Raw genomic sequence first — 68,580 nt, 5'->3', positions numbered from 1 at the left:
ACCTTTCTGGGACTTCCCTGGCCGTCCAGTGGTTAAGACCTCGTGCTTCCACTGCAGGGGGTGCGTGTTTGATCCCTGGTTGGGGAACTAAGATCCCACATGTCAGGCAGAGCAGCAAAACAAACAAACAAAAACCTTTCTTGAGCTTCCCTGGTGGCCCAGAGGTTGAGAGTCTGCCTGCCGATGCAGGGGACACGGGTTCGTGCCCCGGTCCGGGAAGATCCCACATGCCATGGAGCGGCTGGGCCCGTGAGCCATGGCTGCTGAGCCTGTGCGTCCGGAGCCTGTGCTCCGCAACGGGAGAGGCCACAACAGTGAGAGGCCCGCGTACCACACAAAAAACAAAACAAAAGAAAAAAAACCTTTCTTATCAAATCAACATGCTATACACCTTAAATTCACACCATATATGTCAATTATATCTCTCTGAAGCTGGAAAAATAAGTATAAATGATCTGACCATTAGAAAGAGCTCATTTTATACTTTTTAAAACGGATGGTGGTGAGTATCAAAACCCTATGCTATTTACATTCTTTTGGATACGTTTAAAAGCATGATAGTAACAGTTTTATTTCCTTTTTTTTTGGCCACGCTGTGCGGCTTCCTGTAGGATCTTATTTCCCTGACCAGGGATTGAATCCCGGCCCTTGGCAGTGAAATCGCCACCAGTTTTATTTACTTAAAGGGCCTATTTTTATTATACGCCAGAAGCTACATCCTTTGCAGTGTTTACACTTATGATGAAAACATTTTTTTTTTTTTGCGGTACGCGGGCCTCTCACTGCTGTGGCCTCTCCCGTTGCGGAGCACAGGCTCCGGACGCGCGGGCTCAGCGGCCATGGCTCACGGGCCCAGCCGCTCCACGGCATGTGGGATCCTACTGGACCGGGGCACGAACCCGTGCCCCCTGCATCGGCAGGCGGACTCCCAACCACTGTGCAACCAGGGAAGCCTTGATGAAAACATTTTTGATGTCAACTTTAAAATGTTTGAAAAAGTTAGGGGAAAAGAAGGAAAACTTTGACTATTTGATACGTTTATAAAGATTGCTCAAATCTCAGAATCACCTGGGACATTGTGAAACATACAGATTCCAGGGCTGCATCTCACACCTGGGAAACTCAAATTACCAGGGCAGGGGCCTGGGAATCTGAATGTTCAATGTTTGCCCCATTTGATTCTGAAGTGAAGGGTGGCACAAGGTGGAAAATCCTCCAATACTTTGGGAAACACTGATCTCTCCTATGATTAAAATACCCACGAGTCCACTCCTTCAAGGGAGCCTGAGGATGGGTTGAGGGTCAGGAATTCATTTCTCTTTCATTTGACACACTGAGCACCTGCCTTGGGATGAGCATTTTATTGGTGACTCAACAAACCAATCAGGGACTTCCGTGGTGGCCCAGTGGTTAAGACTCCACACTCCGAATGCAGGGGGCCCGGGTTCGATCCCTGGTCAGGCAACTAGATTCCGCATGCCGAAACTAAAAAATAAAATAAAATCAGAAACATCCCACATGCTGCAACTGAGACCCGGCACAGCCAAGTCAATGAATGAATGAATATTAGAAAAATATAAAAAATAAACCTATCAGAGGCTGGAGCTTGAGCTGGGTGCCTCCCCCTCCCCGTCACAGATTCTAGGACCCCCACCTGGGATATGTAAGCAAAGCCCAGAGATCAGGATTCAGTTCGGGCTGCACTTTTGAATCACCTGGATTGTGCTTCTTAACCCTCAGTGAATCTAAGGAATCACCTACACGGTCTTGTGAAAATGCACATTGTGGTCCAGCAGTTCTGGGTAGAGCCTAAGAGTCTGAGTTTCTCACAAGCTCCAGGTGATGCCCAGGCCACTTGGCCAAGGACCAAATATTAACCAGTAAATACTAGGGAGCTATTGAAAAGTACTTATGTCCTGGTTGATTCTGCCCATCTTACTCCAAACCAACAGAATCAGTATCTTCAGAAATGGGACCAGGGAGTCTGTATTATTAAAGGTCCCAGGTCTTTCTAAGGAGCAGGTGGGGTACAAATCCCCTGCTTCAGATGATGACAGCACCTGTGCAGCATTCACCAGGTGAATCACCCCTACCGTCACCCCCTGTTTTGGGCTTCATTGTGTCCTGCAAAATTCATATGTTGAAGTCCTAACCCCCAGCACTTCAGAATGTAACCGTTATTTGGAGATAATACTCTTAAAGAGGTGATTAAGTTAAAACGAGTTTATTAGGGTGGCCCCTAATCCGATCTGATGGGTCTCTGTATAAAAAGAGGGAGGGGACCTCCCTGGCGGTCCAGTGGTTAGGGCTCCGTGCTCTCACTGCCGAGGACCTGGGTTCAATCCCTGGTTGGGGGACTGAGATCCCAGGAGCCACGCAGCGTGGCAACAAGGGAATTGGGACACACAAGACATCAGGGATGCTTGGACATAGAGGAACACAGGGACACAACAAGAACACTCTCTCCATCTGCACGCCAAGGAGAGAGGCCTCAGGAGAAGCCACCCTGCCAACACCTGGATCTTGGACTTCTAGCCTCCAGAACTGGGAGAAAATAATTTCCTGTTGTTTAAGCTCTCCCCCACCCCCAATCTGTGGTATTTGTTATGGCCGCCCTAGCACTCTTACACACTCTTTAGATCAGGAGCCCATGGAGAGGGCTCACCTCAGGTATAGGTAGGGGGTATGCAGGTGATAGCTCAGCTCCCAGGTGACTGCCGGCCATCAACAAATGCCCAACCACCCTGATTTTCCAGGAAGCAGTCTGTTCCTCTTGTGGATTCCTTCCTGAAGACCACTGCTGCTAGGGGCCCCACTCAATTCTCTTTCTGGCCCCAACTCTTTTACTTCTCACTCTAGACTGTGATGGACAGAACCTTGAGGACAGAGCGAGTCCCATTCTCATACCTTCCTGAATGTGAGGGGAAGTATCTGTTTTGGCCAAGAAAAGGAAGAAAAACAAACCACAGCTATAGAACAGAATGGGATCTTAGTTCCCGGACCAGGGATCGAACCCACGTCCCCTGCTGTGGAAGCATGGAGTCTTAATCACTGGGCCCCCAGGGAATTCTCAGAAACTACTTTTCAATTAAAAATCATACTTATGCAGAGTTAACAATAAAAGTGAACCACGCAAAAGAGCATTCACCCACTGTACAGCAAGTCCCACTCCTGCCCCAGACCACAGGTATCTGTCTCTGTTCCCAAAATAAACTGTTGTTGAGAATTTCTCAAGTGTCCTTCCTTGCATGTCTTCCTCATCCACAAGCACACACCCCTCTTCCCCTGCTTTTATGTAAATGGTGTATATTATTTGCACACTCCGCAAATTTAAGTTGTGTTTTATTAACATAATTTTACTGAGTGACTTTAACTTGGATGGGGAGAAATCGATCAGGGAGTTGGATGATTATCCTCATTTGATTTCAAATGATCAGAAGCAAACAAGAATGCATCTTCTGTGGAGGATGTGAGGGAAGGACCACAAAGGAGGGCATGAGATGCTTCGTGAACACAAAGGCATGGGCGTCCCAAATTCAAAGTCGAAGCAACTTACAGATAAATGTCAGAGAGTGCTCTTTGGACATATCTGTGTTTTCTGGTTGTATGTTTCTACTAGAAAAGATCCCAAGCCTTTTCCAATGGTGGCTTAAAATGCCACTAGGTTCTATCTTTACCCTGAAAACGACTGAGTCACTGAAAGCCTCACCGGAAGCGGGAGCTATTGTTGGGAATAATAATACCAATAACAGCAATTAATGTTTATTTAGCACTGACGATGAGCCAGGCCCTGTTCCTGGAGCTCTATGTCTTTTATTGCATTTAATCAAAGTTGTGGGACTTCCCTGGTGGCATACTGGTTAAGAATCTGCCTGCCAATGTAGGGGACACCGGTTCGATCCCTGGTCTGGGAAGATCCCACATGCCGCGCCACAACTACTGAGTCTGCGCTCTAGAGCCCACAAGCCACAAGTACTAAGCCCGAACGCCTAGAGCCTGTGCTCCACAACAAGAGAAGCCACCACAATGAGAAGCCTGCGCACTGCATTGAAGAGTAGCTCCAACTAGAGAAAGCCCGCGTGCAGGAACGAAGATGCAATGAATCCAAAAATTAATTAATTAATTAATTTAAAAAACCAAAGTTATGAGAAGGTATGTATATATTATTATTATATCTAATTATTATAATATGATATACTATAGTACAGATTTTTTTTTCATGGAAAGGCATTTTCTTTTAAATACTGCAGTGTGTACATGTCAATTCCAAACTCCCAATCTATCCCTCCCCCCAGTCTTTCCCCCTGTAACCATAAGCTCGTTCTCCAAGTCTGTGAGTCTCTTTCTGTTTTGTAAATAAGTGCATTTGTATCTTTTTTTTAGATTCTGCATATAAGCGATATCATATGATATTTGTCTTTCTCTCTCTGACTTATTTCACTTAGTATGATAATCTGCAGGTCCATCCATGTTGCTGCAAATGGCATTATTTTATTCTTTTTAATGGCCGAGTAATATTTCATTGTGTATATGTACTACATCTTCTTTATCCACTTCTCTGTTGATGGACTTTTAAGTTGATTCCATGTCTTGCCTATTGTAAACAGCACTGCAATAAACATTAGGGTGCATGTATCCTTTAGAACCACGTTTTTCACTGGATATATGCCCAAGAATGGGATTGCTGGATCATAAGGTAGCTCTATTTTTAGGTTTTGGGGGTTTTTTCAGCATCTTTATTGGAGTATAATTGCTTTACAATGTTATGTTAGTTTCTGCTGTATAACAAAGTGAATCAGCTATATGTATACATATATTCCCATATCCCCTCCCTCTTGAGCCTCCCTCCCACCCTCCCTATCCCACCCCTCTAGGTGGTCACAAAGCATGGAGCTGATCTCTCTGTGCTATGCAGCTGCTTCCCACTAGCTATCTATTTTACATTTGGTAGTGTAGATATGTCCATGCTGCTTTCTCGCTTCATCCCAGCTTACCCTTCTCCCTCCCCGTGTCCTAAAGTCCATTCTCTATGTCTGTGTCTTTATTGCTGTCCTGCCCCTAGGTTCATCAGAACCATTTTTTTTTAGATTCCATATATACGTGTTAGCATGCGGTATTTGTTTTTCTCTTTCTGACTTCCTTCACTCTGTATGACAGACTCTAGTTCCATCCACCTCACTACAAATAACTCAGTTTCGTTCCTTTTTATGGCCGAGTAATATTCCATTGTATATATGTGCCACATCTTCTTTATCCATTCATCTGTCAGTGGACACTTAGGTTGCTTCCATGTCCTGGCTATTGTAAATAGAGCTGCAATGAACATTGTGGTACATGACTCTTTTTAAATTATGGTTTTCTCAGGGTATATGCCCAGTAGTGGGATTGCTGGGTCATATGGTAGTTCTATTTTTAGATTTTTAAGGACATCCATACTGTTCTCCATAGTGGCTGTATTAATTTACATTCCCTCCAACAGTACAAGAGGGTTCCTTTTTCTCCACACCCTCTCCAGCATTTATTGTTTGCAGATCTTTTGATGATGGCCATTCTGACTGGTGTGAGGTGATACCTCATCGTAGTTTTGATTTGCATTTCTCTAACAATTAGTGATATTGAGTGTCTTTTCATGTGCCTCTTGGCCATCTGAGATATTAAGAAACTTGCTCACTGTCCCAAAATAAATCACATCCCAGGCCTGGACCTTGGCAATGGGTCTATAGATCCTGAGCTCTTAATCTCTCACGTGCATCTCTCTTTCAATAAAGTCTCAAGTGTCCGGGGTCTGCCAGACATGACGCCAGGTTCTGGAGCACAGAAGTAAATGGTAACTACCTCCCTGGATCGTTATGACTATTAAATAAAATAATGCCTGCAAATAATTTTGTACTATTGTGAAACCCAGCCTTCAAGATGGCCCTCGGTGATCCCTGCACCCTGGTCTTCACACCCTTGTATCGTGACCTCTCACAAGGAGCAGGGCACCAGCAGGATACTGTGGAGTGCTAGTGTGTGATTTCCAAGATTAGATCACAATGGACATTCTGCCTTGCTCTCTTGAATCACCCGCTCTGGCGGAAGCCAGCCAGCAGCCATGTCATGGGAACACTCCGGCAGCCCTCTGGGGAAGTCCACGTGGGGAGGCACTGAGGCCTCCAGCCAAAAGCCAAGGGAGACAGCCGTCCTGGGGGAGGATTCTCCAGCACAAGTCAAGTCTGTCAAGTCTTCAGACGAATAAGCCGATTAAGCCAGTATTTTGAGTCGACCCTCACAAGAGACTCTGAGCCAGAAACACCCGGCTAAGCCACAGTAACTGTGCAACAGGGAACAGTTATTGTTTTAAGCCCCTACGTTTTGGGATCATTTATTTTGTAGCCACATCATTGGCCATATGGGGGGTAAACTCAACCTCCAGCCCCTCTCTCCTCCCTGGAGGTCATCGGGCTGGGACTGATTGTTTCAACCCTCTAATCACAGGATTGGCCCCACTGACTACCACCCCCAGCCTTAGGCACTTTCCTGAAGTCACCTCATTAACAAAAGACACCTTGATCACTCTCATCACTTAGGTAATGCCAAAGGTTTTAGGAGGCAGTCAGGTTTCATCTCTGTCCTGAACCGTTTCGGTCCATTTAAGGGATTGCGTGGAAGCACTTCTCTACCTGTCAACTAAAACACTGGGGGAACTGAGCTGGAAGAAAGAAGCAAGTGGAGCTGGATCTTCACCAACGAGTGAAGTGAGGAAAACATGGGTGCATCTCCTCAAAGGAAGACAAGATATTGAATATCCTGTGGACAAGAACAAAGCCATGCAGGTGCCCAACGGGGCCATGAGTGTGGGGAGTATGTAGAGGTCGGACCCCGGGTCCCCCCGGGCACTTGTGCTTCTCACACGAACCCCACTCTGGCACTTTTGGGTCCACATGGCACCCACCACTGCATTTCTGCAGTTCAAAGTATCCCACGACACAGACTCAGCGTCTCCAACTCCCCTCCAACTTTGTGTCAGCTGCAGAGTCTAGGCTATTTCTCTCGGAACCTAGTTGTATAAGCCCCCTTATTAGTACCTCAGTGTAGTTTTGATTTGCATTTCTCTAATAATTAGTGCTGTTGGGCATCTTTTCATGTACCTATCGGCCATCTGGATGTCTTCTTTGGAGAAATGTCTATCTAGCTCTTCTGCCCATTTTTCAATTGGGTTTTTTTTTTGGTTAGTGAATTGTAGGAGCTGTTTGTATATTTGGGAAATTAAGCCCTTGTTGTTCGCATCATTTGCAAATATTTTCTCCCAGTCCGTAGGCTGTCTTTTCATTTTGTTTACGGTTTCCTTTGCTGTGCAAAAGTTTTGCTATGCAGTAACTTTGATTAGGTCCTGTTTGTTTTTGTTTTTCTTTCTATTGCTTTGGGAGACTGACCTAAGAAAACATTGGTACGAGACTTATGTCAGAGAATGTTTTGTGTGGCCTTTTTTTTTTGGCCATGCTGCACAGTTTGCAGGATCTTAGTTCCCAGACCAGGGATGCAATCCAGGCCAAGGCAGTGAAAGCGCTGAGTCCTAATCACTGGACTGCCAGGGAGCTCCCATGTCAGGCCTTCTTTTGGTCTTGTTTCTGCCCGTGGCTATTTCCCTGTGTTAGATCGCTCTCTGGCTCTTTCCTATTCAGCTTCACCCCTCTCACATCCTATCCCTCAGCTGCCCTAACCCTCCTGCCTGTCCGACGTGCAGCTGGGGCTGCTCCTGGGTAAATGGTTACTTCCAATCATCCCACCCTATGTGCCTTACTCTCCCTGCCTGCTTCCCAACAGCTGCAGACCTCGCTCCCCCCTGCCCACACACACACAGGGCCTCCATCCACACGGCCCCCGGGCCCCTGGGCCCCCAGCGGTCACTACCTCCCCATGCCCCATCCTTACGGATGAGCTTCCTCTCCAGCCAAACTTGACTTTGAGAACCTCACTGCATTGATAGCATATGCCTCTTTGAACATGTTGATGACAAAATCTAAATTCTGAACAAAGACTCTTGTAAGATTTCTTTCTCAAGTGTGGTCTCTGGGCCAAATAAAGTCCCAAGTGCAGGGCATCCTGCTTGAGAAGCAAGAAGCAGTGTTCACTTTTGCTTTTCTTCCTTTACTTGCATCGGGCAGCTAATAATCACCACTGTCCTATATGGGGCCATCCATGACCGGGGCAAGTGCCTTCCGTAGGTTAGCCCTGTGGGTGACCTCACTGCAATGTCACGAGGCCAGTGTGATTATCTGTCTTGCGGCTGAGGAATCTGGCACTGAGATCACACGATCTCTGCCTCTGTCCTTCCTCGTGGAGAACCTGGTCGTCCTGTATACTTTTCCTCATATCCCAGAGGTGCCAGTTCCCGTTCCGGAAAATATGCTCTGTAATTTAGGGATGCTTGGGGATGCTGAGACTGGGTGCGCACTGGGGAAAAGTAAGAGAGATCTTTTTCTGACTCCCTTCTTCCCAGCACACCATCACTTATACAGATTTCCACATTCTCTCTTCTTTCAGAAATGGCAAAGCATGTCCACAAGCCGAGGGGTCCATTTCTTGTTCTTTCTTACGGGGCATAGGGTAGGAGGCTGGCAGGGGTGGGGCAGAAGAAAAGAGGGTGCCTGCTAGGGGAAGAGGATAGAGAAGGGCCAGTGGCTGTGCGGCAGGATAAGGGATTGCTGACAGTTGGCCACACCACATAGGCGGTGGAGGATGGCTCATGGTCAGGGACATGCAGACGAGCCCTGCCCCGGCCTTGGTGTGTGGCATTCTCCCCAGGTCGTGTGTGGGAAGCCAGGTAAGGCTGCCCAGGGCCACAGGGCGGACCCCACTGCATGACATGTCCCTTTTTTTTTTTTTTGTAAATTTATTTATTTACTTATTTTTGGCTGCGTTGGATCTTTGTTGCTGCGCACGGACTCTCTAGTTGCGGCGAGCGGGGGCTGCCCTTCATTGCGGTGTACGGGCTTCTCACTGCGGTGGCTTCTCTGTTTCGGGGCATGGGCTCTAGGCACGCAGGCATCAGTAGCTGTAGCGCGCAGGCTCAGTAGTTGTGGCGCACGGGCTTAGTGCGCTGCGGCATGCAGGATCTTCCCGGACCAGGGCTCGAACCCGTGTCCCCTGCATTGGTAGGTGGATTCTTAACCATTGCGCCCCCAGGGAAGCTCGTGTCCCTTTCATTTGGATGGGCTGTCTTGGGGGGTCCCACGGGGTGGCCCCACCACACCCCCAAACCAAATTTGACGTTCACCTGCTCTATCCGAGTGCTCCCAAGACCTGGCGTGGGTTTGTTCTCTCTTGGGACCCAGAATCCAGGGCATCAGAGCTGGCTTATCACCTCCTCGACAGGGAAGAAGGGGGGTCTTCCCGGAAGAAGGGCATTCTCACCCTGGTGTGACCTACCTCCGCACAAAACGATGAACTCTTTTCAATGTGGGAAACGAATAGTAAACAAATGTTATTTGTCTATGTGAGCTTACTAGTATTTTGCTAGCAGGAATTAGGATGTTTTTACAAGCCACAACTGACTGAATTCAAGGGGCTGGACGCAGTGGGAAGGCGGGTATGGGCTGGTGAGTCCCAGAGGCTCCAGATGGGTCTGTGGGTGGATTTTTCTCCCAGGACTCGGGGCCTGACTTTGCACATTGAAGCCCTATCCTGGCACCACCCAGGGCCAGGGATGGAGGCTCTGCATCTGCTGGATCCACTGCGGAGGGTGCTGGAGTCCAGGGCCTGGGTGGAGCTGGCAGCGAGGGTCCCTTGGAAGAATGTTTCCTCCAGTGGTGCTCACTATTGGGCACTTAGTACATTCCAGGCCCTGAGGACACACCTTGTGTGCAATGATAGACTGAACAGCCACAGAAGTAAGTGAGGACCTAAGAGGTGATCCAGAAACAAGACCAAAGGGAGGGAGAAATGGTGCTGTTAACTCTTGGGGCCGAACCTCGGCCAGCCTAGGCTGCCTGGGCCTCACACAGGCTGGCTTCTTACTTAATCACTAACAGGAGATTACTGAGGTTTAAACGGGAGAATCACGGTCACAGATCACAGCGAACACCAGGTGAATGACACTGAGGTTCCCTTTATTTCTGACCATTTCTTTATAACTATCCACGTAGGGGTAACGCCCCCATCTACTTCTCAAGCCTGAATCCCCCTCTAGAAATTTAGATTCACATTTCTAACTCTACAAGATGCATCTCCCCGAAGATCCCATCAACTCCCCAAGTCACCATCCCCCCCGCCCAGCTCTGAATCACCTTTCCTTTTCCCGCTAACAATGAACAATTGTCTGAAACTATAGCTTGTGTTTCTTCGAGATGCGCTGACGTCTGAGCGGCAGTGTCCGCGTGCCCGCGACAAAGCCTGCGGCTCGTTCGCTGGGCTAGGCGGCCATGTAACAGGGGCACAGGATGGGATCTGGGTTGTAGAAGGTCCTGTCGCCACAGTGCGGACAGGGGTCGCCGCTGAACCAGACCATACTGGGAAGCCCCAACTCCTGCAGCACCTGCTTGAGCCGAGCGTGCAGGTGCGCCAGGCGGCCCAGGTGGACGGTGCCGTGCACGTCCTCGTAGCTCTCCAAGGGCGCGGGGTACAGCACGAGGCTCAGCTTGCTCAGCCCCACGGTGTGGCGCAGCAGGCTCTCCAGCACAGCCATCGAGATGGGGTTGCCGCAGAAGCTGAAGGTGGTGAGCTGGGAGCAGTGGCTCAGGGCGGGCAGGAGGGCGCTGAACTGGGAGTCCATGATGCCACACTCGTCCAGGTCCAGGTCCTGGAGGGTGGCTGAGGCCTTCTCGATCAGGACCCAGAGGGGCTTGGAGCTTATGCTGGTCAGGTTGACCCCGCTAAGGCTCAGATCCTTCAGCTGGCTGACGCTCGGCCACTGCGACAGATGCATCAGGTCTGCCTCTGAAATCAGGCACTTGGTAATCGACAAGGTCTCCAGGGGGTTCTTCAGACACCTGGAGAGAGACAGAGCAGTCAGTCCCGGGAGGATGGAGGTGGTGGGCGGAGGGATGTGGGGTGGCCCAGGCCTCAAGGGAAGAGAGGCCCATTTCACCAGATCCCAGTCTTCCGGAGGAGGCTGCATGGTCAAAGGAGAGGTGCCAGGTCAGCCCAAGGTTGAGCGGGGTCCTTCCCCATCCCTTATCTGCCGTGTGACGGGGTCGAGGGAAGGAATCCTCAAGTGCTCCCTGTGCTCACCCGTCAAGTGGGGGACGACATACCCCTGCCAGGTGTTGTGAGCACAGGTAAGGTAACAATGGCAGGTGCCCACCGGGGAGCCTGACCCCATGTCCCAAGTGAGAGAGGGGATCAGCAAACTACAGTATTGGGAGACATGACCTAAACTGCTTTTAACTCGGGCTTCCTTCCTGCCGCCTCCTGGACCCCATCACCTGTTTCTCTGTTCCCAGGGAGAGTACTGGGATCTGTGCTTAAAGGGCTAAGTCAGGCAAGGTCTGGCAACGTGCACAGGGGCCCAGCCGGCAGGGGCTAACTCTGGTCGCTGTATCAGCCACACACCATCCCTCACTTTCCACAACTCTTTTGTTTGTTGTTGTCCTTGTGTGATGAACACGTTTATTCTTAATGTTTTGAGTTTGCAGTCGCCAGAAAGGAAATCAATCCAACTCTTTCACACAAATACATCGGGCTGCATTCTCTCCTCTTTCATCATTGTGTCCCAGGTAAAGCTATGATTCTATTTTAAGAATGAAGAACACATTTCTAGAAGAAATCATCTGTTACTGAAGAATTCCTATATAATCAGAAGCCTTAGAAGCAAATAATAGTTGTAGTTTGGACTCGAGATTGGAGCCACTTCAATAATGATACTCATTTGACTTTTTGTTTCTCTTCTCTGGACTATTTAGGAGCAATAACTGCTAACGTCCTGATGGACGCCACAACTCTTCACTCCTGCTCCCTCCCCGTCATTTCCAGAATCACCCATTTCCCACATCACACCTCACCTGGAGCCTAAAGCAACCCGGGACAGACAGGAAAGTGGGATAGGTGGGAGGGACAGGCTCACGTGGACCAGCTGCTCAGCACAGAGCTTCCGATTTGAAACCTCACGTTGGATGGGCTTTCCCCTGGTTAATGTCCTCCTGCTTAGTTATTTTCCATCATCTCAGCTTAGACATCACTCTCTCAGGAAGAATTCCCAAAGCCACCCTCACCTGGCCCAAAGCCCCCACGATGCAGATTCCCAGCAAAGAGCCCCCTTTGACAGGCATCTAACTGAAGCCACACCTCTGACCCTAACCTGGGAGGCTATGTGACAAGATGCCGGGGGACGGACTGGTGGCATCGTGTGGACCTCTGAGTGGCCCGTGCACTCTGGCACCATCCGTGGCAGGCAGACAGTAGACAGACACCCCACGGATAACGAAACGAGAGAGGCCTGCCCTGGTCTGCAGAGAGACAGTGCCACGCCTCACCTGAGCACCTGGTCCAGGCGGCCCTCAAGGAAGGAGATGGAATCCAGGTAGAGCTCCTGCAGGTGCTGCAGGCTGGAAAACTGGCAGATGAGCTGGCTGACGCAACGCTCCTCCATGCCGGGGGTGGCATGCGGTGTCATGTGGATGTGCGAGAGGAGCAGCCGGCGCAGGTTGACCATCTGGCCCAGGTGCGGCGCGAACCTGCCCAGGGTGGCCAGCTTCCAGGTGCAGTTCACCTCCAGGTCCTGGACAGAGTCGAGCTGCACCAGCTTCAGGATCTTCCTGATGTTCTGCATCGGCATGGAGAAGACCCTCAGCTTCTGACAGCACAGGCGGAGTGAGCCCCTCCTCTGCTTGACCTTCTTCAGGAGGTAGCTTAGGGACGCATCGGGGGTGCCCTCCTTGAGGCACAGGTCTATGAGCACCTCCACGGGGGCCGAGGTCTGCTTCGACCACGCCCTTGCACCTTCCACCCGGCGCCTCTTCCTCACGGGCCGGGCCACCTCAGGCTCCAGCAGTGAGCACACACCAGCCCTGGTGCCGGAACACACGGTCCAGAAGTCCTGGTGGGCGTTCCGGCGCAAATCCAGCACCTGCAGCTTCCACCGCCTGCGGGACAACGGGAGACACACTGAGCTGTGCGGAGACCCACGGGGACCAGGACCGCACGGCTCAGAACCCAGGCAAGGGTGCTACACCCCAGACACCAGCTGCTCCTCGAGCTTCCGGGGCCCCTCCTGGTCCCCACTTTAAGCGCCACGAGGAGGGGGTGAGCCCACGTGCCCTTTTGTCACCTCTGCACCTTAAGTAGCCCTGCACGCCCGAAAGCCTATTCCCAGAGTGGCCCCGCCACGGCCCCAAGGCCTCCCCGTGGCCCCGCACCACACCCCACCAGATGCCAGCTGCGTATTGCTCAGACCCCCAGGCCCCACCCGCCTGCTGGGGCGCCCTCACCTGGGGCGGACCTCCTGGGCAAGCAGGACGTCCAGGCCGTCGATTGCAGCTTGGAAGGTCTCCAGGTGAGGCTTGTGCTCCTTCATCAGGGCCCCCAGCGGGAGGCAGGGGAAGGGCCAGGCCTGCACCATCGCCTTCACGGCCTGGCTGTGCATCCCGGCAAAGGCCGCGGAGAACAGGGGTGGGAAGAGCTCAGCGGGCAGCTCCTCCAGAGCGGCGATGGCCAAGGCCTCATCCCTCAGCAGGCTCTGGACGGCCAGTTCCAGGAGTTTCGGCGGGGCCCGGATGCCCACCCTGAAGAATCTGCTCAAGAGTGAGTACTGGAGGGACACCAGAGAGCAAGGGGTGGGTCCTTCTCCGGCCAAGGACCGGCGACCCTGCCGTCCCTCCACCCTCTAGGGGACCCAACGCAGGGCCAAAGACACCCCTCTGGCCACAAGGCCACAGCTCTGGCCCTGCTGGCGCCAGCCCCAATGAGGGGACAAGGTGACCTCTCGCCCTATCCCATATCCACCCATGCTGCATTTAATCCCAGCCCCTCCGAAAGGTGGGTACCTAGAAGCCTGACAGCTGACCCCACCCTCTCCGGAGAAAAGCTTCTGATTATCACTCAAGGACTGAAAACAACAGGAATAAGGAGTTTAGCCCAACACGGTCTCTTCCTAAACTCCAACAAATAACCCAGATGGGAAAGGTGGAGGAGTACCACACAGTGGGTACTGTTACCCCATTTAAAAATCTTTAAATCAGAAACCATAAAGCAGCATGACAGTATTTGATAGCATGTGATGTTAGAGATTAAGAAAAATAAACACTGATTCCAAGATGTACCTATGAGTATTATTATTATGGAATTTTTTTTTATTCCATGGAATTAAAAAAAAAACTTTTCATTTCTAAAATGAAAACAAACCAAAAAAGCCCTTTAAACTAGTAAAAATCACAAAACCATAAATGATATGAACTGTAATTACTAGTCACAAACCAAATATGTAACATGTCATCCAAAAATTCCAACTAATTAGATGTCTTACATCAATAAAAGAAAAAAAATCTATTTGGTTAAGAAATACTGTAACTGTCTATGAGTGGCATAACCAGAGCAGAAATCAAAACGTTTGGGATTAAGGCAAAACTTCACATAGAAGCAAAAGCAAAGCCTGCTACTGCAAACGTGTACAGAAGGCGAAGAAAAATTCTCTACAGGACCTTGGCCTGCATGGCCTGTCCTGTGGAGACCCTGGCTGGGGCAGCGGTCAGGGCCCGAGGCCCCAGATGCCAGGGCGGGTGTGGTGCAAGGAGCAATGTGCTCAGGCCTCTGAGTCCCTCCTCTGGCTCCTGAGGAGCCATGAGAGGCCTTCCTGGCCACACTTTTCAGATCCCAGCTGAAATTTCCATTTCAAATGGAAAGCGGAATCTTATTACTGGAAATCCATCCAGCTAACGTTGATATGACTTTCTCCTTACACACAACTGATAGGATCCTCTGTCCACTCGTGAAAGCAAAAGATAAAAGAAGAAAACCAACCTGCAAGCATATTTGTTCGAGGAGCATGGGCCACATCAAAACCATCCCAATGTCTGAGTTAAGCCAGCTTTGTGCAGACCTAGTGGTGTCACCCCAAAGGAAAAAGAAATATAACACAATTCCTGAGAACCACACAGTCACTTATACGTAACCTACAACTGCAAAATGTGTGCCCGTTCATGGGGGAACAGAGGTAACACTGAGGGATGGCGGGTCCTCCAGATTTTGAGGCTTAAGGCTTCCCCAAAGGAGGTCAGGTCAAAATGACAACTAGGAGCTGGCTGGGAAGAGGGAGGGGCTGGGCGTTTGTAATGAGACCAAGGAAATTACCCAAGACCAGGGAAAGTGTGTTGTGTTTGGAGGAATTCAGAGACCTTTGTCAGGATGGGCCTGAGAAATTGCCAGCAGGAGTGGCTACGGGGGGACCTGGTGGATCCCTTAAAGCCAAGGCAAACCCAAGACTCAATCTTCCTCCCTCTGTCCCTGGAGCAAAGGGTGTTTCCTCCCAGAAGCGGGGATATGCAAATTGGCTTGACAAGATGAAATGTAGGCATGTGGGCTGGGAGAGGCCGGAACTGTGCTGGTGGCCAAACCTGGGACACACCTTATTCAGCCTGAAAGCCACTGAGGGGGTCAGGGCTGTGGGCTCTTTGGGCTCTTGGAGGCAGGGAGGGAAAGAAACGTGGGCCAAGCACACATATCGGTGTCAGCAAAGGGCTGCAACCAGAAGAGGACTTGCCCCGAGGCTCAGGCGTCCTCTTCCACATCCCAGCCCAGGCTCTGTCCAGCAGCTTCAACCCTCATCATGACCTTCAAAGGCCCCTTCCCAGTGTTTGTGGATAACTTAACATTTCCTCAATCCTAGGAAACAAGTAATGCAAAGCGGCTTCAAAAAGCCCCCCGACCCCTCCCCTAAGGCTTTCACTTACAGGGTTTCTGATGCGAGAGCACCATTAGGCCCACAAACAAAATTCAGCTTTTCTCTTGCTCTGCGTTAAGCACAGCTACTCTAACACCGAACTTCTCCTCAGGGGACGTGAAGCTCTGTTCAGTATTCAAAGGTTTGGGGGCGATGCCCCTGCTGGGCTGGCTCACACGTTGGTTCTGTTGAGGTTTCAGAATACAGGCTGACGGAACCTCTCCACCCCCTGCATTGTGACGCCCCGACAATTCTATTGTGTGGGCGCGGTGGCAGCATTCTCTGAAGGATGCTCTCTGGTTTGGTAATTTCCCAGAGACTGCTTTCTCCAAATTTCTACCGTCCCTATCAGCAGTTTGCCTAAAACAGGGTTAAGCTAGAATGTGCTCTATGGACACTCAACTCCCAGACCATCACCTGGACTGATCAGCTGCAGGAAGTCGAGATTAGTAAGTTAAGCAGAATGTTCCTGATTCTGGAGCAGCCACTGAGTGGTGCTCGCACTTGTCATCCGGTGCCTCAAATAACCTTCAGAGAAAAGCTGAAATTCAGTTAGTTTCCTTTTCAGCCTGGTGAGCCGGGGACTTGGCCAGGGGTGGACACTGCCATGCTCCACTCAGGGAGTAACCAGAAGACCTGCTTGGGGGAGGGGTGTGGATGGATCTGCCCCACAGAGCGTTAGGAAGAGATGACTGACTTCACGTGGACCTCGGGGAAACAGGAAATGGCAGATGTCCAAGCCTGGGATGTTACCATGGGAACCCAGCATCCAGGAGATCCAAGGAGGCAGGAGGGACCACTGCCTTCGAATGTAAAAATGGGAAGTATAAGCCGAACATTCTTCCCCAGCGAGGCAGGGGACCCCCCTCTGTCCACCTCCACCTCCATGCAGAGCCTGTTTGTCCGGAGGCAGAAGGACCAGGGGCACAGATGCAGGAAGACCTGTCCTTCCTGCCCAGTGTCAGGACTGGCCCAGGACGACTCCCAAGGCCCAGGCATGAGTCAATTGGGGGGACGTTTCTACCACACCCTGGTCACCTGTTCTCATGCTGCACAGGCCAGAGCAGCCTCTGAGCTCATGGTGGGGGGGGGTCCTGTCCCCCTTCCCGTCTCCAGTCACAGAATTTCTACTGGGAACGCAAAGCACCTGCCCCAGGGCCTTCCTGGGGTCTTTAGAATGCATGTGTGTCCCCAGGTTCCTGCTCCTGGCCTGTGCTGATGGGGCAGCCCCCGCTTTCTGCATCCCTGGCAAGTCAGCCCACCTCTCCCAGAGCCTGGGGTGTGGCCATGATGCGGGGAGGGTGAGGGACCGGACATCCTTCCACTGGCATCAACAGAAATCACGGATTTCTCCCCAATTCTTCTGACATAACGAGTGTAGAAGAAGGTAAAGAAAAGGCCAGCTACTTTTCTGCATTCATAGAAGCACCAGAAATGCTGGAAGATGACCCTTCCTGGCTTCCAGAGGAAGACCCCAACCCTGCTGGTCTTCAGAGGCACCAGGCTGACAGACGCCCTGGGTGCCAGGCCGATGGTGGCTTCTCCTCCTTCGGCTCTCTTGACCCCACCTCGAGCAGACAAGATCCTACCCAGGATCTGGTACGTCTCCTTTCCCTCTACAGTCAGATCTCTTCTTGCCCTGGAATATTTTGCCCTCTGGGCCTTTTGAAAAATCGAAGGTCTCTGTCAGCCCTCTCTGCCTCTTCCTGCACTTGGCAAGATGTGGTTCCACTTCACATCCAATGACATCTAGACCGAAACAAGCAAGTCTCCCCACTTCTTCCTCCCCAGTGAGGACACGTCTGACATCCAGGTCACCCTGGGTCCAGCCAGTTAATCCTGAGGGAAGTGCTTCTAGAGGCAAGTAGGGGTGCGGGAGGCTGAGGGCCCACTCCAGGCTGGTTGGGCGGGGGATGGCCCAGGACGAGGGCGGAGGAGGGAAATGGCAGCAGAGCCGGCGGCCTGGTTTCCTGGCTCTCAGAAATGTGTCCCTTATATGCTGAAGCCATGTCTGGGACCACTAAGGGCACTTGGGGACTGGGAGTGTCCCCATGATCTGGCTCTGTTGGCCTTGGCCTGGGGGAGGTGCCAGTGGCTGTCCCCCTTGCCAACTCCAAGGGACAGAGAGGGAGCACTGACACTAGACACAAAGATGAGAGAGGTTCAGAGAGAAGGGGAGGCCCCAGTCTTGGCCTTTGGCCCCGGAGAGGATGCTTCTCAGGACTTTGCACGGTCAACCTCGGTATTGCCTGAGATGGTGGGAACTGTGCTTTTGGACAAAGGAGGAGAGAAGAGGGGTCTGGTGTTCATCCCTGTCATCCAACTGACCCCGACTCTCCAACACCAAGCCATAAGGTTACTGTGGCTCAGAGTGACACCAGGTGCGTTAGGCTGTCCGGCCCTTTGCACTGGACTGTTTTCCACTGGAGGAGGGTCAGTGAGCCTCAGGACTCGGGGAGCACTGGCTCCACCTTTGAGGGGACAGCCCACCCTGTGCTGAGGGCTGGCAGGAGGCACCAGGCAGAGGGGACGCGCTCACAGGGAGGTCTCCCGCCCAGCTGGTCCCCTCGCCCCCATACCCAGACTCCCCCTCTATCGGCAACCCTCGATTTACTCAAAACATTTACAGAGTGCCTGGAGCACACCATCCACTGCTGTTCTGGGGAGGAACAGCCCAGTGAAAATGTCATGGTCGTCTTCTAGTTAGAAGTACATACTAGGGAGATGATATACAACAGGGTAAGTATAACTGACACTGTTGTAGGTTACGTATGAAAGTCATTGAGAGAGTAAATCCGAAGAGTTCTCATCACAGGGAAAAAACGTGTTTTCTGTATAAGCAGACAAATGAAAAACAAGCAAGTCGAAAAAATAATGACAGGCGGATGTGGCCTGCATGGTGGGCCAGGGCCACCAAGGCGACCAAAGCCAACCTTCATAATCTAAGGCAAAACATGACTTTTCCTGCAGCCGTTACATATTTTTTGAAAACGTTAAGAACCCTCTTAACGCGATCCACTGTAATGTTTAGAAAAGTAAAAACAGTAAAGCTATTTTTTTTTTTTTTTTTTCAGTACGCGGGCCTCTCACTGTTGTGGCCTCTCCCGTTGCAGAGCACAGGCTCCGGACGCGCAGGCTCAGCGGCCATGGCTCACGGGCCTAGCCGCTCCGCAGCATGTGGGATCCTCCTGGACCCGGGCACGAACCCGTGTCCCCTGCATCGGCAGGCGGAGTCTCAACCACTGCGCCACCAGGGAAGCCCAGTAAAGCTATTTTTTTTAGTACACTGTGATTTTAAGCACTGAGAAAGAGTGTTTTGTTTCTTTGCGAAAAACTCATCAAGAATCCTCTCAACACTGCTTCCCTGCTTCTCATCACATAACTTGCAGTCGGGGCTGAGTGTCCTTCCTAAGCCCGGACAACTTATCACTCTGCCTTTTTTTTTTTTTTTTTTAATTTATTTATTTACTTTTGGCTGCATTGGGTTTTCGTTGCTGCATGCGGGCTTTCTCTAGGTGCATCAAGCGGGGGCTACTTTTCGTTGTGGTGCGTGGGCTTCTCATTGCGGTGTCACTCTGCTTTCTAAGCCTGGATCTGCTTCCAACATTTCACCCTTTGTGTTTTCAGGGCCTGACATTATCTCCAAGTTCCTTTACTGTGAAGATGTTTGCTGGCATCACTGCCTCTGGGACATCTTCATTTTTTTGTCACAACCATGCCCTTCACTGAAGCTTCTCCACGAGATGGGGACAGGGAGCCTGAAGCTGGATTCTGAATCAGAATGACGAGTCAGTCAACAATTCCTCGTGTTTGGTAGAGCTTAAATCACCAAAGCGTTTCACTCTCCTAGCCTCGGGTTCTCCCTCAAGATCTGAAATGTCGGCAGGGGCCTTAAATTGCTTTTTCCTTTCCCTGTGCAGTGGCTGAGGCTCAAAAGGGCGAGTCCTTTGCACCTGTGTCACAGAGCCAGCCACGAGAGGGTGACACGGGAACGAGGCCCCTGGCTCCTGGTCCAGGGCTCGTTAAGCCATCAACGTGCCAGCCCAGTGGGAGTGTGCCCAGGGAAGTCGCCTGCGGATGGGAACAGCCCACTCTGTTCGTGGACAGTGGACAAGGTCGGGGACGAGAGCGGAGGACAGGAGCCTCCATTCCGGGGACATCACCCACCACAGTCTAGGCACTCAGCAGCTCTGTGGGTCCTGCCAGGTCTTCCAGGAAGATGGGGGGAGGGGCGATATATCGGGGAGAAATCCAGAAAGGCCTGCACTCACTGGTACCTCGGCTCAGCAGCCGTACCCCGGGAGCTCAGGCTCCAGGAAACCTCCCAGCACTGCTTGCCCTCGCCAGGACGAAGGAAGCAGATTCGCTGATACGGTGTCGCCTGAAGGATTTGGGAAGCAGCTGTGCACAGAGGACCCTCCCACACGTGAGGCAGGGGCTAAGAAAGGTGTGGGGAGCCCAGCCTGGCGCCATGGCTGCAGAAGAGCTCGTGGGGGTCTCCGCCATGGCCTGGGGTCTGCTCATGGTCTGTCTGCACAGGTGAGAGGCACTAAGGAGGGGACCATCTGGCAGCCCAGGGCTGACCCTCTTTTCTCCCTCCACCCTCAACATCTCCGGAGTGATGACCTTGACCTCTCCCGTTTGCACATCCTGCTCCTCTCTGGGTCCCGAGCCCAGTCTGTCCTGACAACCACTCAGTGTCTGTGTTTAATACAGGGCTGTGGCTCTGGGACAGAGAGGCCACATTTCCTGCTCTGGAGGCAGCAGTGATACTGGGGGTTACAGCCCGGTGCGCTGGCATCAACAGCACCCATGTGCTGCCCAGCACCCCCAGTGCACGAGCTCGTCCTCGCTCCTGGGGTCCCTCTCCATCCTCCAGCTCCAGGTCCGCCTCCCTGGCCACCTTGGGCTGCAGCTGGAGGACTCGTTGTGCCCTCTGGGTGCTTTCTTTCCGGGACCGCCCCTAGGCCCAGGGGTCCCAGCCCACCGCTTAGGGAGACCAAAACCTCCCTGGGCTCACCCACCCTGCCCCTGCCCAACACCACACAGGACTCAAGTCTCTGGGGGCTGATGCCAGCCCTGCTCCTTCGCCCCAAGCACAGGTTCTGAACGTAACCGTGGCTTCGGGAATGGGACCCCAACACATTGCAGCTGCTTCTTCTAAGAAGGCAGCAGGATGAAAGCTCTCTTGGGAAAATGACTTGGAAAAATAAAGGCTGCTCATCCTCCTCCCGCTGTGAGGGCTTCAGGATGCAGATTGCATGCAGCTCCACGATTAACAGCACTGAGGGGGCAACAGGACATCCTGGGACATGATGAGGTGCAGGGGACCAGTTTACCTGAAGATGTCCTCCGCCGCGCCGGTCCAGCTCACGCTGGCCTCAGGTCCTCCGACACCTGGTCTCCCTGGTTTCCTACCGTCTCAGTCACCCGTCTCCACCCAAGTCTGAGAATAAGAACCCAAATTCTCGGGCTTCCCTCGTGGCGCAGTGGTTGGGAGTCCGCCTGCCGATGTAGGGGACATCGGCAGGGTTCGTGCCCCGGTCCGGGAAGAGCCCACATGCCACGGAGCGGCTGGGCCCGTGAGCCATGGCCGTTGAGCCTGCGCGTCCGGAGCCTGTGCTCCGCAACGGGAGAGGCCACAACAGTGAGAGGCCCACATACCGCAAAAAAACAACAAAAAAACAAGAACCCAAATTCTCCAAAAAACAAAGACACGGTGTGTTCACACGTGTAGTTACGAAGCCACAGTGAGAACTCTGCTGGGCGAACTGAAAACCGGAGCCCCGACCCTGCCGTTTCAGTGAGAATCTCTTCGTATCTCCAAACCCGAGAAATTTCTCATCAGCTGAAGCAGCAGACAATCGAAGGAAAGACCTGATGCTCGGGTCAAAGGGACCTTCCTCTAAGGGCACTAACCGCCGTTCTCCAGCCCCAGTTCTGCCCCTTTCTCTGGCCCCCACACCCTGGCACCTCCCCCGGGGACCCCATTTCCAGCGCAAAGCAGCGCCCAATGAGCTCTGGCCATCCCCGCAGACCCGGGTGCCCTGGATTATTACGTCCCCCACACGGCGCTGCGGCCTCTTCACGGGGCACGTGGCCCGGGTAGGCCCAAGGCGGCCCCCCACCGCCTGTGGCCTCCGCTCCAGCCCCAGGTCGTGAGAGCTCGTTTTCGGCTGGAGAACAGGAGCGGGGGCCCGCTGGGGGCCCCGGGGACTAGCTCAAGGTCACCCCACGGGAACGCGGGGGCACCAGGACGGGAACTTACCTTTCGTGCCGCAGCGCCACTCCACACGATCCCCCGCTTGGGCTCTGCGGACGAAGAACCGCGAACTCAGCAGCGCCCCGCCCGGAAACCACGCGGCCCGACCAATCCTGCTTTCTGTTTCCTCCTGGGGCAAATCTCACGAGATCCTGGGATCGCGAGTGGGGTCTTCCAGGGAGTCTAGAAGGGGTTCCGTTTAGTAGGCGGGGAGGGAGTGCAGAGGGGGGGAGGGGTGGCGTCTGTGGCCATGCCCACTGGACGCCGGGTGGTGAGAGTGGGGATGGGGTGGGTCAGGGGTGGGATGGGGGAAAGGTAGGGTTGGGGGGATGGGGAGGAGATGGGGGGATGGGTGAAGTGGGGGTAGGAGATGGGATGGAATGGAAGTGAGGTGGGGGAGGGAGGAATCGTCGAATGGGGGAAAGGAATGGGGTAGGATGGAGAACGGGGTGAGGTGGGGATGGGGTGGGTGTAGGTGGGGGGGTGGGGAGGGGTGGGCGTGGGCTGGGATGAAGGGGCTCTTGAGATCCGGAGGGAGGGGTCGAGGCTTAGAACCCCCCACCTCCAACTCCTCCCCCACCCCCACCGCTGGGCCTGTTCTTCCGCAACCCCTTCCTCTCTGCGGGGCGTGGGGTTCCAGGGCCGGCTCCAGGGCCCTCGCCCCACTCCCACCTCCCACTTGTCGATAAGATGTCCCTGCCCTTGGCCAGGCCAGTGGCCCCTACTCTCTCGACTTTACCACTTATGTGACCCCTGGGGCAGCGGAGACCCCAGCCAGGGTTTGACTAGATCGTCCTCCCTCCAGATTGTGCTTCCCACCCCACCACCCCCCCATATGGTTTTTCAGAAGCCAAACAGTTGCTGTGTCTGCTCTCTTCACCTCCGTCTGACCTCCGCAGCCCCTCTGATGGCCTCAGCTTGTGCTGGTCCTGAGTGCAGGGTTCACCTCTTTTCACCAACGGACCCCTTCGGACAAAGTCAGGAAGGGGCCTGGAAAAGGAAGTGTGGGCGGGGCGGGGCGGGGCGGGGCGGGAGCCTCCCAAGCGGTGCCCCTCAACCCTGGGGATGTCGCGTCCGGGCCACCAGGGGGCACTGGAGACATGGAATCCAGGACGGTTTTGGCACCTCCTTCCTCCCAGCCCCTCTAGGGGAGAAAGTCGGGCTTCTGGAGAGATGGTGAGAGCCAGGTGGGTGAGGATTCTTGCCTGGAGGGGTTAAGAGCAAAGCGGAACTCCAGCCCTGTCACTAACGCTGGCCTGGGGGACCTCCTTTGGGTCCTTTGAATTCAGCTTCCTCACTCAAGCCCAGTAAGTGTGAGGCTGTGTCCTTGTGGTCCAGGTGACCCTAAATCTTTAACCACAGGCCACCAGAAGGTAGTGGTGGCCAAGAATAACAGGCAGGGCAGTAGTGATGGCTATCTTTCGTGGCTCAACCCTGCCATTCCCCCACACATCCCCCGTGCCTGTGAGCTAACAGAGCTTAAGGTGTCCAGCTACACCCATGGTGGGATGGATGGATGAATGAATACATAGGTACATACAAATGAGGGAATTGTGTTGATCCCCCTGGACCTGGGATTGTTACCTGGAACAGGGCTGGTAAAACCTCAATTTTTTCACTTTGCAACTGGAGCCTCAGCCTCCCCCTCCTTCCTCTTGTCCAGACTCATTCAACAAACATTTGTCCTTGAGAGGCTGCTGCTGCAACACTCAAGGAGATAGTGCTCATAAGTTTTAGGATGGAACCAGAAAAAAACCAAACCAAAACAAGAAGACCATTGTTTTAAAGTGGCAGGTTGTAACTAATTCTCGGAGAGGGCAAAGGATGCATCTGTGGGACTTGAAATGGAAAGGGGATCCCTTTGAAGATTGCCGAACGTTATTTTCATGATTCGATGGCTGATTTAAGGCCTGATTTCAGGTTGACACACTGAAAAGATGACGTCGGAGATATTTGAAAGCAAAGGTCACAGGATTGCTTATATTGTATGATATAGTCCTATTCATGTACAAGTAAACATGAAAGTAACATTGATTCATTTCATTGCTTCAAGCAATGCTCACAATGTTTACCATGTTCCTGGGGCTAGACTAGGCCTGGAGTAGAAGAAGCAGTGAAAGTTACAGGGACTCCCCCCCACCTCCTGGAATACATGTAATTCTTTTTCCTGAACATTGTACTTAAGCATGTCAAGATGTCCAGAAGATGGTCACTAAAATGATAACGCTGGCCATGGTCAAATAATTTTCTATATTTTGGGGGTGTTTTAGCTTGTTTTTTTGTGGTTTCGTTTTGTTTTTTGGCCTCGCCACACGGCACGTGGGATCTTAGTTCCCCGCCACCCAGGGATCGAACCACGCCCCCTGCAGTGGAAGCTCAGAGTTCTGACCACTAGACCGCCAGGGAATTCCCAACTTTTCTATATTTGGGAGTAAACTTTTCCATCATAAATGTTTTCCTTGACCAGTGATTTATTTTGGAGATATGAAGAAATTCAGTCACCCCACACAGCCCCTAGTCCCCCAGTCTGCTGCAAGATTAAGCTGACAAGGAAGGTCTTGGAGAGAATCCAGGATGGCTGGTCTGCGTTCCTAAGGCCGTATGTCCTGATTTGGGGGAACCACCACTTTTGAAAACCCTTTTGGGGGACTCTCCTGGCGGTACAGTGGTTAAGACTTTGCCTTCCAATGCAGGGGGTGTGTGTTTGATCCCTGGTTGGGGAGCTAAGATCCCACATGCCTCGTGGCCAAAAAACCAAAACATAAAACAGAAGCAGTATTGTAACAAATTCAATAAAGACTTTAAAAATGGTCCACATCAAAAAAAAAAAGAAAGAAAATCCTTTTGGGGTAGCTATGAATGAGCTCAGAGGGAAAGGCAGGAGCCTTCAGGTAGAGGGCAGCATCCTTCCATCCCAGACTCAAACTGAGGCCTCCCGCAGTCAAGGGCCTTGCAGATGCAGAGGGCAGGAAACCCCTCCCCAGGTGTGTGTGTGGTGGAAGGGGGAGATCAGGTGTGTGGGGAGGGGAACTCATCAGAAGGCCAGGTGCTCCGTGTCCCTCAGAACCAGCTTCAGAACAACTTCTTGGGAAGAAGATATCCTCCCACCCGCCCCTTCCTGGCTGGGCCAGGGCATCTGCCCGCTCCCCTGCGTGCCAAGCCTCAGTGCTTGGAGCAAAGGAGGAACTGAGAAGCATCCAGTCCTTTGAGGGTCTGGATAGAACACGAGCAGAGGAAGGAGGAATTTGCCCCTTTCCTATCTCGCTGTTGAGCGGGGACATCTCATCTCATTTTCCTCCGTCCTCAGCAACTTCGGTATCAGGTCTTAGGACTTGGTCTGAATCACACCAACAGCTTTCCTGAGTCTGCAACTTGCAGACTGTGGGACTAAGTCTTATCTTTAATAACAGACTTTATTATCTTAACCAGTGTGTAAAATAAAAAAGCACAAACATGTTCAAAACACACTTAAGCAATAGTCATGAGTCAAAACCGATTGCTTCGCCCAAACATCTTTCTCCTTTTCCCTCAATCCCCAAGGCAAGCCTTTAGCTTTCCCCAGCATTGGCCATAGAGTCACCTCTCTTGGGCTCCTGAAATGTCTGTCACTTGGTATGAAGAGCTGCCTCACAGGCATAACCTGGTACCAAGGCTGTGGTGGGGTGGGCTAAATAGTCCTGGGGTGAGGGTCCAGGCCACCTGGTGTGGCAGGTGACACATCCCATCGTGGAGGGAGTTAATGGACAAAGGGAAATGAGGTTAGAGGGGATGGAAGGGATCGGGGACCTGGTGCTGAGCTTGATGGGGAAGGAGGGAGGAGGGGAGGGCGATGCGAAAGGGATTTCCAGCCCCCACTCAGCTGCCTCCCAGGGGCTTGGTTGGCACCGTCTGCAGCCACCAGGGGGCAGCAAGGGCCAGGATTTGGGGAAGGTACTTGAGGGTTACACTGTCCTGCATGAAGTTTCAAGAGGGGCTCCCCACGGAACACTTCTTATGTCCCAAAGCATTTGTACCCCAACAAATCATCTTAAAAAGTGCTAATAAATGGCCCAGGGCTCAGGCTCGGGCCTCAGACTCAGAGCACTGCAGAGACAGAGGCTGGAGGGGGACGTGAGGACCCTCCAAACTGAGGGGGATAAGGAGGAGTTGGGGGTGGGGGAGGGATGGATTGGGAGCTTGGGACCAGCAGATGCAAACTATTATATATAAGATGGATAAACATCAAGGACCTATGGTATAGCACAGGGGACTGTATTCAATATCCTCTGATAAACCATAATGGAAAAGAATACGAAAAAATGTATATAGAGTATAACTGAATCACTTTATTGAACAGCAGGAATTCACACAGCATTGTAAATCAAGCACACTTCAATAAGAATGTTCAGTTTCTTGGTTCTTTTCTTTCTTTTTCTTCTTTTTTTCATTTTTCGCAGCACTATGCGGCATGCAGGATTGGAGCTCCCCGACCAGGGATCAAACCTGCACCCCCTGCAGTGGAAGCACAGAGTGTTAACCACTGGACTGCCATGGAAGTCCCTTCAATAAAATGTTTTTAAAAAAGAGGGAGTTGAGGGGTTACTGGTCCCCAGCTCTGCCTCTGACTCCTGGAAAGCGGGGCAGTTGGATCTTTCAGCCGCCTAGGCTCATGGCCTCTTCTTTGTCCCAAGAGCACAGAGGGGACCTTCTGGGATTCCTCCCCCAGGAACCATGATGACTCTCACACCAGAAGAGACAGGAAATCCCGGGCTGGATTCCTTTCCCACATCCTGTCATGGACTCGTTCTGTCCTTACAAACCATGTGAAGGAGTTAATTCTCCAGGATTGTCTGCTGTCCAGGGATGTAGAAGAATCTAGAACAAACCATGTCAGAGGGGGTGAGAAGAAGGGGTGAGGACAGGCAGGTGCAGGAAGCAGATTTGCATGGAAGCCCCTCCTTCCTCTGGGGGGGAGCGGATAAGAGAGTTCTGGGGGACCAGGCCGAGGGCTGGGGGCTCAGAAGGCAGCATCTGGGGCGTCTCCACCATGGCCTGGGCTCTGCTCCTTGTCACCCTCCTCACTCAGGACACAGGTGAGGCCTCCAGGGAAGGGACCCCAGGGACATCTGACTGATCATTTGTGTCTTTGTCCTCTGGGTGACAGAACTGACTAGAGTGTGTTTCTCCTCTTTCCAGGGTCCTGGGCGCAGTCTGGCCTGACTCAGCCTCCCTCAGTGTCCGGGAATCTGGGACAGACGGTCACCATCTCTTGTGCTGGAACCAGCAATGACATAGGGAAATATAATTATGTCAGCTGGTACCAACAGCTCCCAGGCACGGCCCCCAAAATGTTGATTTATGAGGTCAATAAACGACCCTCAGGGATCCCTGATCGCTTCTCTGGCTCCAAGTCTGGCAACACGGCCTCCCTGACCATCTCTGGGCTCCAGGCTGAGGACGAGGCCGTTTATTACTGTAGCTCAGATTCAAGTAGTAGCACTTGGCACAGTGGTCCAAGGTCACGGGGAAGTGAGACGAAAACCTCCCTTTAGTTCCCTCCAGCCCCTTCACTCTTAAATACAGGCTTTCAGTTGTTGCTTGTTTGTTATTATTTTATTTGCCAATAATTTCAAACTTAAATGAATTTGAAGATTTCATAAAGAACTGCTTCATATCTTTTTCCCAGATCCATCATTTTTCACTATTGCCATCTTCGCTTTTCATTATATCAGCTTATCTCTCATTTTCTCTCTCTGCCTATATATGTGTGTGTGTGTGTGTGTGTGTGTGTGTGTGTGTGTGTGTATGTATGTATTTGGATGTGTATCCATATATAAACATCCATAAATATACATACTCAACACACCCACACACGTAAACAAAACATTCATTTTCTGAACCAATGGGAATAGGTTTCATCCATCAGCATCTAAAACCTAATACATTTTGTTTAGACAGAGTTCACATGAAATCATAGTCATCATTTAAGGTGTAGAATCAGGGTTTTTAATGTATTGACAAGTTAGTCCATCCATGATCACTCCAGAGTCCAGATGCTTCCTGCCCCTCAAGACACACGTCATCCACCTGCAGTCACTCCCTGTCCCCCTCGGACCTTTGTGCCAGGATCCCCCCACATAGCCTAATGTTTCCAGGCTCATTCCTGTGGAAGCATATTCACTACTTTCCCCTTCTAACAGCCGAATAATACTGCATTATAAGGATGTACTTCATCTGATGGATCAAGTAATCAATTCACAGATTCACATTCATTTTTTCTCTCTCCTGTCACAACCCATTACAGAGTGATCCTTTCGGGGCCTAGGGAATGAAAATTCTAGGTTCACCTCACTTCCCGAGATGAAATGAAAACACGACATTCCCCTCAGGGACGTCTTCAGGAGGCAGTCAAGGCTTCATCTTCTCTCCTTCTCAGAGCCTCCTAAGGATCCCGGGTGGGGGCGTCTCCCCTTCCCTCTAGGTGCTGTTTGCATGTGTCCTGGATGAGCTGGAGGGGCAGGGAGGGGGCACGGTCTCAGCTGCATCAAACAGCCTGAGACGGTCTTTGTCCCGACGATGGCTCTCTTTTTCTTTCCACTTTGTTCAAACGTTCCAGGTGCCTGTTTCTACCATCAGCAAGGCTTCAAGGGCAGGTTTTCATCTTACACTTGCAGATTTTCATGAAAATTTCCTCCATGTCTGAATCCTGGTCTATGTATCTAAGGAGAGGAAAAGTAGTCATGTCTCTTTCAGCGTATTTTGCACAATTCCTTTGATTATGAAATGCAGCATTCCTGAAGAAGAATGTGTCAAATGCACACTCACAATTTAAGGAGGAGTCATAAACAGAAACCGCATAACCCCAGACGAAACCTACCCCCCAAGGCACATCTGTCTATCCCACTCCCCGATTAGCTGGTTTGCTGACTCCAGGGTTAATCATTCCATGGCCTTTCTTTACATTCCTGCCCCAGCCTTCCTCGATATGCATCCCCCAAACAACATAGTTTGAAACAGTGGGTACAAGCATCCAACCCGCGGAGTGAGGAAAGGGTAGTGTGTCTACAGGTGAGGCCCCAAGAGACATGGACCCTAACAGAGGCTCAGCTTGGTCCTGGGCGGGGCTTCCCTGGATTTCCTGGAGCCCGTCCTGAAGATGGCAGACAGGGTCCCAGAGGAAAGACAAGGAAGCCTAGAGTCAGGCATCTGGCCTTGTGGGATTCGGGTGGGTCCTGTATTTCTAAGGCGAATGTTGTCAGGGTATCAGCTGTCCCACGTTTCCTGCTATTCAGCGGGACGTGGACTCCAGGAGTTGTCTGAGATCACTTCACTGGGCGGAAGTGAGAGAGATTGTTCCTGGCTGATCAAGACCCTAGAAAATTGTTCATGTCAAGACAATCCTAGCCAGCCATACAGTACAAATCAGAATCCGGGCGACACGCATCCAACTTTACAGGATGGTGTCAGGTATGTCAGCACCTGGATGATGTCAGCTTCCTTGTAGGTGAATATTTCTGCCGGTTGCCCATTGGAGAAAGGCCTCCGTGGGAGATGGCCATTCCAGAGAGGTGGGCAGAGGCTACAAAACTCTGGAGGAACACAGGCTTCTCCTCCTGAGCCCCACAGAGTCAGCTCTGCCGTGCCCCCTTATCCAGGACATGTGGTTCACCCTCTCCCTAGAGCAAATCTGTTGGTGGGTTTAGTGGGCAGTGGTCTACCAGCCTCACGACTAAAAGGAGAAAGAATCTGCAGATCTACCTGCATCTGTAAGGACTCACACTCATTATAATTGTTAAGTTACCTCAGCTCATCATGACCATACTCACCACCGACCACGACCTAAGGAATGACAGGTCTGCTTAGCACCACTGCAGACCTGGGACTGGCGTTTCTCAGGAAAAAGTCAGTAAACACTCGTGGACATGCATCTTGGCTTCCATATTTGTGCTTTTCTGTACTCCTATGTTCTGTGGACTCTTCCTAAACTCTGATATATGACTCTGACTATCAGTATTGTTTGACTTGGGTTTAAAAGAAACAATCATAGTTGTGCATGTGCTCCACGCACCCACAATAACCAGAGTGCAGAACTCTGGGACAGGCGTTTGTGTCGCGAGGTTGGGGAGAGGGAGAGAGAGGAGGAAACATTGTGGTAGAATCTGCAGGGAACTGGGTTTTCTTTTTTTTTTGACCCCACCAAGTGGCATGTGGGATCTTAGCTCCCCGAACAAGGATGGAAACCGTGCCCCCTGCATTGGAAGCACTGTGTGTTAACCACTGGACCACCAGGGAAGTCCTGGAACTAGTTCTTTAGCTGACATTTTCCTAACATACCAATAGTCAACCAACCTGAAGAGGGGTCTCAAAATTGTCCACAGCTCAAGATTTCATTACAATGAAACTCGATGTGGTTGCCCTCACGTTTCTACACCCTGAGGTGTGTCAAGATTCTGGATGTGAGGGTTTCTCTGTGTCTCTCTGTCTCCTCTCCTTTGGGGACTCCAATTATTTGTGTATTAGGTCAATTGAAGTTCCATAATTTGTGGATACTACTTCATTCTTTTAAATTCATATTCCCCCCTTCTGTTCAACAAGGGACTGTTTCCATTGCATGACTTCAAGTCAGAAATCTTTCATTATCCAGTGCTCTGCCTGTCGTTAATCCCATCTGCTGGAATTTTCTCTGTAGTAGATTCACTGTGGTTTTTTCCACCTTCTATTGCTTAGCTGAGACTTTCTTTCTTAAAAACATTTTATTGGAATATAGCAGATTTACACTGTTGTGTTGGTTTCTGCTGTCCAGCAAATTGAATCAGTTATACATATACATACATCACTCTTTTTTAGATTTTTCTCCCGTATATTGCCTGACACTCTGTACCTCTCTATTGACTTCAGTAGGTTCTGTCCTTATTTCTCGCATCATTTTTCACAAACTGGATGAATATCTTTGTGACATAATTCCAGCAGATCTGTTAACAGAGACACGCTCTGTTAACTTTCCCTTCCATACAATTGAGATGTTCTGGTTTTCCATATGCCAAGTGATTTCATTCTATCGTGGTGTGGCCAATATTATGTGATGAAACTATAGGTCTTTAAATCCCATGCTGGCATTTTGGTTTAATCAGACTGTCAGCCCCGTTGAGTCCAGGTGGTTAATTCCATCCACCTTTTGTGAACTGTGCTTTCCATGTCAGTTCATTTACACAAACTTGGACCTGCTCTTCGGAAACGTCCTACAAGGAGCTGCACAGCAGCCAGTCTGGGGACCGGGTTGTTTTCTGTCCCTCAGGTTCCAGGGCCTTGGTTGGCACCATCTGAAGCCACCAGGGGGCAGTAAGGGCCAGGATTCAGGGAAGGTACCTGTGGCTTCTACTATCCTGTATGAAATTTCAAGAGCTGCTTCCTGCGTAACCCCTCTTAGTCCCAAAGCATTTGTGCCCCAAGAAATCATCTTCAAAAGTGCTACTAAATGGCCCAGGGCTCAGGCTTGGGCCTCAGACTCAGAGCACTTTGGAGACAGAGGCTGGACGGGAATCTGAGGACCCTCCCAACTGAGGGGGATGAGAGGGAGTTGGGAGTGGAGGCGGGATGGATTGGGAGTTGGGACCAGCAGATACAAACTACTCTATATAGGATGGATAGACAACAAGGTCCTACGGTATAGTACAGGGAACTCTTTTCAATATCCTATGACAAACCATAATGGAAAAGAATAAGAAAGAGAATGTATATATAAATGAATAAGTGAGTCACTTTGCTGTACAGCAGAGATTCACACAACATTGTAATCCAACTATACTTCAATAGTTTTCTTTGTTCCTTTTTTCTCTTTGTTTTAATTTTTAAAAATTCTTTAGTTGCGCCACGCGACATGCAGCACCTTAGTCCTCCGACCATGGATCAAACCCACACCGCCTGCAGTGGAAGTGTGGAGCCTTAACCACTGGACCGCCACGGAAGTCCCTTCAATAAATTTTTTTGTTTGTTTTTTTGGTTTGTTTGCGGTACGCGGGCCTCTCACCGTTGTAGCCCCTCCCGTTGCGGAGCACAGGCTCCAGACGCGCAGGCTCAGCAGCCATGGCTCATGGGCCCAGCCACTCCGCAGCATGTGGGATCTTCCCGGACCGGGGCAAAAACCCGTGTCCCCTGCATTGGCAGGCGGACTCAACCACTGCGCCACCAGGGAAGCCCTTCAATAAAATTTTTAAAACAGAAGTAGTTGAGGGGATACTGGTGCGCAGCTCTGCCTTTAACTCTCAGAAAGCGGGGCAGTTGGATCTTTCAGCCGCCTGGGCTCAGGGCCTCTCCTTTGTCCCAAGAGCACAGAGGGGACCTTCTGGGATTCCTCCCCCAGGAAGCACCATGACTCTCACACCAGGAGAGACAGGAAATCCCGGGCTGGATTCCTTTCCCACATCCTGTCATGGACTCGTTCTGTCCTCACACACCATGTGAAGGAGTTAAGTCTCCAATAATCTCTGCTGTGCAGGGATGCAGAAGAATCTGGAACAAACCACGTCAGAGGGGGTGAGCAGATGGGGGGAGGAGGGGCAGGTGCAGGAAGCTGATCTGCATGGAGGCCCCTCCCTCCTCTGGGTGGAGGGGATAAGAGAGGTTTGGGGGAGCGGGCTGGGGGCTCAGAAGGCAGCGTCTGGGGCGTCTCCACCATGGCTTGGGCTCTGCTTCTTGTCACCCTCCTCACTCAGGACACAGGTGAGGCCTCTAGGAAAGGGACCCCAGGGACATCTGGCTGATCCTTTGTGTCTTTGTCCTCAGGGTGACAGAACTGACTAGAGTGTGTTTCTCCTCTTTCCAGGATCCTGGGCCCAGTCTGGCCTGACTCAGCCTCCCTCAGTGTCCGGGAATCTGGGACAGACGGTCACCATCTCTTGTGCTGGAACCAGCAGTGACATAGGGAATTATAACGAAGTCAGCTGGTACCAACAGCTCCCAGGCACGGCCCCCAAAACCTTGATTTATGATGTCAATAAACGACCCTCAGGGATCCCTGATCGCTTCTCTGGCTCCAAGTCTGGCAACACGGCCTCCCTGACCATCTCTGGGCTCCAGGCTGAGGACGAGGCCGATTATTACTGTAGCTCAGCTAGAAGTGGTAACACTGTGCACAGTGGTCCCAGTTCATTGGGAAGTGAGACCAAATCCTGCCCTGGCTCACAGGCTCCCCGTTGCTGTGACTCTGCTGGTTGCTCATTTGCATCTGTGGTTGAAGCATTTACATCTGAGAGGAGATCTGAGGACCCTGCAGAGGGATGAGGACAGAGGACAATGTGTGATTTTCCTGTTTGTTGTCCCTGCTCTTTGACCTGCATCTGAGTGGGCTGAACCAGGGAGGGTTGGGGACACACTCTGGGTCTCAGAATTGTCTCTGTCCTGGCATCGGTGAACCCTGTCCAGGGACAGCCCTACAGGAAGGCAGTCTTCTAATACGATGGGCACTTTGCAACATGGCTCCAGTATGGAGGGTGGGTTGGAGGGTATGTCCTCCCTTCCTCAGTGATATCAAGGTCACATGTTTCCATGAAGAGCCAATGCAGCTTCCAGGTGGAATCCCAGCACATCTAACACCTGTGAGAATTCATTGAAAAACAGGCGTGAGTGTCATGGCTTCAATATTAAATTTTTCTTGAACCTGAAAGACAGTTTTCAAATGGAAACATTACTAAAATGAAAATTATGTGAATTCAGTAGTTAAAAAAAATTTGTTTTTTATGTTTTGTTTTGGTTTTTGTTGTGTTTTCTGCGGCCATGCCACGCAGCTTGTGGGATCTATGTTCCCTGACCAGGGATAGAAACTTCACCCCTTGCAATGTAAGTGCTAAGTCTCAACCTCTGGACCGCCAGGGATATCCCAAATTCAATAGTTTAGACGAAAAATTACGTTGGTTGGATTCCTCAGGACACATCATCCCCACAGTAACAAGTGAAGAGGAACATTTGATAACTGTGTTTTCAGGCATCCAGGACTGGAGAGCAGCTCTTTCTTGGGGTCCTGGCTCCTGGCTCTCATGAAGTTGGAGTCACGTGTCAATTGGGCTGTTTTCAAGTGTCAATCGGTCCTCTATCTTTGGAAGGCTCGTCAAATATGGCTCACTCTATGCCGGTCCTGGGCACGCTTTTCTTGTCTAAATCATCTTCCTGATAAACCTGGTTATTTTTAACCCAACCAATTAGGCCCCTTATTTTCCAAGTCTATGTTAGTCTCAATCTGTGTATTCATTTGTCTTTATCACAGCATTTTACAAATGACCAGAATCTTTGGTCTTTCTATCTATATCATCAGAGCTCAAGTAGAGTGTAGAAAATATTGACCAACTTCATTGCTAAGTTCTACTTTCATTGGGATTATAGCTGCTAATAAGTGTGCAGTGCGGGAATCAGTGTTTTTACTCTCCTGAAATAGCCTCTGTTATGATTTCTACCCTCCCCCATTATTATGGAAACAGCCGTTGCTCCTTTGCATCTGTCCTGCTATTTCTTTCTTCTTTTTTTCTGTTAAACATATAGCTGCATTTATAATCAGTGTTACATTTTTCAAAGCAAGACTTTTTCTTTTAATGAGAATGACCTGAATATGGCTTTCCACATGTTCAGAAGTCACATTCTACAAAGTAGACTGAGCTGTGATATCAAATATTCCCCTGAATATAGTAACCCTGAGCTTGCAGTTTAAACAATCCAGTGTGGGTACTTGTAGGCAGATGTGTGTGTTCGTGCCTAACAATCAGAGCAAAGGTCACCTTGTGTCCACACACGGACCCCTCCCCACTCCCGTCCTCGCTGCAGGTACTAACAGCTCTGTCACTGAGCAGGATATGGATGGGTTTTCAAAAGAGCATGATGGGATACACACTGAATCTAGAGGATCATTGATTCCCTTCTGTCTGATGAGAAAACTCCTGGAGAAGTTTTGACCCAATATTTTAGGTGGGTTTGGAAACGTATGTTTGACTAAGAAAACAGGTACTTTCTATCATAGATGATATTTTGATTCTCGGAATCTCAATGAAATGAAAATCTCGGGACACGAAGCAACAGACTCTAGCCAAGAGCATCTCTTGCCATTTTGTGCCCCGTCCAATGTGATGCCCAAACATTACTCCAGACAGCATGTGGGACCCTGCTCTGGACTGAAGGTGTGTCTTGTTTTTTATCCACATCCCGGAAGTGGGAACAGGAGCCCTTGCTCAGGTTTGGGGGCGGGGTGGACAGAGAGGAAATTTCCTAAGAGTTCACAGTGAATGAAGGGTCGAGGGATATCCGATGGGTTACGTTTTCTGGAGCAGAGATGAAGAATCTCTGAAAATTCGATTAAATTTTTAAAAAATCTCCGTACTCTTTGCTGTTGTAATATGTTCAAGGCAGAATACGAGTCATGGGAAATCCAATAAGGATTCACCATCAAAAGTGGGTAGACAATAACTTTCCTGCAGGTGGTTTGCTTTGGTTATTTTCCCACTGCAAACGTATGGCATATTGAAAGGATAAACCAAGAAGGAAGCAGTGGACATTAGCCTGTGTTGTGGAGAAAGAAGATCTGGACTATTTGTGCATTTTCTCCTTAATGAGGACAAAACATGTGCTGACTGGCAGAGGACTCCCTCCTGCTATATGGGATCCCTCCTCATGGAGGCTGGGTGGCAGCCTGAGGCTCTTGTGGGAGCTCTGGCAGCTCTTAAAATGTACAAGGCAGAGGCTCCAGACCAGCTTCCTGGTGGGGGGGGCGGCGAGTGTGGCCGCATCTGGGGTCCCTGCCTTGGGATCAAGGAGCCACAGAGAGAAACCAACAGGGGTGTAGACAGGAGCTCACACTGAAAGTCTGGAGAGCAGGAGTTCCGAGTGTGGACCTGATAATCCTCTCACTGGAGCTTATTCCAAGGGTGGTGGGGAGGTGTGGGGAGTTTCCAGTGCTCCTGACTTACTGCTTCTCTGGGTGGTCCTGAGTGTCCAGGGAGGGGTGGAGTTTAGTGCAGACCCTGATTCCCATGATGACTTTTACCCCCCGGGTGCAGACGGCAGAAGACAGAGGGAAACCCTAGACCCTGGGTTTGCTGCTTGTTTTCTCAGATCGTCCTGTGTCGAGTGTCCCCAAGACCACAGGCAACTACTTTTGTCATTAAGAAGACCCACAAGACTCAGTAGAGAGGTGTCCTGGTGGCTGTGATTTCCTTCAGTGAAGGGAGACCAAGCAAAATCAGCAAAGGGCTTGGTGGATGAGTTGAAATCTGAGGAAACGAGGATAAACTTCCAGGAAACCTTTTCCAAGGTCGGGCTTCATCACCACGGTTAAATGGTGACAACGTGTATGAAGAATTGTCCTCCAGGGAGCCTCATCAGACCCACAAGACTCTTACTGGAGGCTGGTCTCCTAGGCATCCTGTGCCTGGCATCTACCGAAATTCCAGATTCCCGCTGGGGAGCAGGTCAGGGCTTCAGAATAAACCATAAGGTTGCAGGAAAGTGGAGACTCAGGGGGTCATTCTTCTTGGGGAATAGCCTAAACCTTCCTGAAATCTAATCACAAGACACAAACCAAGGGCGAGTCTTGTGGGCAGGTCTATCGAAGGACACTAGTCTCAGGCTGTGGGGTAACTCTGATGTGCACAGATCCTACGTGTATTCCTGCGCCTGAGTGCAGGTCCTGGATCCAAGGGAAACCCAACATCTCACCGTCAGGTCCAGGCTATGTTCCATCGCAGGATGTGCTCTGTCTCTGTGAAGAAACACACACACAGCCCCACACAAATACAGACAGACAGACAGACACCCACACACACACCCAGCGCCATCACTCCTGGGTCCCCTCCACAGTACCCAGGAAAGAAGCAGGAATCTGTTCTGTGGGGACCTGGAGCTCCTTCTGCATCACCCCCGGGGCCCTGTGCCCAGAGGCAGGAGCATAAACCCTGGGAAGCAAAGGAGAATTACACCAATTGTCAACTTTCCTCGTAATCAGGAACTAGACATTTCAGATACTGAGAAAGTGACAATCTTGGGAAACACCAGTCAGCCTTGATTCTCTGTCTAGAAAACACAATGGGTCCAGCATCTGGACACAGGTGTCTGACCTCAGGGAGGCGCCAGCTCTGGGGTGAGGACCTCCCGCTGAGGACAGAGGAGAATCCTCACTTGCACCACGTGGCAGACAGACCTGCCTGAGGAGATGTCCCTGCAGCTGGGCCCTGAGGCCGACTCTGACCCAGTCCCCCCTCCCAGCCCTGCACACCCTGGCATCTTCCTTCATTTTCCATTAGGTCTCCCTCCATCCTGACGGAACTAAAATCCTTCTTACATTATTCATTTTCAAAGCATTTTGAGAATTCAGATTCATCTCATGGGCCCATAGTTCTCATCCGCGTACCTATGGGGGTGGAGTCATTTATCGTGTGAGGTTCCCCTGCCCTGAGCTGAGATCTCCTCAAGGTCACTGTCCCTGAGACAAGGTCATGCTGAACAAGATTAGAGACCCTGCAGGGGCCCTTCTGAGCCACCTGGGGAGGAAGGTGACAATTCTGTCCTGATGGGGCTGCAGGACAAAGGCTGAGCCCGTGGAGGGGATGAGGAGGGACAGGGTCGCTGGTGCTGGGCTGGGAGGAGGAGGAGGAGGAACAAGTTGGGGGGGTCAGAGCTGGAGGCTCAGCCCCACTCAGCTGCCTCCCTGGGGCTTGGTCATCCCCATCTAAGGCCACCAGGAGGCAGCAAGGGCCTGGGTTTGGGAGGATTCTGGTCTGGTTTCCTGACCTATATGAAGCCCCCAGGTGCTGCCTCCTGAGCCCCTAAAGGAGAGTGTGGGGTCAGCGTCCTCAATCTGCTCTGCTTCATAAGCCCTTTGCTAGGAAGGCCAATAAAGGTCCCAGGGCCCCTCCTCCGAGTCCTGCAGAGGCAGGGGACGGGGGGCAGGGGCCCGTCCTGCTGAGGGGACAGGTGAGGGAGGGGGATGCACACCCCCAGCTCCCCTGTGGTGCCGGGAGGAGACGGGATGGAATCTCTAAGTCACCCCAGCCGCTCGGGCCCCTGTCCTCACCTTCCACCCGCAAAACCCAAAGAGTGGTTTTCGGGATTATTGGCCAACAACATCTTGACTCAAACAGTGCATGACAGGGACATCCCAGGATGGCCCCATTTCCTGGGCCCTGTAATGGTCAGTGTCCTGACTAAGGACAACGTGTCACAGAGTTTTCATCCTCTCAGATGAGCCCTGCCGTCCATGGATGCCTCCAGAGCCAGGTCAGAGGGGTGAGGAGAGAGTGAGCAAGGGCAGGTGCAGGAAGCTGATTTGCATGGAGGCCCCTCCCTCCTCTGAGGGGGAGGGGATAAGAGAGCTCTTGGGGTGCAGGCCGTGGGCTGGGGGCTCAGAAGGCAGCATCTGGGGCGTCTCCACCATGGCTTGGGCTCTGCTCCTTGTCACCCTCCTCACTCAGGACACAGGTGAGGCCTCCAGGGAAGGGACCCCAGGGACATCTGACTGATCCTTTGAGTCTTTGTCCTCAGGGTGACAGAACTGACCAGAGTGTGTTTCTCCTCTTTCCAGGAACCTGGGCCCAGTCTGGCCCGACTCAGCCTCCCTCAGTGTCCGGGAATCTGGGACAGACGGTCACCATCTCTTGTGCTGGAACCAGCAGTTATGTCGGCTGGTACCAACAGCTCCCAGGCATGGCCCCCAAAACCCTGATTTATGATAACAATAAACGGCCTTCAGGGATCCCTGATCGCTTCTCTGGCTCCAAGTCTGGCAACACGGCCTCCCTGACCATCTCTGGGCTCCAGGCTGAGGACGAGGCTGATTATTACTGTAGCTCAGGTACAAGGAGTAACAGTTTGCACAGTGGTCCAAGTTCATGGGGAAGTGAGACCAAAATGTCCCTGAGTCCACAGTCTCCCTATTGGTCTGGAGATACTTCTCCTCCCTGAGCTGCTAGCCTCATGCAACTCGGCCGTGAGAGGTCAGTGGTCTCTGAGCTCCTCCCTCTGCCTACAGTGGAGGCGGTGGGAAATATGATCTTGGGGTTATTGTCTTGGGATGGTAACCACTTCCTCATCCTGTGTGATGTGCCACTCTTGCCAGCTCTTCCACAGCAGTGTGATGGTTAATTTTATGTGTCTATTTGCCTAAGAGATGCCCATACTGCGGTTAAAACATTATTTCTTGGTGTCTGTGAGGATGTCTCAGGAGGAAGATATTGGCATTTGAGTCCACAGACTGAGTAGAGAAGATCACTGGTGTGGTGCAGTGGGCACTGTCCTTGAGTTGAGGGCCTGAATAGAACAAAAAGGGAGAGGAAGGGGACGTTTGCTCTCTCCTCGTCATCAGAGGCATCACCTTCTCCTGACCCTGGACATTGGCACTGCTGCTTCTTCAGCTTTCAATCTCGGACCAGGACTTACGTCCTCGACCCCGATTCACAGGCCTCTGGACTCAGACTGAATTATATCACTGGCTTTCCTGGTTCCTCAGCTTGCTGATAGATTGTGAGACACCTTCAACTTCCATTATGGTGTGAATCAATTCCTATAATAAATTATATATATTTTTTCCTGTTTCTCTGGAGCCATGTGACTAATCCCGATTTTGCTACCCGGAGTGCTTCGAGAAGAATAGAATTTTAAGGATGATTTTTCTCAACTGATTCTGAGGTTTCTGGAATTGGCTGTCTAATCTGGTTCTACTGAATGGTGCTAATAGCTGTTTCCATTAGTACAGAGAGCACAGCTAGTGTATGTCATGAACTGTTCATTGGAATGAGAAAAATCCCTGCCTTGGATCCTTCTAAGCAACCACTTGTAAGAATCGAGGAGCTGATGACCCTGTATATGATATTTTGGAACGTTCTGGGAACCCTACAGAATATCATGACGTTGGTATCTGCTCGGAATGTTGCTGGATAGAGTAGGGAGAGAAAAAGATGAGCTTAGTGATTCAAGATCCCATCCCAAGGGCCGCACAAGTGACATGCGAGCTTTCCGGAGTGCCCTGGAGGAGAGCCTCATCTCGTGCAGCACCTGGACTGAAATAGCTGAAAAGCCAACCCAGACCCTCCTCCTTCAATTGGCTACATTCCAGCAAAGTTGAGTCCCAGCCTTGTAGTGAAGAAGGTGGTTGGGAAAGAACCGGATCCTGCAGCTTGCGTGCGGATGTGTGGGAGGACCTGAGGGACCTGGGGACATTGAGCCCCTCAATTCTCATGTGTCTTCTTTGCCTGTGGAAGGCGCCTCCCCACCCCCAGCGGTACAGGTCTTTCCACATCTGTCTGGGGCGATTGACCCTGCATTGCCCAAGGAAAAGGTCACGGCTGCCCTGAGGAAGCTGCCACGTGAGGCTGTGCTGATTCTCCTCAGGACCCCCCGCCCCCATTGCCCCTCTTTGCTTCTGGACCAACAATTAGACTCGGGTCCCAGCAGTTTGCTAACATGAGAATAGAGTGTGAGCCTCGAGAGGGGCACTGCACTCCAAGAACTGCTTGGTTCTCCTAATTCACACAGACAGAAATCCCCAGAACACGTTGGGAAGGGATTCGAGGGTGGGGGGCAGTGGTGGGAGAAACATCAAGCTGGGTCAGCTGGATTTGTGATCTGGGCTCACTCCACAGAGACTCTGCGTTTCATGTTCCCTGCAGCTCGGGGAGGTAGAAAGAGCCTCAGCACTTTGCAGGTTGGCTGGTGGACGCAGAATACAAGATGGCCTCTAGTGAGTGAACTAGAGAAGCCAGACCTGCCTGGAGACAAAGGGATTCAAAAGGTAATGAGATTGGAGCATCCTTGAATGGCCCTGTGCTCACTCTTCTCCAAGCCAGAACTTAGAGTGGGACCTGCATCCCCTCAGCTGCAAATCCTAAATGCAACGGGAGGAGCTGGATCCTGGGTGGCCGGGGCCAAGGGGTGGGCCTCCCCTACCAAGGGCAAGGCTACCGTCATGGCCAGTGGAGTCAAAGCAGCAACGAGAAGAGTCTGATGTGTGCAGATCTCTGTCATTGGCTTGTTAATTGTGGTATTTCTGGAACTGAAAAAGGTAGAAGCCTGCTAAATTCCTACTTGGTCAAAAACAATTCTAGGTCAAGTGAAAAAATTATAAAAATTTTTTCAAATTATAAAAATTCTCCCAAACGCTCATTTTAGGCCCACTGAGAAGACTCTCGGGACTCAGTAGGGAGTCAACCTCATGGCTGTGATTTCCTTCAGTGAGAGGAGACAAAGGAAAATCAGCAAAGGGCAATGGTGGATGAGGTCAAGTCCGAGGGCACCAGGAGAATCTTCCCGGACGCCTTTCCGAGGGACGGGCTTCATCTCCAGCGTCAAATGGTGACAATGTGTGTGAAGAATTGTATCACAGGAAAACTCATCAGACCAACAAGGCCCTTACCAGAGGCTGGTTTCCTAGGCATCTCCTGTCTGGCATCTGCGGACATTCTAGACCCTTGAGGGTTTCAGCAAAGCGCTTTTAAAGGCCAGGAGAGAGGTGGTCACAGGGTACATGATCAGCGTGTGCACAGTTCTCTGATTGGCTGATGGTGAAGCAGCACGGTGGAGTCACAGGGCTTAACATTATCCGTCCTTAGGCTCCTGGGGGCTGGGGCTATGTGCTCATGGTCACCAAGTAGTTCTTCCATCTGGTGGGCATTGCGGGGACTTCACATCTGCAAAACAACTCAGAAAATTTGCATCAAATACTATTATCCAGGTACTTCAGAGAAGAGCTAAAGCAGAGGATATTGGGGATGGCCTGTCCCTGGAAGGCTCCATAGGGGTCTTGTTCGGTTACACACACACACACACACACAGACACCCAGCACCATCACTCCTGGGTGCCCCCGCCCCACTGTACCCGGGAAGGATGCGGGGGTCTGCTCTGTGGGGACTGGGTACTCCATCTGCATCACCCGCGGGGCCCTGTGCCCAGAGGCAGGAGCATAAACCCTGGGATGCAGAGGGAAATTATACCAACTGTCAGCTTTCCTCATAATCAGGAACTAGACATTTCAGATACTGAGACAGTGATAATCTTGGGAAAGACCAGTCAGTCCGCCCTGATTCTCTGTCTAGAAAACACACAAAACACGCTGGGTCCAGCGTCTCTGTAGACAGAGGAGCCTGACCTCAGTGAGACACCAGCTCTGGGGTGAGGACCTCCCTCTGAGGACAGAGGCGAATCCTCACTTGCACCATGTGTCAGATAGACCTGCCTGAGGAGAGGTCCCTGCGGCTGGGCCCTGAGCTGAACTCTGACCCAGCCCCTCCTCCCAGCCCCTTAAACCCTGGCATCTTCCCTCATTTCCATTAGGGCTCCCTCCATCCTGGCAGACTCTAACTCCTTCTTACATTATTCCTTTTTTCGAACGCTTTTGAGAATTCAGCTTCATCTCATGGGCCCATATTTCCCATCAGTGTACCTATGGGGGTGGAGTCATTTATCGTGTAGGTTCCCCTGCCCTGATGTGAGATCTCCTCAAGGTCACTGTCCCTGAGACAAGGTCATGCTGAGACAAGATTAGAGACCCTGCAGGGGTGGGTCTGAGTCACCTGGGGAGGCAGGTGACAATTCCATCCTGATGAGGCTGCAGGACAAAGGACAGGGGCAGGGAGGGGATGAGGAGGGACAGGGTGGCTGGCGCTGAGCTGGGAGGAGGAGGAGGAGGAACAAGTGGAGGGTCCCAGGGCTCCTCCTCCGAGCCCTGCAGAGGCAGGGGACGGGGGGCAGGGGCCCCGTCCTGCTGAGGGGACAGGTGAGGGAGGGGGATGCACACCCCCAGCTCCCCTGTGGTGCCGGGAGGAGACGGGATGGAATCTCTAAGTCACCCCAGCCCCTCGGGCCCCTGTCCTCACCTTCCACCCGCAAAACCCAAAGAGTGGTTATCGGGATTATTGGCCTATGACGTCTTGACTCAAATAGTGCATGACAGGGACATCCCAGGATGGCCCCATTCCCTGGGCCCTGTAATGGTCAGTGTCCTGACTAAGGACAACGTGTCACAGAGTTTTCATCTTCTCAGAAGAGCCCTGCTCTACAGGGACGCAGAGACTCTAGGTTCCAGGGCCAGTCTGGGACCTGGGGTTGGGGGCTGGGTGTCAACGACCTGCTCGTGGATTCAATGTGCAGATGCTTCAGAACAAAGAGGTGGGGGCGGGGATGGGACAAGGCTGCAGCTGGGGCTCCCCACAGCCACCCAGCAAACAGCAGGTGTTTCCCCTGCTGGGCCTGTCTCTTTCCCAAACATACAGACCTTGGAGATAGACATCCAGCAGAGGGCGCTGCGGAATGTCCCCTGCACTGTGGTTCCCAGAGACACAGTCCTGTCCCAGCAGAGACCCTGAAGGTGCAGGAGCTCTTTGCCTGAGGGACTTCATCTGCTCTTTCTCTCCCTGCAAACCAGCTACAAACAATTCATGCTCCTGTATATACATGTCACCTATGTGTCAAAACGTTTAAATCCCTGAGCTATATTCTCCCCCCAGGATGCAGAACATCTAGTGTCCAGGGCCAGGGCAGAGGGGTGAGACCATCAGGTGCAGGGAGCTGATCTGCATGGAGGCCCCTCCCTCCTCTGGGGGGAGGGGATAAGAGAGGTTTGGGGGAGCAGGCCCAGGGCTGGGGCTCAGAAGGCAGCGTCTGGGGCGTCTCCACCAAGGCCTGGGCTCTGCTCCTTCTCACCCTCCTCACTCAGGACACAGGTGAGGCCTCCAGGGAAGGGACCCCAGGGACATCTGGCTGATCCTGTGTGTCTTTGTTCTCAAGGTGACCTGGGCCCAGGGCGGGATTTACCAGAGTGTGTTTCTTCCCTTTCCAGGGCATTGGGCCCAGTCTGGCCTGACTCAGCCTCCCTCAGTGTCCGGGAATCTGGGACAGACGGTCACCATCTCCTGTTGCTGGAACCAGCAATGACATCGGGAAATATAACGCTGTTGGCTGGTACCAACTGCGCCCAGGCACAGACTCCAAAACCCTGATTTATGAGGTGAATAAACGGCCCTCAGGGATCCCTGATCGCTTCTCTGGATCCAAGTCTGGCAACACGGCCTCCCTGACCATCCCTGAGCTCCAGGCTGAGGACGAGGCTGATTTTTACTGCACCTCATATACAAGTAGTAGCGCTGTGCACAGTGGTCCCAGTTCATGGAGAAGTGGGACTAAAACGTCCTCTGAGCTCATTCATCCCTTCACTCCTAAACTGAGGCTTTCATTTGTTTTTGTTATTATTTTGTAGTAATTAAAAACTTGAATAAAAATTTAAAGGTCTATAAGGAAGTCTTGCACAACCTTTTCCCAGATTCACTATTTTTTAATACTTTGTAAATTCGCCTTTCTCATATCCCGTTGTCTCTCATTCTCTCTCTGCCTTTGTATGTCTATACACACACACAGCACACACTCAGGAACACAAAACATTTCTTTTCTGAATCATTTGAGTGTAATTTGTATCTATCAGTAACCAAGCCTTCATGTTCTTTCTACCATACGCTTCACAATCCATCACATACATCATTTTAAGGTGATGGATCCAGTGGTGTTTAATGTATTCACAAGTTTGAACATCCACTAACACTCAATCTTCCAGGGTATTTTCATCCCCGGCAAAGGAACTCCTCATCTGTCACCAGGCAATCCCCTTTCCCTGTCACCCTAGCCCTCCAAACATTAATGTACTTCCTGCCTGTTCCAGATTTTCCACACAAATGCCATGATACCCTATGTGGCTCTTTGTGTCTGGCTTCTCTCATTCTTTAAAATGTTTTCAATGTTCTTTCCCCTTGAAGCACATATGAGTACTTGATTCCTTCTTATGGCCGAATAATACTGCATCGTCAGCATCGACCTCCTGGTTTGAACATCTGGGTGGACCCAAGCATAAGCACCAGAACTGGGCCATGACCAAGTCTCCTGATTGCCAGAAATTTCCCAGTTTTACCACTGAAACTGCCGTGTCCTGGCTGGACCTCATTGTGGGGCAAATCAGCGTGGATGGTCACTGAGATGGTTAAATTTATGTGTCACTTTGACTGGTCACAGGGGACTCAGAGGAAGCATCATTTCTGGATGGGGCTGGGCAGGTGTTCCTGGATGAGATGAGCATTTGAATCTGGGGACTCAGTAAATACATTGCCCTCCCCAGTGTGGGTGGGCATCGCCCAATCTGTTGAGGGTCTGTGTAGAGCAAAAGGAAAAGGAAAAAGAACACGTCTGTGTTCTCTTCTCACTGCACGAGCTGGGACATTTCACCTCAACTTCTCCAGCCCTCAGACTGGAATTTACATCACTGGCTCCCCTGGTTCCCAAATCTTTGGACACAAACTGAATTACATCACCAGCGTTCCCAGCTTTCAGGCTGAAGAGATCAGCTCCTGGGAGTTCCGTGCTCAATAATCAATAATAATCTCTCTCTCTCAGTATATATATATTACTTACATAAAATTCTTTGTTATCTATATGTATATATTTCCTTTGTTTTGTTTCCCTAGAGAACCCTGACTAATACAATCCTCTTACCAGGAAGCTCAATCTTCTCATCATCACTATTTTTACTAAGCTTTTACCTGTTACCTTCTTTCTTTACTTATAAACACATAGGTCAGTATCATCATGCTTGAATCACCTTGGCTTGAAGAGGGTCATACAGGGACCCCCAGCAGCACTGGTTTACAGCACAGGGGGAAGGGGTCTCAGTTACTAGACACTGAACTGTGTCCTGAGTCAGGGTCCCTTGTGTGTAAGGCTGGTGAGACGCTGCAGCTGCCCGACAGGTGTGTGTCCTGGTGGAGACGACAGAGGTGGCACAGAGGTCACTGTTCCGGGATCCTCTGTGGCACCTGTGCGGAGACTTGCTCCCTGAGTGTAAGGGCACCAGCTGGATCTTTACCAAGAGTCAGCTGTGCACAGGGTGTCGGGAGCCACCATGGCCTCTCTGAGTGTCTGCTGTAAAGGTGGGATACACTCTCCTGATGCGAAATTAGTTACTGTTTTTACAACGGGGAAAATTCCCAACAAAACCCCATGGTAGGTGTGGCAAGCAGGTGTGGCAAAAATACATTGTTTTGTTCTTTTTTTTGCGGTACGCGGGCCTCTTACTGCTGTGGCCTCTCCCATTGCGGAGCACAGGCTCTGGACGCGCAGGCTCAGCGGCCATGGCTCACGGGCCCAGCCGCTCTGCAGCATGTGGGATCCTCCCGGACCGGGGCACGAACCCGTGTCCCCTGCATCGGCAGGCGGACTCCCAACCACTGCGCAACCAGGGAAGCCTTGATGAAAACATTTTTGATGTCAGCTTTAAAATGTTTGCAAAAACTTAAGGGAAAATAAGGAAAACTTTGACTATTTGATACGTTTATAAAGATTGCTCAAATCTCAGAATCACCTGGGACATTGTGAAACATACAGATTCCAGGGCTGCATCTCACACCTGGGAAACTCAAATTACCAGGGCAGGGGCCTGGGAATCTGAATGTTCAATGTTTGCCCCATTTGATTCTGAAGTGAAGGGTGGCACAAGGTGGAAAATCCTCCAATACTTTGGGAAACACTGATCTCTCCTATGATTAAAATACCCACGAGTCCACTCCTTCAAGGGAGCTTGAGGATGGGTTGAGGGTCAGGAATTCATTTCCCTTTCATTTGACACGCTGAGCACCTGCCTTGGGATGAGCATTTTATTGGTGACTCAACAAACCAATCAGGGACTTCTGTGGTGGCCCAGTGGTTAAGACTCCACACTCCGAATGCAGGGGGCCCGGGTTCGATCCCTGGTCAGGCAACTAGATTCCGCATGCCGAAACTAAAAAATAAAATAAAATCAGAAACATCCCACATGCTGAAACTAAGACGCGGCACAGCCAAGGAAATGAATGAATGAATATTAGAAAAATATAAAAAATAAACCAATCAGAGGCTGGAGCTTGAGCTGGGTGCTTCCCCCTGCCCCTCAGAGATTCTAGGACCCCCACCTAGGATATGTAAGCAAAGCCCAGAGATCAGGAGTCAGTTCGGGCTGCACTTTTGAATCACCTGGATTGTGCTTCTTAACCCTCAGTGAATCTAAGGAATCACCTACACGGTCTTGTGAAAATGCACATTGTGGTCCAGCAGTTCTGGGTAGAGCCTAAGAGTCTGAGTTTCTCACAAGCTCCAGGTGATGCCCAGGCCACTTGGCCAAGGACCAAATATTAACCAGTAAATACTAGGGAGCTATTGAAAAGTACTTATGTCCTGGTTGCTTCTGCCCATCTTACTCCAAACCAACAGAATCAGTATCTTCAGAAATGGGACCAGGGAGTCTGTATTATTAAAGGTCCCAGGTCTTTCTAAGGAGCAGGTGGGGTACAAATCCCCTGCTTCAGATGATGACAGCATCTGTGCAGCATTCACCAGGTGAATCACCCCTACCATCGCCCCCTGTTTTGGGCTTCATTGTGTCCTGCAAAATTCATATGTTGAAGTCCTAACCCACTTCAGAATGTAACCGTATTTGGAGATAATACTCTTAAAGTGGTGATTAAGTTAAAACGAGTTTATTAGGGTGGCCCCTAATCCGATCTGATGGGTCTCTGTATAAAAAGAGGGAGGGGAATTCCCTGGCGGTCCAGTGGTTAGGGCTCCGTGCTTTCACTGCCGAGGACCTGGGTTCAATCCCTGGTTGGGGGACTGAGATCCCAGGAGCCATGCAGCGTGGTAAAAAGGGAATTGGGACACACAAGACATCAGGGATGCTTGGACATAGAGGAACACAGGGACACAACAAGAACACTCTCTCCATCTGCACGCCAAGGAGAGAGGCCTCAGGAGAAGCCACCCTGCCAACACCTTGATCTTGGACTTCTAGCCTCCAGAACTGGGAGAAAATAATTTCCTGTTGTTTAAGCTCTCCACCCCCTGTGGTATTTGTTATGGCCGCCCTAGCACTCTTACACACTCTTTAGATCAGGAGCCCATGGAGAGGGCTCACCTCAGGTATAGGTAGGGGGTATGCAGGTGATAGCTCAGCTCCCAGGTGACTGCCGGCCATCAACAAATGCCCAACCACCCTGATTTTCCAGGAAGCAGTCTGTTCCTCTTGTGGATTCCTTCCTGAAGACCACTGCTGCTAGGGGCCCCACCCAATTCTCTTTCTGGCCCCAACTCTTTTACTTCTCACTCTAGACTGTGATGGACAGAACCTTGAGGACAGAGCGAGTCCCATTCTCATACCTTCCTGAATGTGAGGGGAAGTATCTGTTTTGGCCAAGAAAAGGAAGAAAAACAAACCACAGCTGTAGAACAGAATACTCTGGGACATCCCTGGCGGTCCAGTGGTTAAGACTCCATGCTTCCACAGCAGGGGACGTGGGTTCGATCCCTGGTCCAGGAACTAAGATCCCACGTGCTGCACAGCGGGGCAGAAAAAAAAAAAAAAGGAAATGACCTGTTCTAACCTTTCCTTCCATGGACAGCCCCATGGCCAAGTCCAGCCCAGGCCCAGTGCTGTGGAGACAGCTCCCTGGGACTTGTGGTCATGATAGTGGAGTGATATGAGGTCAGCCTGATTATCTACCAACAGGGCTGGGCATCTCACACCATCTTAGAACTTTGTACCCAGGAGGAGATCAGGCCCTCAGGACCACAGGCTGTCCTCCTGACATGCAGACCAGAGCTGTGTGAAAAGTGGACTCTACTTTACAATGTGGCCCAGGAAGCACACCTGTTCCTGAGGACGCTAATCCAGGTGGCCAGCCTCTACCCCTTCCTCCACCTCCAGGGGAGAGCTTGGCTCTACCATTGTTCTCCAAGGTTTTTCTTCCTCCACTCTCCCTGGGAGAGCTTTATCTCAGGAGATTAGGGCTTTCATAATCAGTGGCAGAGCCTTTGGCTTCCTGCTGCTTCTGTGCTCAGCTCTAGGCTCTGAGTTAAATGTAAGGGTGTGGCAGAGAGGGACCAAAAGGCAAGGGACCAGGACACACTGAAAAATTCAATCAGTGATGACTTATACCACCTGCTTACCCAAAGCAAGGTGAGGTTAATTTCCAGGGCATTCCTAGATGAAAATTTCAGTGGCCCATGCTAGCCACAAAAAGAGTTTAGTGGGAGCCCCCAACTCTAAGGGATGCCCCTAAGGAAGGGGACTTGGTCACAGAAAAGTGCTCTGATGGGCAAGGGGAATTAGTTAAAACCTTAGCTCTGCCAGGTTGGCAGAGAACCAGGATTCGGGGGAAATTCTGTCTGTACCACATGGATTAAGGTAAAAACTCCAAATTACAGATGAATCATGCCAAGGAGAAAAATGTCAAGTTACAACTAACGCTGAAATCCTGAAATCAGATGTGACTCTTTTTTTTTTTTTTGACAATTGAGAATGGATTTTGGTCAGCCTTTGAATAAAAATCATGTACAAGTTTTTATTCATTTAAAAACAAAACAAAATAAAACCTGCGGGGATATTAGTGGCATAAAAGCACAGTTAGACAGTGGATCCAGGGATAATGTATTGTCCCTTAGAAACTCCTTTTCTTTTGGCCTAGCTCTGTGGCTTGAAGGATCTTAGTTCCCCAACCAGGGATTGAACCCCTGCCCCCTGCAGTGGAAGCTCAAAGTCCTAACCACTGGGCCCCCAGGGAATTCTCAGAAACTACTTTTCAATTAAAAATCATACTTATGCAGAGTTAACAATAAAAGCGAACCACGCAAAAGAGCATTCACCCACTGTACAGCAAGTCTCACTCCTGCCCCAGACCACAGGTATCTGTCTCTGTTCCCAAAATAAACTGTTGTTGAGAATTTCTCAAGTGTCCTTCCTTGCATGTCTTCCTCATCCACAAGCACACACCCCTCTTCCCCTGCTTTTATGTAAATGGTGTATATTATTTGCACACTCCGCAAATTTAAGTTGTGTTTTATTAACATAATTTTACTGAGTGACTTTAACTTGGATGGGGAGAAATCGATCAGGGAGTTGGATGATTATTCTCATTTGATTTCAAATGATCAGAAGCAAACAAGAATGCATCCTCTGTGGAGGATGTGAGGGAAGGACCACAAAGGGAGGCATGAGATGCTTCGTGAACACAAAGGCATGGGCGTCCCAAATTCAAAGTCAAAGCAACTTACAGATAAATGTCAGAGAGTGCTCTTTGGACACATCTGTGTTTTCTGGTTGTATGTTTCTACTAGAAAAGATCCCAAGCCTTTTCCAATGGTGGCTTAAAATGCCACTAGGTTCTATCTTTACCCTGAAAACGACTGAGTCACTGAAAGCCTCACCGGAAGCGGGAGCTATTGTTGGGAATAATAATACCAATAACAGCAATTAATGTTTATTTAGCACTGACGATGAGCCAGGCCCTGTTCCTGGAGCTCTATGTCTTTTATTGCATTTAATCAAAGTTATGGGACTTCCCTGGTGGCATACTGGTTAAGAATCTGCCTGCCAATGTAGGGGACACCGGTTCGATCCCTGGTCTGGGAAGATCCCACATGCCGCGCCACAACTACTGAGTCTGCGCTCTAGAGTCCACAAGCCACAAGTACTAAGCCTGAACGCCTAGAGCCTGTGCTCCACAACAAGAGAAGCCACCAAATGAGAAGCTTGCGCACTGCATTGAAGAGTAGCTCCAACTAGAGAAAGCCCGCGTGCAGCAACGAAGATGCAACGAATCCAAAAATTAATTAATTAATTATTAAAAAAAACAAAGTTATGAGAAGGTATGTATATATTATTATTATATCTAATTATTATAATATATATGATATATATATTATATATAATATATATGATATAGTATATGATATACTATAGTACAGATTTTTTTTTCATGGAAAGGCATTTTCTTTTAAATACTGCAGTGTGTACATGTCAATTCCAAACTCCCAATCTATCCCTCCCCCCAGTCTTTCCCCCTGTAACCATAAGCTCGTTCTCCAAGTCTGTGAGTCTCTTTCTGTTCGTAAATAAGTGCATTTGTATCTTTTCTTTTTAAGATTCTGCATATAAGTGATATCATATGATATTTGTCTTTCTTTGTCTGACTTATTTCACTTAGTGTGATAATCTGCAGGTCCATCCATGTTGCTGCAAATGGCATTATTTTATTCTTTTTAATGGCCGAGTAATATTTCATTGTGTATATGTACTACACCTTCTTTATCCACTTCTTTGTTGATGGACTTTTAAGTTGTTTCTATGTCTTGGCTGTTGTAAACAGCACTGCAATAAACATTAGGGTGCATGTATCCTTTAGAACCACGTTTTTCACTGGATATATGCCCAAGAATGGGATTGCTGGATCATAAGGTAGCTCTATTTTTAGGTTTTTGGGGTATTTTCAGCCTCTTTATTGGAGTATAATTGCTTTACAATGTTGTGTTAGTTTCTGCTGTATAACAAAGTGAATCAGCTATATGTATACATATATCCCCATAACCCCTCCATCTTGAGCCTCCCTCCCACCCTCCCTATCCCACCCCTCTAGGTGGTCACAAAGCACCAAGCTGATCTCTCTGTGCTATGCAGCTGCTTCCCACTAGCTATCTATTTTACATTTGGTAGTGTATATATGTCCATGCTGCTTTCTCGCTTCATCCCAGCTTACCCTTCTCCCTCCCCGTGTCCTAAAGTCCATTCTCTATGTCTGTGTCTTTATTCCTGTTCTGCCCCTAGGTTCATCAGAACCATTTTTTTTTAGATTCCATATATATGTGCTGGCATGCGGTATTTGTTTTTCTCTTTCTGACTTCCTTCACTCTGTATGACAGACTCTAGTTCCATCCACCTCACTACAAATAACTCAGTTTCATTCCTTTTTATGGCTGAGTAATATTGCATTGTATATATGTGCCACATCTTCTTTATCCATTCATCTGTCAGTGGACACTTAGGTTGCTTCCATGTCCTGGCTATTGTAAATAGAGCTGCAATGAACATTGTGGTACATGACTCTTTTTAAATTATGGTTTTCTCAGGGTATATGCCCAGTAGTGGGATTGCTGGGTCATATGGTAGTTCTATTTTTAGATTTTTAAGGACATCCATACTGTTCTCCATAGTGGCTGTATTAATTTACATTCCCACCAACAGTGCAAGAGGGTTCCCTTTTCTCCACACCCTCTCCAGCATTTATTGTTTGCAGATCTTTTGATGATGGCCATTCTGACTGGTGTGAGGTGATACCTCATCGTAGTGTTGATTTGCATTTCTCTAACAATTAGTGATATTGAGCGTCTTTTCATGTGCCTCTTGGCCATCTGAGATATTAAGAAACTTGCTCACTATCCCAAAATAAATCGCATCCCAGGCCTGGACCTTGGCAATGGGTCTATAGATCCTGAGCTCTTAATCCCTCACGTGCATCTCTCTTTCAATAAAGTCTCAAGTGTCCGGGGTCTGCCAGACATGACGCCAGGTTCTGGAGCACAGAAGTAAATGGTAACTACCTCCCTGGATCGTTATGACTATTAAATAAAATAATGCCTGCAAATAATTTTGTACTATTGTGAAACCCAGCCTTCAAGATGGCCCTCGGTGGTCCCTGCACCCTGGTCTTCACACCCTTGTATCGTGACCTCTCACAAGGAGCAGGGCACCAGCAGGATACTGTGGAGTGCTAGTGTGTGATTTCCAAGATTAGATCACAATGGACATTCTGCCTTGCTCTCTTGAATCACCCGCTCTGGCAGAAGCCAGCCAGCAGCCATGTCATGGGAACACTCCGGCAGCCCTCTGGGGAAGTCCACGTGGGGAGGCACTGAGGCCTCGAGCCAAAAGCCAAGGGAGACAGCCATCCTGGGGGAGGATTCTCCAGCACAAGTCAAGTCTGTCAAGTCTTCAGACGAATAAGCCGATTAAGCCAGTATTTTGAGTCGACCCTCACAAGAGACTCTGAGCCAGAAACACCCGGCTAAGCCACAGTAACTGTGCAACAGGAAACAGTTATTGTTTTAAGCCCCTACGTTTTGGGATCATTTATTTTGTAGCCACATCATTGGCCATATGGGGGGTAAACTCAACCTCCAGCCCCTCTCTCCTCCCTGGAGGTCATCGGGCTGGGACTGATTGTTTCAACCCTCTAATCACAGGATTGGCCCCACTGACTACCACCCCCAGCCTTAGGCACTTTCCTGAAGTCACCTCATTAACAAAAGACACCTTGATCACTCTCATCACTTAGGTAATGCCAAAGGTTTTAGGAGGCAGTCAGGTTTCATCTCTGTCCTGAACCGTTTCGGTCCATTTAAGGGATTGCGTGGAAGCACTTCTCTACCTGTCAACTAAAACACTGGGGGAACTGAGCTGGAAGAAAGAAGCAAGTGGAGCTGGATCTTCACCAACGAGTGAAGTGAGGAAAACATGGGTGCATCTCCTCAAAGGAAGACAAGATATTGAATATCCTGTGGACAAGAACAAAGCCATGCAGGTGCCCAACGGGGCCATGAGTGTGGGGAGTATGTAGAGGTCGGACCCCGGGTCCCCCCGGGCACTTGTGCTTCTCACACGAACCCCACTCTGGCACTTTTGGGTCCACATGGCACCCACCACTGCATTTCTGCAGTTCAAAGTATCCCACGACACAGACTCAGCGTCTCCAACTCCCCTCCAACTTTGTGTCAGCTGCAGAGTCTAGGCTATTTCTCTCGGAACCTAGTTGCATAAGCCCCCTTATTAGTACCTCAGTGTAGTTTTGATTTGCATTTCTCTAATAATTAGTGCTGTTGGGCATCTTTACATGTACGTATCAGCCATCTGGATGTCTTCTTTGGAGAAATGTCTATTTAGCTCTTCTGCCCATTTTTCAATTGGGTTTTGTTTTGGTTAGTGAATTGTAGGGGCTATTTGTATATTTGGGAAATTAAGCCCTTGTTGTTCGCATCATTTGCAAATATTTTCTCCCAGTCCGTAGGCTGTCTTTTCATTTTGTTTACGGTTTCCTTTGCTGTGCAAAGGTTTTGCTATGCAGTAACTTTGATTAGGTCCTGTTTGTTTTTGTTTTTCTTTCTATTGCTTTGGGAGACTGACCTAAGGAAACATTGGTACGAGACTTATGTCAGAGAATGTTTTGTGTGGCCTTTTTTTTTTGGCCGTGCTGCACAGTTTGCAGGATCTTAGTTCCCAGACCAGGGATGCAATCCAGGCCAAGGCAGTGAAAGCGCTGAGTCCTAATCACTGGACTGCCAGGGAGCTCCCATGTCAGGCCTTCTTTTGGTCTTGTTTCTGCCCGTGGCTATTTCCCTGTGTTAGATTGCTCTCTGGCTCTTTCCTATTCAGCTTCACCCCTCTCACATCCTATCCCTCAGCTGCCCTAACCCTCCTGCCTGTCTGACGTGCAGCTGGGGCTGCTCCTGGGTAAGTGGTTACTTCCAATCATCCCACCCTATGTGCCATACTCTCCCTGCCTGCTTCCCAACAGCTGCACACCCCGCTCCCCCTGCCCACACACACACAGGGCCTCCATCCACATGGCCCCCAGGCCCCTGGGCCCCCAGCGGTCACTACCTCCCCATGCCCCATCCTTACGGATGAGCTTCCTCTCCAGCCAAACTTGACTTTGAGAACCTCACTGCATTGATAGCATATGCCTCTTGGAAGATGTTGATGACAAAATCTAAATTCTGAACAAAGACTCTTGTAAGATTTCTTTCTCAAGTGTGGTCTCTGGGCCAAATAAAGTCCCAAGTGCAGGGCATCCTGCTTGAGAAGCAAGAGGCAGTGTTCACTTTTGCTTTTCTTCCTTTACTTGCATCGGGCAGCTAATAATCACCACTGTCCTATGTGGGGCCATCCATGACCGGGGCAAGTGCCTTCCGTAGGTTAGCCCTGCGGGTGACCTCACTGCAATGTCACGAGGCCAGTGTGATTATCTGTTTTGCGGCTGAGGAATCTGGCACTGAGATCCCACGATCTCTGCCTCTGTCCTTCCTCGTGGAGAACCTGGTCGTCCTGTATACTTTTCCTCATATCCCAGAGGTGCCAGTTCCCGTTCCGGAAAATACGTTCTGTAACTTAGGGATGCTTGGGGATGCTGAGACTGGGTGCGCACTGGGGAAAAGTAAGAGAGATCTTTTTCTGACTCCCTTCTTCCCAGCACACCATCACTTATACAGATGTCTGCATTCTCTCTTCTTTCAGAAATGGCAAAGCATGTCCACAAGCCGAGGGGTCCATTTCTTGTTCTTTCTTACGGGGCATAGGGTAGGAGGCTGGCAGGGGTGGGGCAGAAGAAAAGAGGGTGCCTGCTAGGGGAAGAGGATAGAGAAGGGCCAGTGGCTGTGCGGCAGGATAAGGGATTGCTGACAGTTGGCCACACCACATAGGCGGTGGAGGATGGCTCATGGTCAGGGACATGCAGACGAGCCCTGCCCCGGCCTTGGTGTGTGGCATTCTCCCCAGGTCGTGTGTGGGAAGCCGGGTAAGGCAGCCCAGGGCCACAGGGCGGACCCCACTGCATGACATGTCCCTTTTTTTTTTTTTTGTAAATTTATTTATTTACTTATTTTTGGCTGCGTTGGATCTTTGTTGCTGCGCACGGACTCTCTAGTTGCGGCGAGCGGGGGCTGCCCTTCATTGTGGTGTACGGGCTTCTCACTGCAGTGGCTTGTTTCGGGGCATGGGCTCTAGGCACGCAGGCATCAGTAGCTGTAGCGTGCAGGCTCAGTAGTTGTGGCGCACGGGCTTAGTTGCGCTGCGGCATGCAGGATCTTCCCGGACCAGGGCTCGAACCCGTGTCCCCTGCATTGGTAGGTGGATTCTTAACCATTGCACCCCCAGGGAAGCTCGTGTCCCTTTCATTTGGGTGGGCTGTCTTGGGGGGTCCCACGGGGTGGCCCCACCACACCCCCAAACCAAATCTGACATTCACCTGCTCTATCGGAGTGCTCCCAAGACCTGGCGTGGGTTTGTTCTCTCTTGGGACCCAGAATCCAGGGCATCAGAGCTGGCTTATCACCTCCTCGACAGGGAAGAAGGGGGGTCTTCCCGGAAGAAGGGCATTCTCACCCTGGTGTGACCTACCTCCGCACAAAACGATGAACTCTTTTCAATGTGGGAAACGAATAGTAAACAAATGTTCTTTGTCCATGTGAGCTTACTAGTACTTTGCTAGCAGGAATTAGGATGTTTTTACAGGACACAGCTAACTGAATTCAAGGGGCTGGACGCAGTGGGAAGGCGGGTATGGGCTGGTGAGTCCCAGAGGCTCCAGATGGTCTGTGGGTGGATTTTCCTCCCAGGACTCGGGGCCTGACTTTGCACATTGAAGCCCTATCCTGGCACCACCCAGGGCCAGGGATGGAGGCTCTGCATCTGCTGGATCCACTGGGGAGGGTGCTAGAGTCCAGGGCCTGGGTGGAGCTGGCAGCGAGGGTCCCTTGGAAGAATGTTTCCTCCAGTGGTGCTCACTATTGGACACTTAGTACATTCCAGGCCCTGAGGACACACCTTGTGTGCAATGATAGACTGAACAGCCACAGAAGTAAGTGAGGACCTAACAGGTGATCCAGAAACAAGACCAAAGGGAGGGAGAAATGGTGCTGTTAACTCTTGGGGCCGAACCTCATCCAGCCTAGGCTGCCTGGGCCTCACACAGGCTGGCTTCTTACTTAATCACTAACAGGAGATTACTGAGGTTTAAACGGGAGAATCACGGTCACAGATCACAGCGAACACCAGGTGAATGACACTGAGGTTCCCTTTATTTCTGACCATTTCTTTATAACTATCCACGTAGGGGTAACGCCCCCATCTACTTCTCAAGCCTGAATCCCCCTCTAGAAATTTAGATTCACATTTCTAACTCTACAAGATGCATCTCCCCGAAGATCCCATCAACCCCTCAAGTCACCATCCCCCTCCCGCCCAGCTCTGAATCACCTTTCCTTTTCCTGCTAACAATGAACAACTGTCTGAAACTATAGCTTGTGTTTCTTCGAGATGCGCTGACGTCTGAGCGGCAGTGTCCGCGTGCCCGCGACAAAGCCTGCGGCTCGTTCGCTGGGCTAGGCGGCCATGTAACAGGGGCACAGGATGGGCTCTGGGTTGTAGAAGGTCCTGTCGCCACAGTGCGGACAGGGGTCGCCGCTGAACCAGACCATACTGGGAAGCCCCAACTCCTGCAGCACCTGCTTGAGCCGGGCGTGCAGGTGCGCCAGGCGGCCCAGGTGGACGGTGCCGTGCACGTCCTCGTAGCTCTCCAAGGGCGCGGGGTACAGCACGAGGCTCAGCTTGCTCAGCCCCACGGTGTGGCGCAGCAGGCTCTCCAGCACAGCCATCGAGATGGGGTTGCCGCAGAAGCTGAAGGTGGTGAGCTGGGAGCAGTGGCTCAGGGCGGGCAGGAGGGCGCTGAACTGGGAGTCCATGATGCCACACTCGTCCAGGTCCAGGTCCTGGAGGGTGGCCGAGGCCTTCTCGATCAGGACCCAGAGGGGCTTGGAGCTTATGCCGGTCAGGTTGACCCCGCTAAGGCTCAGATCCTTCAGCTGGCTGACGCTCGCCCACTGCGACAGATGCATCAGGTCTGCCTCTGAAATCAGGCACTTGGTAATCGACAAGGTCTCCAGGGGGTTCTTCAGACACCTGGAGAGAGACAGAGCAGTCAGTCCCGGGAGGATGGAGGTGGTGGGCGGAGGGATGTGGGGTGGCCCAGGCCTCAAGGGAAGAGAGGCCCATTTCACCAGATCCCAGTCTTCCGGAGGAGGTTGCATGGTCAAAGGAGAGGTGCCAGGTCAGCCCAAGGTTGAGCGGGGTCCTTCCCCATCCCTTATCTGCCGTGTGACGGGGTCGAGGGAAGGAATCCTCAAGTGCTCCCTGTGCTCACCCGTCAAGTGGGGGACGACATACCCCTGCCAGGTGTTGTGAGCACAGGTAAGGTAACAATGGCAGGTGCCCACCGGGGAGCCTGACCCCATGTCCCAAGTGAGAGAGGGGATCAGCAAACTACAGTATTGGGAGACATGACCTAAACTGCTTTTAACTCGGGCTTCCTTCCTGCCGCCTCCTGGACCCCATCACCTGTTTCTCTGTTCCCAGGGAGAGTACTGGGATCTGTGCTTAAAGGGCTAAGCCAGGCAAGGTCTGGCAACGTGCACAGGGGCCCAGCCGGCAGGGGCTAACTCTGGTCGCTGTATCAGCCACACACCATCCCTCACTTTCCACAACTCTTTTGTCTGTCGTTGTCCTTGTGTCATGAACACGTTTATTCTTAATGCTTTGAGTTTGCAGTCGCCAGAAAGGAGATCAATCCAACTCTTTCACACAAATACATCGGGCTGCATTCTCTCCTCTTTCATCATTGTGTCCCAGGTAAAGCTATGATTCTATTTTAAGAATGAAGAACACATTTCTAGAAGAAATCATCTGTTACTGAAGAATTCCTATATAATCAGAAGCCTTAGAAGCAAATAATAGTTGTAGTTTGGACTCGAGATTGGAGCCACTTCAATAATGATACTCATTTGACTTTTTGTTTCTCTTCTCTGGACTATTTAGGAGCAATAACTGCTAACGTCCTGATGGACGCCACAACTCTTCACTCCTGCTCCCTCCCCGTCATTTCCACAATCACCCATTTCCCACGTCACACCTCACCTGGAGCTTAAAGCAACCCGGGACAGACAGGCAAGTGGGATAGGTGGGAGGGACAGGCTCACGTGGACCAGCTGCTCAGCACAGAGCTTCCGATTTGAAACCTCACGTTGGATGGGCTTTCCCCTGGTTAATGTCCTCCTGCTTAGTTATTTTCCATCATCTCAGCTTAGACATCACTCTCTCAGGAAGAATTCCCAAAGCCACCCTCACCTGGCCCAAAGCCCCCACGATGCAGATTCCCAGCAAAGAGTCCCCTTTGACAGGCATCTAACTGAAGCCACACCTCTGACCCTAACCTGGGAGGCTATGTGACAAGATGCCGGGGGACGGACTGGTGGCATCGTGTGGACCTCTGAGTGGCCCGTGCACTCTGGCACCATCCGTGGCAGGCAGACAGTAGACAGACACCCCACGGATAACGAAACGAGAGAGGCCTGCCTTGGTCTGCAGAGAGACAGTGCCACGCCTCACCTGAGCACCTGGTCCAGGCGGCCCTCAAGGAAGGAGATGGAATCCAGGTAGAGCTCCTGCAGGTGCTGCAGGCTGGAAAACTGGCAGATGAGCTGGCTGACGCAACGCTCCTCCATGCCGGGGGCGGCATGCGGTGTCATGTGGATGTGCGAGAGGAGCAGCCGGCGCAGGTTGACCATCTGGCCCAGGTGTGGCGCGAACCTGCCCAGGGTGGCCAGCTTCCAGGTGCAGTTCACCTCCAGGTCCTGGACAGAGTCGAGCTGCACCAGCTTCAGGATCTTCCTGATGTTCTGCATCGGCATGGAGAAGACCCTCAGCTTCTGACAGCACAGGCGGAGTGAGCCCCTCCTCTGCTTGACCTTCTTCAGGAGGTAGCTTAGGGACGCATCGGGGGTGCCCTCCTTGAGGCACAGGTCTATGAGCACCTCCACGGGGGCCGAGGTCTGCTTCGACCACGCCCTTGCACCTTCCACCCGGCGCCTCTTCCTCACGGGCCGGGCCACCTCAGGCTCCAGCAGTGAGCACACACCAGCCCTGGTGCCGGAACACACGGTCCAGAAGTCCTGGTGGGCGTTCCGGCGCAAATCCAGCACCTGCAGCTTCCACCGCCTGCGGGACAACGGGAGACACACTGAGCTGTGCGGAGACCCACGGGGACCAGGACCGCACGGCTCAGAACCCAGGCAAGGGTGCTACACCCCAGACACCAGCTGCTCCTCGAGCTTCCGGGGCCCCTCCTGGTCCCCACTTTAAGCGCCACGAGGAGGGGGTGAGCCCACGTGCCTTTTGTCACCTCTGCACCTTAAGTAGCCCTGCACGCCCGAAAGCCTATTCCCGGAGTGGCCCAGCCGCGGCCCCAAGGCCTCCCCGTGGCCCCGCACCACACCCTACCAGATGCCAGCTGCGTCTTGCTCAGACCCCCAGGCCCCACCCGCCTGCTGGGGCGCCCTCACCTGGGGCGGACCTCCTGGGCAAGCAGGACGTCCAGGCCGTCGATTGCAGCTTGGAAGGTCTCCAGGTGAGGCTTGTGCTCCTTCATCAGGGCCCCCAGCGGGAGGCAGGGGAAGGGCCAGGCCTGCACCATCGCCTTCACGGCCTGGCTGTGCATCCCGGCAAAGGCCGCGGAGAACAGGGGTGGGAAGAGCTCAGCGGGCAGCTCCTCCAGAGCGGCGATGGCCAAGGCCTCATCCCTCAGCAGGCTCTGGACGGCCAGTTCCAGGAGTTTCGGCGGGGCCCGGATGCCCACCCTGAAGAATCTGCTCAAGAGTGAGTACTGGAGGGACACCAGAGAGCAAGGGGTGGGTCCTTCTCCGGCCAAGGACCGGCGACCCTGCCGTCCCGCCACCCTCTAGGGGACCCAACGCAGGGCCAAAGACACCCCTCTGGCCACAAGGCCACAGCTCTGGCCCTGCTGGCGCCAGCCCCAATGAGGGGACGAGGTGACCTCTCGCCCTATCCCATATCCACCCATGCTGCATTTAATCCCAGCCCCTCTGAAAGGTGGGTACCTAGAAGCCTGACAGCTGACCCCACCCTCTCCGGAGAAAAGCTTCTGATTATCACTCAAGGACTGAAAACAACAGGAATAAGGAGTTTAGCCCAACACGGTCTCTTCCTAAACTCCAACAAATAACCCAGATGGGAAAGGTGGAGGAGTACCACACAGTGGGTACTGTTACCCCATTTAAAAATCTTTAAATCAGAAACCATAAAGCAGCATGACAGTATTTGATAGCATGTGATGTTAGAGATTAAGAAAAATAAAAACTGATTCCAAGATGTACCTATGAGTATTATTATTATGGAATTTTTTTTTATTCCATGGAATTAAAAAAAAAACTTTTCATTTCTAAAATGAAAACAAACCAAAAAAGCCCTTTAAACTAGTAAAAATCACAAAACCATAAATGATATGAACTATAATTACTAGTCACAAACCAAATATGTAACATGTCATCCAAAAATTCCAACTAATTAGATGTCTTACATCAATAAAAAAAAAAATCTATTTGGTTAAGAAATACTGTAACTGTCTATGAGTGGCATAACCAGAGCAGAAATCAAAACGTTTGGGATTAAGGCAAAACTTCACATAGACACAAAAGCAAAGCCTGCTACTGCAAACGTGTACAGAAGGCGAAGAAAAATTCTCTACAGGACCTTGGCCTGCATGGCCTGTCCTGTGGAGACCCTGGCTGGGGCAGCGGTCAGGGCCCGAGGCCCCAGATGCCAGGGCGGGTGTGGTGCAAGGAGCAATGTGCTCAGGCCTCTGAGTCCCTCCTCTGGCTCCTGAGGAGCCATGAGAGGCCTTCCTGGCCACACTTTTCAGATCCCAGCTGAAATTTCCATTTCAAATGGAAAGCGGAATCTTACTACTGGAAATCCATCCAGCTAACGTTGATATGACTTTCTCCTTACACACAACTGATAGGATCCTCTGTCCACTCGTGAAAGCAAAAGATAAAAGAAGAAAACCAACCTGCAAGCATATTTGTTCGAGGAGCATGGGCCACATCAAAACCATCCCAATGTCTGAGTTAAGCCAGCTTTGTGCAGACCTAGTGGTGTCACCCCAAAGGAAAAAGAAATATAACACAATTCCTGAGAACCACACAGTCACTTATACGTAACCTACAACTGCAAAATGTGTGCCCGTTCATGGGGGAACAGAGGTAACACTGAGGGATGGCGGGTCCTCCAGATTTTGAGGCTTAAGGCTTCCCCAAAGGAGGTCAGGTCAAAATGACAACTAGGAGCTGGCTGGGAAGAGGGAGGGGCTGGGCATTTGTAATGAGACCAAGGAAATTACCCAAGACCAGGGAAAGTGTGTTGTGTTTGGAGGAATTCAGAGACCTTTGTCAGGATGGGCCTGAGAAATTGCCAGCAGGAGTGGCTACGGGGGGACCTGGTGGATCCCTTAAAGCCAAGGCAAACCCAAGACTCAATCTTCCTCCCTCTGTCCCTGGAGCAAAGGGTGTTTCCTCCCAGAAGCGGGGATATGCAAATTGGCTTGACAAGATGAAATGTAGGCATGTGGGCTGGGAGAGGCCGGAACTGTGCTGGTGGCCAAACCTGGGACACACCTTATTCAGCCTGAAAGCCACTGAGGGGGTCAGGGCTGTGGGCTCTTTGGGCTCTTGGAGGCAGGGAGGGAAAGAAACGTGGGCCAAGCACACATATCGGTGTCAGCAAAGGGCTGCAACCAGAAGAGGACTTGCCCCGAGGCTCAGGCGTCCTCTTCCACATCCCAGCCCAGGCTCTGTCCAGCAGCTTCAACCCTCATCATGACCTTCAAAGGCCCCTTCCCAGTGTTTGTGGATAACTTAACATTTCCTCAATCCTAGGAAACAAGTAATGCAAAGCGGCTTCAAAAAGCCCCCCGACCCCTCCCCTAAGGCTTTCACTTACAGGGTTTCTGATGCGAGAGCACCATTAGGCCCACAAACAAAATTCAGCTTTTCTCTTGCTCTGCGTTAAGCACAGCTACTCTAACACCGAACTTCTCCTCAGGGGACGTGAAGCTCTGTTCAGTATTCAAAGGTTTGGGGGCGATGCCCCTGCTGGGCTGGCTCACACGTTGGTTCTGTTGAGGTTTCAGAATACAGGCTGACGGAACCTCTCCACCCCCTGCATTGTGACGCCCCGACAATTCTATTCTGTGGGCGAGGTGGCAGCATCCTCTGAAGGATGCTCTCTGGTTTGGTAATTTCCCAGAGACTGCCTTCTCCAAATTTCTACCGTCCCTATCAGCAGTTTGCCTAAAACAGGGTTAAGCTAGAATGTGCTCTATGGACACTCAACTCCCAGACCATCACCTGGATGATCAGCTGCAGGAAGTCGAGATTAGTAAGTTAAGCAGAATGTTCCTGATTCTGGAGCAGCCACTGAGTGGTGCTCGCACTTGTCATCCAGCGCCGCAAATAACCTTCAGAGAAAAGCTGAAATTCAGTTAGTTTCCTTTTCAGCCTGGTGAGCCGGGGACTTGGCCAGGGGTGGACACTGCCATGCTCCACTCAGGGAGTAACCAGAAGACCTGCTTGGGGGAGGGGTGTGGATGGATCTGCCCCACAGAGCGTTAGGAAGAGATGACTGACTTCACGTGGACCTCGGGGAAACAGGAAATGGCAGATGTCCAAGCCTGGGATGTTTCCATGGGAACCCAGCATCCAGGAGATCCAAGGAGGCAGGAGGGACCACTGCCTTCGAATGATGTAAAAATGGGAAGTATAAGCCGAACATTCTTCCCCAGCGAGGCAGGGGACCCCCCTCTGTCCACCTCCACCTCCATGCAGAGCCTGTTTGTCCGGAGGCAGAAGGACCAGGGGCACAGCTGCAGGAAGACCTGTCCTTCCTGCCCAGTGTCAGGACTGGCCCAGGACGACTCCCAAGGCCCAGGCATGAGTCAATTGGGGGGACGTTTCTACCACACCCTGGTCACCTGTTCTCATGCTGCACAGGCCAGAGCAGCCTCTGAGCTCATGGTGGGGGGGTGTCCTGTCCCCCTTCCCGTCTCCAGTCACAGAATTTCTACTGGGAACGCAAAGCATCTGCCCCCAGGGCCTTCCTGGGGTCTTTAGAATGCATGTGTGTCCCCAGGTTCCTGCTCCTGGCCTGTGCTGATGGGGCAGCCCCCCCTTTCTGCATCCCTGGCAAGTCAGCCCACCTCTCCCAGAGCCTGGGGTGTGGCCACGATGCGGGGCGGGTGAGGGACCGGACATCCTTCCACTGGCATCAAAAGAAATCACGGATTTCTCCCCAATTCTTCTGACATAACGAGTGTAGAAGAAGGTAAAGAAAAGGCCAGCTACTTTTCTGCATTCATAGAAGCACCAGAAATGCTGGAAGATGACCCTTCCTGGCTTCCAGAGGAAGACCCCAACCCTGCTGGTCTTCAGAGGCACCAGGCTGACAGACGCCCTGGGTGCCAGGCCGATGGTGGCTTCTCCTCCTTCGGCTCTCTTGACCCCACCTCGAGCAGACAAGATCCTACCCAGGATCTGGTACGTCTCCTTTCCCTCTGCAGTCAGATCTCTTCTTGCCCTGGAACATTTTGCCCTCTGGGCCTTTTGAAAAATCGAAGGTCTCTGTCAGCCCTGCCTCTTCCTGCGCTTGGCAAGATGTGGTTCCACTTCACATCCAATGACATCTAGACCGAAACAAGCAAGTCTCCCCACTTCTTCCTCCCCAGTGAGGACACGTCGGACATCCAGGTCACCCTGGGTCCAGCCAGTTAATCCTGAGGGAAGTGCTTCTAGAGGCAAGTAGGGGTGCGGGAGGCTGAGGGCCCACTCCAGGCTGGTTGGGCGGGGGATGGCCCAGGACGAGGGCGGAGGAGGGAAATGGCAGCAGAGCCGGCGGCCTGGTTTCCTGGCTCTCAGAAATGTGTCCCTTATATGCTGAAGCCATGTCTGGGACCACTAAGGGCACTTGGGGACTGGGAGTGTCCCCATGATCTGGCTCTGTTGGCCTTGGCCTGGGGGAGGTGCCAGTGGCTGTCCCCCTTGCCAACTCCAAGGGACAGAGAGGGAGCACTGACACTAGACACAAAGATGAGAGAGGTTCAGAGAGAAGGGGAGGCCCCAGTCTTGGCCTTTGGCCCCGGAGAGGATGCTTCTCAGGACTTTGCACGGTCAACCTCGGTATTGCCTGAGATGGTGGGAACTGTGCTTTTGGACAAAGGAGGAGAGAAGAGGGGTCTGGTGTTCATCCCTGTCATCCAACTGACCCCGACTCTCCAACACCAAGCCATAAGGTTACTGTGGCTCAGAGTGACACCAGGTGCGTTAGGCTGTCCGGCCCTTTGCACTGGACTGTTTTCCACTGGAGGAGGGTCAGTGAGCCTCAGGACTCGGGGAGCACTGGCTCCACCTTTGAGGGGACAGCCCACCCTGTGCTGAGGGCTGGCAGGAGGCACCAGGCAGAGGGGACGCGCTCACAGGGAAGTCTCCCGCCCAGCTGGTCCCCTCGCCCCCATACCCAGACTCCCCCTCTATCGGCAACCCTCGATTTACTCAAAACATTTACAGAGTGCCTGGAGCACACCATCCACTGCTGTTCTGGGGAGGAACAGCCCAGTGAAAATGTCATGGTCGTCTTCTAGTTAGAAGTACATACTAGGGAGATGATATACAACAGGGTAAGTATAACTGACACTGTTGTAGGTTACGTATGAAAGTCATTGAGAGAGTAAATCCGAAGAGTTCTCATCACAGGGAAAAAACGTGTTTTCTGTATAAGCAGACAAATGAAAAACAAGCAAGTCGAAAAAATAATGACAGGCAGACTTGGCCTGCACGGTGGGCCAGGGCCACCAAGGCGACCAAAGCCAACCTTCATAATCTAAGGCAAAACATGACTTTTCCTGCAGCCGTTAACATATTTTTTGAAAACGTTAAGAACCCTCTTAACACGATCCACTGTAATGTTTAGAAAAGTAACAATAGTAAAGCTTTTTTTTTTTTTTTTTGCGGTACGCGGGCCTCTCACTGTTGTGGCCTCTCCCATTGCAGAGCACAGGCTCCGGACGCGCAGGCTCAGCGGCCATGGCTCACGGGCCCAGCCGCTCTGCAGCATGTGGGATCCTCCCGGACCGGGGCACGAACCCGTGTCCCCTGCATCGGCAGGCGGACTCTCAACCACTGCGCCACCAGGGAAGCCCAGTAAAGCTATTTGTTTTAGTACACTGTGATTTTAAGCACTGAGAAAAAGTGTTTTGTTGCATTGCGAAAAACTCATCAAGAATCCTCTCAACACTGCTTCCCTGCTTCTCATCACATAACTTGCAGTCGGGGCTGAGTGTCCTTCCTAAGCCCGGGCAACCTATCACTCTGCCTTTTTATTTTAAATTTATTTATTTACTTTTGGCTGCATTGGGTTTTCGTTGCTGCATGCGGGCTTTCTCTAGGTGCATCGAGCGGGGGCTACTTTTCGTTGTGGTGCGTGGGCTTCTCATTGCGGTGTCACTCTGCTTTCTAAGCCTGGATCTGCTTCCAACATTTCACCCTTTGTGTTTTCAGGGCCTGACATTATCTCCAAGTTCCTTTACTGTGAAGATGTTTGCTGGCATCACCGCCTCTGGGACATCTTCATTTTTTTGTCACAACCATGCCCTTCATTGAAGCTTCTCCAGGAGATGGGGACAAGGAGCCTGAAGATGGATTCTGAATCAGAATGACGAGTCAGTCAACAATTCCTCGTGTTTGGTAGAGCTTAAATCACCAAAGCGTTTCACTCTCCTAGCCTCGTGTTCTCCCTCAAGATCTGAAATGTCGGCAGGGGACTTAAATTGCTTTTTCCTTTCCCTGTGCAGTGGCTGAAGCTCAAAAGGGCGAGTCCTTTGCACCTGTGTCACAGAGCCAGCCACGAGAGGGTGACACGGGAACGAGGCCCCTGGCTCCTGGTCCAGGGCTCGCTAAGCCATCAACGTGCCAGCCCAGTGGGAGTGTGCCCGGGGAAGTCGCCTGCGGATGGGAACAGCCCACTCTGTTCGTGGACAGTGGACAAGGTCGGGGACGAGAGCGGAGGACAGGAGCCTCCATTCCGGGGACATCACCCACCACAGTCTAGGCACTCAGCAGCTCTGTGGGTCCTGCCAGGTCTTCCAGGAAGATGGGGGGAGGGGCGATATATCGGGGAGAAATCCAGAAAGGCCTGCACTCACTGGTACCTCGGCTCAGCAGCCGTACCCCGGGAGCTCAGGCTCCAGGAAACCTCCCAGCACTGCTTGCCCTCGCCAGGACGAAGGAAGCAGATTCGCTGATACGGTGTCGCCTGAAGGATTTGGGAAGCAGCTGTGCACAGAGGACCCTCCCACACGTGAGGCAGGGGCTAAGAAAGGTGTGGGGAGCCCAGCCTGGCGCCATGGCTGCAGAAGAGCTCGTGGGGGTCTCCGCCATGGCCTGGGGTCTGCTCATGGTCTGTCTGCACAGGTGAGAGGCACTAAGGAGGGGACCGTCTGGCAGCCCAGGGCGGACCCTCTTTTCTCCCTCCACCCTGAACATCTCTGGAGTGATGACCTTGACCTCTCCCGTTTGCACATCCTGCTCCTCTCTGGGTCCCGAGCCCAGTCTGTCCTGACAACCACTCAGTGTCTGTGTTTAATACAGGGCTGTGGCTCTGGGACAGAGAGGCCACATTTCCTGCTCTGGAGGCAGCAGTGATACTGGGGGTTACAGCCCGGTGCGCTGGCATCAACAGCACCCATGTGCTGCCCAGCACCCCCAGTGCACGAGCTCGTCCTCGCTCCTGGGGTCCTTCTCCATCCTCCAGCTCCAGGTCCGCCTCCCTGGCTTCCTTGGGCTGCAGCTGGAGGACTCGTTGTGCCCTCGGGGTGCTTTCTTTCCGGGACCGCCCCTAGGCCCAGGGGTCCCAGCCCACCGCTTAGGGAGACCAAAACCTCCCTGGGCTCACCCACCCTGCCCCTGCCCAACACCACACAGGACTCAAGTCTCTGGGGGCTGATGCCAGCCCTGCTCCTTCGCCCCAAGCACAGGTTCTGAACGTAACCGTGGCTTCGGGAATGGGACCCCAACACATTGCAGCTGCTTCTTCTAAGAAGGCAGCAGGATGAAAGCTCTCTTGGGAAAATGACTTGGAAAAATAAAGGCTGCTCATCCTCCTCCCGCTGTGAGGGCTTCAGGATGCAGATTGCATGCAGCTCCACGATTAACAGCACTGAGGGGGCAACAGGACATCCTGGGACATGATGAGGTGCAGGGGACCAGTTTACCTGAAGATGTCTTCCGCCACGCCGGTCCAGCTCACGCTGGCCTCAGGTCCTCCGACACCTGGTCTCCCTGGTTTCCTACCGTCTCAGTCACCCGTCTCCACCCAAGTCTGAGAATAAGAACCCAAATTCTCGGGCTTCCCTCGTGGCGCAGTGGTTGGGAGTCCGCCTGCCGATGTAGGGGACATCGGCAGGGTTCGTGCCCCGGTCCGGGAAGAGCCCACATGCCACGGAGCAGCTGGGCCCGTGAGCCATGGCCGTTGAGCCTGCGCGTCCGGAGCCTGTGCTCCGCAACGGGAGAGGCCACAACAGTGAGAGGCCCACATACCGCAAAAAAACAACAAAAAAACAAGAACCCAAATTCTCCAAAAAACAAAGACACGGTGTGTTCACACGTGTTGTTACGAAGCCACAGTGAGAACTCTGCTGGGCGAACTGAAAACCGGAGCCCCGACCCTGCCGTTTCAGTGAGAATCTCTTCGTATCTCCAAACCCGAGAAATTTCTCATCAGCTGAAGCAGCAGACAATCGAAGGAAAGACCTGATGCTCGGGTCAAAGGGACCTTCCTCTAAGGGCACTAACCGCCGTTCTCCAGCCCCAGTTCTGCCCCTTTCTCTGGCCCCCACACCCTGGCACCTCCCCCGGGGACCCCATTTCCAGCGCAAAGCAGCGCCCAATGAGCTCTGGCCATCCCCGCAGACCCGGGTGCCCTGGATTATTACGTCCCCCACACGGCGCTGC

At 51.4% G+C, this 68,580-nt stretch overlaps 2 protein-coding genes across 2 annotated transcripts; both read right to left on the bottom strand.

Moving 5' to 3' along the window:
- Positions 1-10,393: 10,393 nt before the first annotated feature.
- LOC137204154 (melanoma antigen preferentially expressed in tumors-like) lies at positions 10,394-14,979 on the bottom strand. The gene is made up of 4 exons (XM_067701431.1): positions 14,935-14,979; positions 13,407-13,726; positions 12,453-13,061; positions 10,394-10,970 (listed from the first exon to the last, which is right to left on the bottom strand). The coding sequence occupies exons 1-4, from the start codon at positions 14,977-14,979 to the stop codon at positions 10,394-10,396; spliced, it is 1,551 nt and encodes a 516-aa protein (XP_067557532.1).
- Positions 14,980-57,054: 42,075 nt separating this feature from the next.
- Positions 57,055-61,637, bottom strand: LOC137204153 (melanoma antigen preferentially expressed in tumors-like). The gene is made up of 4 exons (XM_067701430.1): positions 61,593-61,637; positions 60,067-60,386; positions 59,114-59,722; positions 57,055-57,631 (listed from the first exon to the last, which is right to left on the bottom strand). The coding sequence occupies exons 1-4, from the start codon at positions 61,635-61,637 to the stop codon at positions 57,055-57,057; spliced, it is 1,551 nt and encodes a 516-aa protein (XP_067557531.1).
- Between the last annotated feature and the right edge of the window lie 6,943 nt (positions 61,638-68,580).

This window comes from Pseudorca crassidens, chromosome 12 (assembly GCF_039906515.1).
Source record: "Pseudorca crassidens isolate mPseCra1 chromosome 12, mPseCra1.hap1, whole genome shotgun sequence".
NCBI classification, from domain to species: Eukaryota; Metazoa; Chordata; class Mammalia; order Artiodactyla; family Delphinidae; genus Pseudorca; species Pseudorca crassidens.
Note: the sequence above shows the minus strand (reverse complement) of the source record. Positions and strands in the feature narration are given on the sequence as shown.

Coding starts and splice junctions, on each gene's coding strand:
- LOC137204154 (XM_067701431.1), bottom strand. CDS start 14,979: ATGGTTTTGATGTGGCCCATGCTCCTCGAACAAATATGCTTGCAG. Junction 13,062..13,406: donor GCCCAGGAGGTCCGCCCCAG/GTGAGGGCGCCC, acceptor GTTGTCCCGCAG/GCGGTGGAAGCTGCAGGTGC. Junction 10,971..12,452: donor CGCCTGGACCAGGTGCTCAG/GTGAGGCGTGGC, acceptor GTCTCTCTCCAG/GTGTCTGAAGAACCCCCTGG.
- LOC137204153 (XM_067701430.1), bottom strand. CDS start 61,637: ATGGTTTTGATGTGGCCCATGCTCCTCGAACAAATATGCTTGCAG. Junction 60,387..61,592: donor TCGAACAAATATGCTTGCAG/GTTGGTTTTCTT, acceptor GTGTCCCTCCAG/TACTCACTCTTGAGCAGATT. Junction 57,632..59,113: donor CGCCTGGACCAGGTGCTCAG/GTGAGGCGTGGC, acceptor GTCTCTCTCCAG/GTGTCTGAAGAACCCCCTGG.